Genomic DNA, 66,268 nt, shown 5'->3' with positions numbered 1-66,268 from the left:
TTCTGTCCTGGAGATGTCTTTCTGTGTGAAGTCTGCATGTTTCCCTCTTGTGGCTGCACTGGAGTCAGGTGAGCTTGTTGCAGGCACCCTGGCTGAGAGACACTGTGAGCAGGCACAGGACTTCGTTAAATTGGTGACCGGTCAGAGGCAGGACACAGGAGGACTGAGAGACCCAGACAGACAACATTGTCAAAGCACTGGACAGACACTGTCAGAGGTCAGGTCGGAGAACCTGGAAGAAGACCCACTACATTGATAGATGACCTCATCCCCTTACCCACCTTAGGTCATGCAACTTCGGGAGGATTGCTGGTAAACAAGAAATGTATATAAACTGCTGAAAACTTGCATGATGTATCTTTCCAGTCTGGAGGCAGTTTGCTGGATACGATCACTCCAAGTGAAGCCTGGGGTGGTTGTGGAAGAGAGTTAAAGTGCCTCTACAAGAGCTGCAGAGAATACAGATGATGACTGTCCATATTCCCATGTCCTGAGAGTCATCTTCCCCACTACATGCTGACTAGGCTGACTGACATTTATTAAATGTGCCCTGAGATGGACTGGTGTCCCATCCAGTGTGAATCCTGTCCTGGACCCGTTATCTGCTGGGATAGGCTCTGCTTGACTGTAACCCTGTATTGAGTGAAGCGGTTATTGAAAGTGCTTTGAACACGTGTCGCTTTTCATTAAGGTTTAGCGGTTCATTAAAGTCAGGCATGGCCAGTTGTGGTCCTTGAGAACTACAGGCCATTAGCTAATGGACGTCTTCAGATTAAACGTTGAAACGTGAACCAAGAAGACACATGAGGGAACTATGAATTGTCTTTATTCCTCAGAACACTTTGTTTAAAAAAATCCTGCTCACCGCCAAACTACTTGCCCCAGATCAACTGGTGAAAAAAAATAATTCTAGGTCTGTTATTAGCACAGGGCCCTCACTTCTCATTCTTCAAGTGAAGGTAATGACAATTACACAAGTGTATTGTTTTCCTCTTCAAAAGGTGTATGCATGAAGGCTGAAAACTGAAAGAGAAAAGAAACATCAGGCAGTGGAAGTGCTGGTAATTCGCTATAGTGCAAAAATGTGATTCTATGATTTTGAAAACCACTAGCAAATTAAGCTCTACAGATTGCATTATCCCTGCACCCAGTATATTTCCAGGACCTTAGTCACCACAGCCAAACGTTCAGGAGCGCTGAAATTGTTGGTGACAGAGGATGTACAGTAGGTCACCCCTAGCCTCCTAGCAAGCACTAAAGGAGGCCCCTAAATGGCAGATGGCAATACAGAGGGTAATAGAAGGTGATCCCCAAACCCAGAATGTCATATGAAGAATATTAATGTCCACTCCTGCCCCTGAGCGTTGGTGGGAAATGTTTTGGGTGTGTCCCAGGGATCCAGAACTATTAAAATCATTCCCAGAGCTTTTATCTCACTGAAAATAAATCCTTTACTTCTTGCAAACAGGAGGAAGAAATACTAATGAAGAAACCTGGTCTTTCTAACTCAATCAAATAACTGCTTGTGAATTTGCAGTGCACCGATGGCAGAAAACGCCCTTGTAAATTCACCTCTTCGGGAACCACACTTCCTACAGAGACAAGTAGGGCATATTGGTTCCTTTCAATGATTTTCATTCTCAGCTTTCACCAGGCTGACTTTTAACGGGTTAAATCAACTCACCACCAAGGCCCTCTCAACTATTTTACTAATGAGGAGTTTAGTTTTTAATTTAGAGTTAATTTACTGCTTATACAACACTCAAGTGTACCACATCCATCACATTCATGCGCTTAAATCACGTAATCAGTATCCAAAATCTGTATTTTATGTTTCTAAAAGTCATATAAACATGAATGGAGTGATACATTTCATTTGTTTTCCTTTTGTTGTTCAATACTGTATATACTTCTTCAGGCGCATTGTTTCGTGGACATACTGTATGTACACATGAATTCAGATATGAACATACATCACAGGTACGAGAGGCACTTGGGAGTCTTGGGCTGTCTGCTCATACTGTATATGGTGCCCACTATTACCAGTTAGTTTAGTATTTAGATGTGATTTCGTTTTCTACAGTTTGTGTTTTGTTCTGTTTGAAATGATTAAGTAGGATCTCACCTCAAAGCTACTAATCACATGGCAGCAAGGAGTTCTAACTCCTAAGTTCTGGAGTTAGATTTCAATTTTATGCATTTCTGGTTCTACCTCAGCTCTGTGGAAACCCCTGGCCAATAAAAGCTGCTTTGAGTCGATTCAGCATATGAACCCCTTGGTAATGGTATTTATGATCTCTTCAAGCACATGCACAAAATCAATGTTGGGGAAATCCTATCACTTTGAAAGTGCTAATAATTAATTCATGATAACAATACTGTAAGTGCTAATATTAATGTTGCTTTATTAGCCCTATACAATTCCTCACATTAGGAGTTCATCTTTTCACATACCCCAGCTTGCTCTCCATGAGACAGAGACCAGGAAAGAAGCTTGGGGTCAACCATTGTACAGCACCCCTGGAGCAGATGGGGTTAAGGGCCTTGCTCAGGGGCCCACCAGAGTAGGATTTCTCTGCCAGCTGCAGGATTTGAACCACCAACCTTCCACTCACAGGTATAGATCCTTAGCCATAGAGCCACAGCTCCAATAGGGCACTGATAGAACAACCATTACTTTATGGAAAAAAGATTCAAACTTTTTTTTTTGATGAACACACAAAAGTATATTATTTTCTTTATCCTTAATACTCTTAAGAGTGATGTGGATCATGCTGTAATCTGTCTTCTTTCAAGGAAATGCTTTAGCACCTGTAAATGTTTATGTGCACAGCTGCACCACCATTAACAGTCCAGAGGGAGGCATAGTTTAACCACTTTTAACAGTAAAGAAAGGCTTAAAACAGCAAATCACTTTACTTTCTGGTTTTAAACTTGTTGAAGCATTAAAGGAGAATCTTACTTTAATCTATACTACAGAGTTGAAATGGAAGAATGAAAGCTACTTTTTAATAAACTATAAACCCCTGAAGTACAAAATTTGACTACACTCCTTCTTCCTATCTTGTCCTTGCAGTCCAAATGAGACCATTCTATATCGTTGTATCGACTATTCCAAGGAGGATAGTGTAATTATGTATAAATAGCAAGAATCACATTTTTGTATCACGCTAAAATGATATAGAATATACTATTTGAGGTTTCTATGTTTCTGTGTGGAGGAAAATAATGCAGAAGAATTTTCATGCACCACTAGGTCTTTAGCTCAAGACAGAAATGTTTTATTTCAACGATTGTAAGTTCAAAACCAGAATACTAACATCTAAGAGCAATGTTTCCTTATTATTTTTGTTGAAAAAGAAGCTCAAAACTGTTCCTATGTGCTTTCCCTGCTCCTGTTGTAAACACTCAGTGAGAGGGCAAGAAGGATTCTAATATACAATTAAGATGAATGCTTAGCTTTTCAGTGTGGAAGGCAGCAGTAATAAAATACACAGCGACAGATGCAGCCTTCATACTGAGCAACAATTAAATAGCAGGGCCATTGTTGATTCCACTCCCAAGTGATAACTGTAATCGTTAGCCAACCCAGAAAAAGAGAGGGCACTGAATTCTGCAGACCATGGTCATGCACTGCAGTACTGCAGTAAATACACTCATAAGGTTATAAAGAGGAAACGATATCACATATTGCAAAGAGAGAGTTCTGTACAGAATCACCCTTCAAAACAAATCAATATCATTGCACATGTTCTGTGTTTCAGGGTTGTTAAATGAAGACAGATACCCAAGTTAAACAGCAATGCTGGAAGCAAATTAGGTATAGGGTATAGCTAACCTGAGTGACATTGGCTTTTTAGAGGACAAAAGAAAAGTATTAAAAGTGTGAAACTATTCCGTAATACTTGGATGTCTGTGTCTTTCTGGGAACAGAACCAAATTACTGTTTGCCCATTCCAGATGTTGGATATTCTTTACAATAGCTGTAATACTCATAATTGCCAGGCCAGAAAATTGCAATGAAGCTCTCTACTTAATTTGTAATGCAGAAGGCAGGTTTCAGGGCCATTTAAACTACATGTTGGAGGTGTAGGTCAATTTCGCTAGTGCACAGCAAATTTGAAGGTTTGACAAAAGAGGCTTCTAACTATTTTTTAACTCACTTTGACCTTTTGTGTAGTTTTTCCAATAAGAAGTGCAGCTAATCACTAAAATTGGTCTGCCCACTTTGCAAGACTGTCTTTAATTGTATAGCAATAGCACGTCAATGGTTCAGAAAGGGAAAAATTGAGCTTGTACTTTGTGATGGGAATAATGTAAAAAACAGTATCTGTCATTGTATTTAATCTAATTTTCTCTTAAGATAACACATCCTATTGCAGTTATATTCAAGAGACTTCAGTTTGACCTAACGTTGTGGCATCTGATTTAAAAGGAGATGTTAATCTATTCAGGGATGTCTTAATGACAAAAAGTGATGAATCCAAATGAGAAACCATTTTCTTCATAGCCTTTCTTTTTAATTGAATCTTGGTGCTGATTGGTGTTGGCTACGTTATTTGCATATGTGTTTAATGTCTTCCTTTCTGTACTTTATACAGTGCCCTGGTACTGCCCATGTCTTCTGTCTTGTGTGTATTGTCAGGAAGTCTGGATCTTGCATGGTTATAAGAAATGGGAGCTAAATTATCCCTGTATGACAAACACAATATGAGAACTGAAAAACAGAAATGAGGAGGTTGAATGGAACAATTTGAAAGACCTTTCCAGACTTGTTCTGATGTAGCTTTCCCATTTCTCTGAGCTGCTGAGTGAGAGGAGGGTCACTCAGCTAAACATTTGGGCCACTTCTGAGACTGTGTTGCCAAGGCCTAAAGAAGCGCTCCACCAGGTAGCTTTTGAACCTGAGCTGGAGGGAAGAGTTGAAAAGCCTAAAACAAAATTGTGTCGCAAAGTATTTTGAGAAAGGCAATTTCAGGCCATCAGAAATACCTAAAGCAAAAAACTCCTAAAAGCTATTCTTTTTCAGAAGCAAACCTACTGTATTCACACCAAATACAGTAATTCTAAGATGTAGCAGTCCTAAGAAATGTATTTGGATGTGGTAGTTTTGTGGTTTCCAGTTAGTCACTCAATACAAATATGCAAAAATAGAGCTTTATGAGGTAATGAAAGGATGGTGGAGAGAATTAGTTTACACGGTCTTGCTTTAAAGTGACGGAGAACTACTGTAATAAGGAAAAAAATGTGCTGCATAAAAATTCTTCCAGCCATCTACCAGAGGAAAAAGGGCCATTTTATTTGGTAATTGACTGATTCATCATATAAAGGTACATATTACTTCATAAGTGTACTATTCTGATAATTACAATTTAAGCTTGCTCTTATTATGACTTTTATGACTATGATTTCACTGCTATTTTAACTTTTACATACATCATCTTTATTGTTGCTAGCATTGATGTCTTCCATTTTCATTATATGTTAGGTGGAATTTGTGCTAACTTTGCTAACCTTGTACAGGTTATCACAGGTCCACAGTGCTTGCTGGCAGGGATGTGAGATTTTGACTAGAGTGATGAATATAAAATCAAGCCATCCATTCATTTTTCTAACCACTTCATCCAATTCAGGGTCACAGGGGAGCCAGAGCCTATCCTGGCAAGCAAAGGGCACAAGGCAGGTTACACCCTGGATGGGATGCCAGTCCAAGACAGGGCACACACACAAACACTCACAATGGGTCCATTGTTTCCAAAAACCGATTAACCTACCAGTATGCGTTATTGTGGGACTGTGGAAGGAGACTGGAGCACCCAGAGAAAACTCACATGAACTTGGGAAATACATTAAGACATCCCGATTAACTGCATTATGATTCCATACTGTGACACAATAAAATATGAAAACGTCAAAGAGGAAGTGAATACTTCTCATAGCCAATGGTATACTGTATTGGTATGGTATTGCTGGTAAAGGTGGTGGAGACCTGAAGCCTGCCATAAGCATGAGGCACAAGGCATGTCTCTCCCTCAAAGCACACCTGTGGACAACGTCGAGATACCAGTTACTCTAGACCAGGCAGGAGAAGCACTGAGTGAAAACCACACAAACTTGGGGAGAAGGGACAGGTTCTGCACAGAAGGCACCCCAGTCTGGAATTGGGACTGGACACCAGTCCATCACAGGGCCACACAGACATAAACACACACTCACACTCACACTAGGGCTGGTTTTACCAAAGGCCCATGAACCTACCAGAATGTGTTTTATTTTGGAGTGTAGAAGGAAACTGGAGCACCCAGAGGAAACCCACGTGAACTTGGGGAGAACAGCGCTCTTATGCTCCTGCACCCAGACGGTTTTCTGTTTTTTATTGCTCTGAGGGATCTTAAATACACAGTTGGAATCATTATCCTTTCAAGAGGAGGAATACAATCTATCTGCAGTTGGATGGATGTCATTGAGAAAGTGTGGACGGGACACTTTATTAAAATGTACAGGAAATGCATTTCTAGAACTATGCAAAATATGTTAAAATGAATATGTGGAGCTTGCTTTTGTGACCTTTATTACTTTATTTTGGAATCTTAAATTGAAAATTCCTGTGCAATATAATTAATTAAAGGTGTATTACTGCCAATCGGCACCCATGTAAGTTAGAAAGTAGGCTATATTCTCTATTTTACTGACGAAGTGGAAAAATTAGGATAGAGATCATTTCACTTTTCAACTTAAAGTAAAAAACTGCAATTAATGTGTGAGTAAATTTGAGTAAAAGTTTACTTTTTACTCAAAGGGAGAGTAGAATGATACTGCCTCACCTACTGTAGTTTACAGAAAATTAGCTTTAAGGAAAGTACTTTTCCAGCTGTTTTTGTGAGTCTGAAGAGTGTCTAGGGGTGATAAAACTCAACCAACAACACTATTGTTTCTAAGATGAAGGTAGTCTGAATTTTATAGAAAAAAATGGCAGTGCATTGCTATAAACTCTTAAGCTTTGCATAGGAGGATGCATTTTGCAAAGCTATTGAAAACCAGCCATGGGTATGAAAATGACTGGAACTACTTGTCAGAAGCAGTGTTTGTTGTTGATGTAACCTGCTTAGTTTTAATTTATGCAATGGTTCCACAGAGGCAGCTCTGAGTTGTGACATCATGGTGGTCATGCACTAATCATGAAATAAGCAGGAATGATAGGAGATCAAATGTTAATTGTAGGCACATTAAGGGATGTTCACTATGTTTAGAGCTACAGTATTTGCCTTGTTCCATTGGAGCAGGTACAGTTTACATTTCCCTTACTTGTGGCCATTTGGAAGCTTAAAGACATCTTATCAGAAAAATAGAGACTTAATGTAAAGAAAGAGGAACTTACTTTTTGAAGCCAGCTGACATAACAAATCACTGAGAAATGGTCTCAGGTTTTTGGGAAGAAAGTTCTTTTCCAGTCCAGGTAGCAGAGTCCTGTATGAATATGACATAAACCTTTATTAACCTTCTGACCACAAGTAACGTTTTCAAAAGAATGGAAATAAAGATTCAACATGATATAAAGATTTGGAGTTCAAGATGAGCTACTGTATCTGCAGAGCAGCTAAAGGAATATGGAAAAGGAACAGAAATCAAAGGGTTATTGTGTTAATACTTCCTGTTTTCATTCAGGTAAGGGTCAACAATATACACAATACTGCTGACAGAAGGAAAATTCCTATTCTTACCCAGTAGATGATTAAAAACAGCACCCATGTTCAATCCGATTTTTTACACAGAAGACTGACACAGCTTTACGTTGTGAATCTATTTTTCTCGTGCTTTTATTTCATGTGGCAATATGCACTGGGATAAGGGGATGCTGTTCGATAGCATTTAAACCACAGCACCCACAATGCTGCAAGTCAGCGTTTTACACACTAAGCAGGTCCTCTGACCTTTCCAAGCCTTGCATTGGGTTGTGAAACCTTTTTTAATTTTTTTAGGATTTTTTCAATATGTCACCATTAGACATGCAATACACTGGGATACTGGGGTCTTCTTCATGACTCAATAGATTTTTAAGAACGACACACACAGTGCTGCAACTAACTGTTTCACACACCAGACAGCCCCCTTCACCCAATACAACCTTGTTTGGGTTGTGAAACTTTTCTTTTCTTCTATATGATTTTTTGAAGATAACACTACAGATAATACACTGGAATACAGGGGGCCTTCTTAATTACTCAATAGGTTTTTAAGAATAACATTCACAATGCTGCAACCAAGTGTTTTACACACCAGACGGCCCCCCTCACCTTATACAACCTTGCTTTGGGTTGTGAAACTTTTCTTTATTTTATATGATTTTTTGAAGATAACACTACAGGTAATACACTGGAATAGGAGGGTCATCCTCATAACAAAATAGCTTTTTAAGCATAAAATTCGCAATGCTGCAACCAAGTGTTTTACACACCAGACAGCCCCTCTCACCTTATATAACCATGCTTTGAGTTGTGAAACTTTTCTTTATTTTTTAATGATTTTTTTTAAGATAACACCACAGGTAATACACTGGAATAGAAGGGGTCTTCTTAATGAAGCAATAGCTTTTTAAGCATAACATTCGCAATGCTGCAACCAAGTGTTTTACACACCAGACAGCCACCCTCACCTTATATAACCATGCTTTGACCTGTGAAACATTTCTTTTTTTTATATGATTTTATGAAGATAACACCACAGGTAATACACTGGAATAGAAGGGGTCTTACTTATGACTCAACAGCTTTTTAAGAATAACATTCACAATGCTGCAACCAAGTGTATTACACACCACACAGCCACCCTCACCTTATACAACCTTGCTTTGGGTTGTGAAACTTTTCTTTATTTTTTTATGCTTTTTTGAAAACACTACAGGTAATACACTGGAATAGGAGGGTCATCCTCATAACAAAATAGCTTTTTAAGCATAACATTCGCAATGCTGCAACCAAGTGTTTTACACACCAGACAGCCACCCTCACCTTATACAACCTTGCTTTCTGTGGTGAAACTTTTTTTTTTAATGATTTTTTGAAGGTAACACAAGAGGTAATACACTGGAACAGGGAAGTCTTCCTCTTGCCTAAATAGCTTTTTAACCATAACATTCACAATGCTGCAACCAAGTGTTTTACACACCAGACAGCCACCCTCACTTTATACAACCTTGCTTTGGGTTGTGAAACTTTTCTTTTATTTTATATGCTTTTTTGAAGATAACACTACAGGTAATACACTGGAATAGGAGGGTCATCCTCATAACAAAATAGCTTTTTAAGCATAACATTCGCAATGCTGCAACCAAGTGTTTTACACACCAGACAGCCACCCTCACCTTATACAACCTTGCTTTCGGTGGTGAAACTTTTTTTTTTAATGATTTTTTGAAGGTAACACAAGAGGTAATACACTGGAACAGGGAAGTCTTCCTCTTGCCTAAATAGCTTTTTAACCATAACATTCACAATGCTGCAACCAAGTGTTTTACACACCAGACAGCCACCCTCACTTTATACAACCTTGCTTTGGGTTGTGAAACTTTTCTTTTATTTTATATGCTTTTTTGAAGATAACACTACAGGTAATACACTGGAATAGGAGGGTCATCCTCATAACAAAATAGCTTTTTAAGCATAACATTCACAATGCTGCAACCAAGTGTTTTACACACCAGACAGCGCCCCTCACATTACAGAACTTTGCATTGAGTTGTGAAACTTTTCTTTATTTTTTAATGATTTTTTTAAAAATAACACCACAGGTAATACACTGGAATAGAAGGGGTCTTCTTAATGACTCAATAGCTTTTTAAGCATAATATTCCCAATGCTGCAACCAAGTGTTTTACACACCAGACAGCCCCTCTAACCTTATATAACCATGCTTTTAGTTGTGAAACTTTTCTTTTATTTTATATGATTTTTTGAAGATAACACTACAGGTAATACACTGGAATAGGAGGGTCATCCTCATAACAAAATAGCTTTTTAAGCATAAAATTCGCAATGCTGCAACCAAGTGTTTTACACACCAGACAGCCCCTCTCACCTTATATAACCATGCTTTGAGTTGTGAAACTTTTCTTTATTTTTTAATGATTTTTTTTAAGATAACACCACAGGTAATACACTGGAATAGAAGGGGTCTTCTTAATGACATAATAGCTTTTTAACCATAACATTCACAATGCTGCAACCAAGTGTTTTACACACCAGACAGCCCCCCTCACCTTATACAACCTTGCTTTGGGTTGTGAAACTTTTTTTTATATGATTTTTTGAAGATAACACCACAAGTAATACACTGGAATAGAAGGGGTCTTACTTATGACTCAACAGCTTTTTAAGAATAACATTCACAATGCTGCAACCAAGTGTATTACACACCACACAGCCACCCTCACCTTATACAACCTTGCTTTGGGTTGTGAAACTTTTCTTTATTTTTTAATGATTTTTTTTAAGATAACACCACAGGTAATACACTGGAATAGAAGGGGTCTTCATAATGACATAATAGCTTTTTAAGCATAACATTCCCAATGCTGCAACCAAGTGTTTTACACACCAGACAGCCCCCCTCACCTTATACAACCTTGCTTTGGGTTGTGAAACTTTTTTATATATGATTTTTTGAAGATAACACCACAAGTAATACACTGGAATCGAAGGGGTCTTCTTAATGACACAATAGCTTTTTAAGCATAACATTCACAATGCTGCAACCAAGTGTTTTACACACCAGACAGCGCCCCTCACATTACAGAACCTTGCTTTGAGTTGTGAAACTTTTCTTTATTTTTTAATGTTTTTTTTAAGATAACACCTCAGGTAATACACTGGAATACGGAGGTCTTCCTCTTGCCTAAAAACCTTTTTAACCATAACATTCACAATGCTGCAACCAAGTGTTTTACACACCAGACAGCCCCCCTCACCTTATACAACCTTTTGTCATTTTGATGGAGCTCAGAGGTTTCCTCCCATTTGCAACAAATATCGTTCATCTGCTCCTTGCGAGAGTCTGAAATCACACCTCACTGGGCATCTCGCAGTGCTGGAGCTCTTTCACTGTCACCTTCAGGGCAAGAACTGTGCAGTGCAGGGGTGCAAGTCCTGCCCAGGAGGAGTTGGAGAAGACCACGACAGGATGTTACCAATGACAGAAAGAGGCGAAAAGAAACACGTGTGCTTTTGGAAGAAAAAAAACAGCACAGCACAGCAACAGTGTTGCAATGGGGACCCTCAGCAGATGCTGAATGAATTAATTTCCAGAAATAACCCTTTGTTCTTTATAAGGAATGCAGAGAGCTTGAAATTAGGATTAAAAGTAGATGTGCCAATGTTGTCTGTAGCTTCAACTTCCACCTTCATTCCATCATTAATAAAAGAATAAGAGATTTGCACATGTTTCAGAAATAAATGTAATGTTAACATTTGTTTAAATTTAATTAAAAATATCCAAATACTTCATGGATTAAAAAAAAAGGCGTGTCATATGAAACTGGAGAACATACTGGCTGTATTTGTCACTGGCGACTCCTATAAGAAACAATGGTTCACTACTAGAACTTAACTGTAAGTGCAGGAGTTACCTGAAAGATGATTATGTTACTAGACATTTCTTTAAATAAAGAAAAGCCATCCTGGAGCCTCTAACTGAACTATTTTTCTGAGAGAGTGTCTCTCAGCTAACTCTCACTCTCTCTTGAGTTGCAAACACTTTCATTCTGTAAAGTGCTTTGAGAAGCCACCTGTAAAGGCACTATATAATATAAAGTTTATTATTATTATTTTTTAAAAAAGAAAGACCGTTTCTGTCCTGCTGCTGTTTGTAGGAGCACTTGGGGGTGAGGACGACGTCTGGTGGACTCTGAGCTGATCGGGGAGCAGGCCGCCGCCGGGTAAGAGCCGGACGACATGTCCTCTGGGCCTCCTGGATAGTCGGGGGGGAACAGGGTGGGCTCTGCTGGGGAGAAGGCAGCGCGCAGGTGGTAAGTGGGGACTGTTGGAGAGCTGTTTCCTGAGCTTGGCTCCATGACTGGGCTGTGTTGGGAAACTCCTGCACCCATGAGTAAAGTGTTTTTACATGATTAAACGTTGGGTAGCACTAGAGCACTGTGCAATTTAAACATACCGTAACACCTCTAGATTTGAATTCTTTCATTTACAAAGCCTAACAATGTTTGTCATTTTATTGTATTGCTGCACGGAAGATGTAAGTGATGTGTTACCAGAAATATAAAATCTTATTTGGAGAGACTTTTCAAGGCACGCAAAGAAGGCTCCACAGCCGAAATGTTGTGTTTCTCTTCTTCTCTTTTCAGCATGAAGTAAACCTGTACTTGTTCCTTTGCAGCCTACGCATGCTGATGCAACTCCCTACTTGAACTATGTCATCTGATATACATTTCCTGTTTACCAGCAATCCTCCCGAAGTTGCATGACCTAAGGTGGGTAAGGGGATGAGGTCATCTATCAATGTAGTGGGTCTTCTTCCAGGTTCTCCGACCTGACCTCTGACAGTGTCTGTCCAGTGCTTTGACAATGTTGTCTGTCTGGGTCTCTCAGTCCTCCTGTGTCCTGTCTCTGACCGGTCACCAATTTAACGAAGTCCTGTGCCTGCTCACAGTGTCTCTCAGCCAGGGTGCCTGCAACAAGCTCACCTGACTCCAGTGCAGCCACAAGAGGGAAACATGCAGACTTCACACAGAAAGACATCTCCAGGACAGAATTGAACCCCGCACCAGGGAGCAGCAAAGCAGCAGCGCTAACTGCCCCAAGAAAGGTGACACTCTTCCCAAAGTATAAACACGATTTTAAAGGCCTGCTGGATTATAGCTCTCCAGCTGAAAGGTCTGCCATCCGTTTTATATTGAAAAAAGGTACCAAGATTATGAAGCTGTGCATTGGCCCTCTAAAATCTAGGTTTTATAATTGTGTAAAACATTGTTTAATTGGAAGCAATCCAACTGGCATTATGAGTGGAAATATTTTGATAAATGACTAAGAATATAGCGTGCAACTTGATGAATGCAGCAGTTACCCCCGAATATGTCTGCATATAGCATCATGCTGAAAGAGTGCGATTTACTTTTTACTATACGAGAACATGATGAAACTTTTCCTCACAATTACAACATTTTTTCTTGCTCTGAGGTGTGCTTAAAGCCACCGAGTTTCATAAGGCATTAGATTAACAGTGATTCCAATGTTTCTAATGTTTTATTTAAGAAATGTCCGCGTGTAGTTCACATATGATAAAAATCAGGTCATGTGCACCGGCCAGGTGGCGTAGCGGGCAAAGTCAGTGTTGCAGCTACTGAGAACCAGGCTCTAAGCCCTGTGGCTTAGAGTAGCCTAGAGCCCCCCCGGTACGTCTTCGCTCCGAGCGGGTTCGAATCCAACCCGGGTACGGTCCGATCACGCTCCACCGGCGAAGTGCGTTTTCCAGCTGCCGGGTCTGCACCGGGCCGGTATTTTTAGGGGGGTGGCCATTCTAGGTCACACCCCTAAGAATGGGGAAAATTGCACGGGATTAAAGCACTAAAAGGGGTTTACAAACAATGGAAGATTTGACGTCATTGCAGAAATTGGCGGCGTTTTACGTCACTGCCACCTGACATAAATTCCCCACGAGTGCGGCTCTCTCCCCCCTCCACGCGTGGGTCTGAGTCAAGATGGCGGCGCCGGCAGTTTGCGAGGTAGTGTTTCTGTTTTTAAACACTTTAAAATATTATTTTTCTACCCCAAACGGGCTAGAATCCAGTGTTTTTGTTTTTGAGGTTTCATTCAGGTACGAGACTTTTCAGAAAGATGTCCTTTTATTGAATGAACAGTGCATTTCTGCGCTGTTTGAACGGGGGTGAAGTTTCCCTCGGCAAGGAGAGGAGTTGAAACCATTTTCTTAGCCGAACCTTGTTGACTACTAATGCATTTTTATTGGTGTTGTTTTGCAGAACTTCTGTCTCCCATCCAGTTGCTGCAACCGGGACCTAAAGGTGTTGGGACCAGTTAGTGATTATTTCTTTGGCGTTGTTGGACATTGTTCGGAATTGCCGGCGTGTGTTTGGTGATGGTGGGGTTTTAAGTAAAATGAAATAAAATGGTAAGAAAATATCCTTCTTGAACTCCATTAAATATACTTTACGTGGTTAACTAACGGTTGAGGAATAAAAGGGTGAAATTGTTGTAATGGTTTTTAGTTGGGAAGGAGTTGAAACCATGTTCTGGAGCTGAACTTTGTTGAATACATTAGTCTTTTTTTATTAGTGTTATTTTGCAGAACTTCTGTTTCCTATCCAGTGGCAGGAACCGAGACGTGAAGCTGTTGAAACCAGTCATTTTTAGAACTTTGAACTATTCTTCTTTTTTCTGTTCCGAATCCGGTATAGATAGAGGTGTGGTGTTTTCCATTGGATCTGTAGACGGGGTAAGTTTTGGCTTTCGATAAATCCCAAATTCTGTGCTAGAACTACATACAAGGACAAATCAGACTGTATTTACACATTGCACAAAAAATCTTTAGAATTGTAAATAGTACTGAGCATCAAAAGAAACACCGCATAACTGTCACTTTGCTGCAGGTAGTTATCGGGGAAATGGCAATCAGTGTAGCAGGTGTACTGGCATTTTAATGAGCAGACTAGACATAAGTCATTTCATTTTGCTGATTGTTTCTCATCAACAGGGGGTCTCCTTTGAAAGGCGCATGCTAGTGTCGTGTGTGGACACACATTCCAAGCTGCACATCTGCAGTGCCTGTCTTGCAGCGTGGTGTGGTCACTGTCTAGAGGGATTCGGTTCACTCTCCCAGATCCCGGACAAGCACGTGCCCGTTTGCTGGTCACTGAAATGTACGTGTTCAGCGGAGCTTTCGTCTGGTGAGTAGGGCCTTCGTGGCTTTGACTGTCTGGTTGTCATCCTGCACGTCAGCTGGGTTTACAAGAGCAGCAGGAGAACACGCACTGTCCTGCTGGCATGTTGTCACTTCGGGACGAGTCTGCATGAAGGCCAGGTAGCGAGGACCCAGGATATCCCTGGGATATCCAAACTCTTGGATATTTTTGTACCCTTTTCCATATCTATGCATTTTTAATCACTTTTATCTTAACCTTGCTCAGAATGCTTTTAAGTCTTAATTTGTGTACCTTTCTTCCAGGTTCACTGCCTGACTTTTGATCCCTAAACAGAGTAGGCTTTTTATCCCGTAAATGTGACAGAGTCACTTCAGTGGTGAGCAGGTATTGCTGACAAGTGCTTTATCATTTCTTAAAATGTTTGAGCATGTGATTTTGCAATAAAAATAGTGATGGAGGGAAAAAGATGTGTAAGTATTCGGGCAGTACAGGTTTTTTTTTTAACAGAAATTACTGAAGTCCACAAGTCAATAAAAGATAGTGTTATGACAATCAGACCTCCAACGTACTAATGACACAAAGGGATTGCCTTCATATCTAGGGCATTTGGGTTCACTTGTATTTTTCTTTCTTGATCTTCACCAGGCTTAATATGCCACACAACGGATCACCACCTCATGACCTGATCAGCACTTTTGATGAAGAGGTAAGTGAGGGCTTATGTAACAGTCATTCCCGACGTTAATGATCATGTTATTAGACCATTCGTGCAACATCCGAAGTTTGTGTACATTACGTAAAAACCTCCATGAATGGTGTTTATTTTGATGCTGGGTATAACAAACACTAATGTGAACATTTTGAACTTCATTCTTGAGTGAGCAGCACTGCAGGTGTAAAGGAACGTAAAGCCAAGTCATAGTAGTGGAAAGTGAGGTACAGATGTGTTGAGGCCCCATCCAATTTCTTACCCGTTCTTCCAATTCAGGATCGCAGGGGAGCCGGAGCCGGAGCCGGAGCCTGTATCGGCAAGAAATGGGCTCAAGGCAGGGTACACCCTGGACAGGACTCCAGTCCATCGCCGGGCACATTCACGCTCGCACCTTTGGCCAGTTTACTGGAAGCCAGTTAACCTACCAGTACGTCTTTGGACTGTGGGAGGAAACCAGAGCATCTGGAGGAAACCCACGAGAACACGGGGAGAAAACACAAGCTCCATGCAGGCAGCGCCTGAGATCTGGGACTGAATCCAGGGCCCCAAGTGAGGCAGTAGTGTTAATCACTGTGCCGCTGTGCAGGCCTGTGCTTAGGCAGATGTGATTAAATCCTGTATATTGCAGCACTTGATTGTAGCCAACTAAATTGATATGGAATCATCTTGCTGTGAATCAGTGACTTGCCCGTGCACCATTGTTTCTCTTCTCACCTGACAGATTCATCGCTTTGTGATACTGCTCCATACATGTGCATGTAAAGTCATGTTGTCACTTTTAGTAGTAGCTCTTTATTGAAGCATTCTTTAGGGAAAACTGAAGAAAAAGCTTTGTGTTCTTTGACTGTAATGCAGAGCAACAGTACATGTGAACTGGGGAAAACAGCTCTTGAAACGTTTTGTGTAAGACTTGCATTCTAAAGGGCATGTGTTGTCTTCTCCCTTAGACAAAGAGAGACGGTACTTGGTGGACACGGCTGCTGCAAGTCCAGTTTTGCCACTAACCTGCCTGTCGCTGAAGCCTCACTCCAGCGGGATTCACTCTGTTTCCACAGCCGGTAAGTGTTGTCATTGTGCTCTTGGTTTGATGTAAAATGTCTAGCTGATGGACCACAAAACAGAAATGCCGATGTTCTGTCACTTAAGATGGCATTTGAACAAACGGTGTGGTCTGCACGGCCTGTGTGCAACGTGGCACAGAGTCTACAGCAAACTATTGTGTGACCTGACCACACATGCTCTGGGTTCGCTTGTGAAACATCGGCAAGTTGAACCGCCTTAGTCATTGAAGCTCCTGCCCCGACAATCATCTCGCTTTCAAAGTCAGTACAGTCTCCGGAAGTCATTAGAATGTCTCCTTGCAGCCATGGTAGCCATAAATGTAGGCAACCAGGCCTTTCTGGTGTTTTTATGCATGATCTTGAGCATGCTTATTTGTTTAATGTGTGAACTATTTTTGAATGGAAGCCTTTGCTTACAATATTCTAGGTGTTCTTCATTTACCCAGGTGTTTCCATCGTTTTGTCCACTACCTGTAGATTAGCTTCTTAAAAAGGTAGCTGTTTCATTTTTAGCTTTCGATTTTATTGTGTGCATCACCAGTAGTATATGTAGCTGTGGCAGTAACCCCATTGCATCACACCTCCGGTGTGTTGAGTGGAGCTTTGCCATGTGGTCTGGATGGTTCAGATTCTAGATTTTGGTTGAGCAGGGCAAAGGTGCTCCACTAAAACTATTGATTTAACTTGCTTATGAAAAAAACCCTCCTGCCTGAGCGGAACAGCACCAAAACAAAATCTGTTTCACCTTTAATTTTAATTTGTGAGCATTTTTAATTTGGGGCCTTCAGACTGTTGGGGGAGCTGTGCCCCCCTTTTCTTGAAAACATTGTGCTTTATATTGTGCCAGTCAGGCCTCTCGCATCCTAATGACAGAAAGGGGTTCTCTTGATATGTAGGGCATGAGAGTTCATTTGTGGGGGTGTTTTAAATGTCACCCATTTTCTTACCACTTCTTCCAATTCAGGGTCGAGGTGGAGCTGGAGCACATATTGGCAAGTCAGGGTTTACCCTGAAACGGACTCCAGTACATCCCAGGGCACACACACGCATACATGCTCAACTCTTTGTCCAGGCAATCAACCAGTATGTTTTCAGACTGTGTGAGTAAATGGGAGCACCCATAGGAAACCCGTGTGAACCTGGAGAGAACGTACAAGCTCCATGCAGACAGCACCCCTGTTCCGGGACTGAATCCAAGTTCTGTGAAATCCTGTCTATGGATCCTGGCACTTGGTTGTAGCCAACTGAATTGGTATGGACTCATCTTGCTGTGAATCTGTTTCTCTTCTCCCCTGCTAAATGTGTTAAAAACGTTAATGAGACCGCTTCATGGTAGCGTGTAGGGAGAAGTGAAGAGAAAGCATTTTATCCATTGACTCCAATGGAGAGCAACAGTAAATCTCAGCTGTGCAATCTGAACTGTAAACATTGGGAACTTTTTGTCTAAGGAGTGTATTTTAAATGACATTTGTTTTCTTCTTCCTAGGATCCAGAGAGCCAGTACTTGGCCAGCATGACTGCTGCAAGTCCAGTTTTCCCAAGCCTGCCTCTCGGTTAAACCTCACTCCAGCGGGATTCACTCTGTTTCCACAGCCGGTAAGTGTTGTCTGTGTGCTCTTGATTTATTATAGAATGTATAGGTAGTGGACCAAAAATTGGAAACCCCAAGAGGGCATTTGTCCAAAATGTGCAGTTCATATGATCTGTACGCAATGTGGCAGAGAGTCCCCGAGCATGTGCGATTCTGCAGGAGGGGTGTGGCGCCATCTTTCCGTGAGAAAGTCAAATCAACTCGCACTGGATGTGGAAAACGTTGTCTTGGTTGTTGTTCCAGAATATCCCTTAATTTATCGATTGGCCCTAAATGCGGTGACCGAGAAGGTCATGACAGATGGATAACATCAGTGTGATGCTCATCAAACTACTGGGTGACCACACAATTGATGCATGGATACCATAGTCCTGGGAGTATGTGCTTCCATCCTTTGTTGATGAGGTCTTTCCCACGGAGTTCCATGCTTTAGGTACCATTGATTGTGAAACATGAGCAAGTTGAGCTGTCTTACTGCAGCTGCTGCAGAACATGCCCTAACCATCACCCCACTTTCAAATGCACTGCAGTTTCTTCTTGCTGCCTTGGTAGTTGTAAATATCTTTTTCTACAAGACCTCAAGCATGCCAATCTGCTTCATGCGTGAGCCCTTTTGCCCAGGTGTTTCCAGTTTTGTCCACTAACTGTAGATCAGCTTCGTGAAATGTAGCTGTTGCAGTTTTAGCTTCTGCTTTTATTCTGTGCATCACCAGTAGATTAACCAGCCACGACAGTAACCCCATTGCTTCTTGGGTGCATGCCTCAGGTTCTAGATTTTTATTTAACTTGCCAGTGAAAAAACCAGCCGCTGCCAGAGCAGAACGGCACCAAATCAAAATCTGCCCTCTCATTTCATTTTCATTTGTGAGCATTTTTAAGCTGGGGCCTTCAGACCAATTGTAGAGCTGTGCAGCCCTTCCTCTTGAAACCATTTGTTTTATGAGAGACTGTTTAACCGACTATACCTGTTGTCTGGTGCCACTCAACCCAGTTTCCATTTGCTGCTGTGGAGAAGCCATTCTGTGCTTTAAAATTCACCGGAGTCAGCTGATTTTCAGTAATATTTGCTCATTGTGAACTTTTTTTGTGCAATTGTTAACATGGTTATTCTTTCTCGTCTAGGACTGTTCCCCCATGGCTCCGCTGCCGAAACCTTAATCCACCCATGTCCCAGAGATGGTTCTGCTCCTGTTGCTGTCTGTGTTCCTTTTGCACTGTACTCAATAAACTATGGTATGCTCTATTTGTTGCCTCGTCATTGGTTGCAGGCTTTGCTGCTCTTTGTGCAGAGGAGGAACCAGGGCAGGAAAAGTCAGGTGGGTCTTTTTTGCATATGCAGCAGCAGGAGGTGGGGCTTAGGCACAGCTCCTCCCGACACGACCATAATTTTGGAGAAAAGCTCGAGATAGACAAATTTTGAGCTAGTTTTTGGGGGAAATGGGTGGGTTAGGTATGGCTCCTCCCCAAACAGGGAGATAGACAAAATTTGAGCAGGTTTCAGGGGGGACACAGGTGGGGTTATGGGAGGGAGGGGGGCTGGGGGAAGTCTGACTCCTCCCCAAACAGGGAGATAGACAAAATTTGAGCAGGTTTCAGGGGGGACACAGGTGGGGTTATGGGAGGGAGGGGGGCTGGGGGAAGTCTGACTCCTCCCCAAACAGGGAGATAGACAAAATTTGAGCTGGTTTCAGGGGGGACACAGGGAGGGGGGCGGGCCTAGCTGGGGCTTGTTTCCCCCTGAAACCAGCTCAAATTTTGTCTATCTCCCTGTTTGGGGAGGAGTCAGACTTCCCCCAGCCCCCCTCCCTCCCATAACCCCACCTGTGTCCCCCCTGAAACCTGCTCAAATTTTGTCTATCTCCCTGTTAGGGGAGGAGTCAGACTTCCCATAACCCCACCTGTGTCCCCCCTGAAACCTGCTCAAATTTTGTCTATCTCCCTGTTAGGGGAGGAGTCAGACTTCCCCCAGCCACCGCCCCCCTCCCATAACCCCACCTGTGTCCATCTCCCTGTTTGGGGAGGAGCTGTGCCTAAGCCCCACACCCCCCGAGGGCAGACCTGGAACACAAAGCAGAGAGGCGGCCACAGAAATAAGGCATCCATAACACCATAAGGAAATGAAGCACTTTTGTTTATTAAAACACCAAAGACAGACTCGGGCGTGTTCCCCTGGCAACAAGGCTCCTCGAGTCTTTGGCACCGTCTGAAATGAGACAGGAAAAAGACTAACATTAGTGACACCTCATAAAGACAAAGTGTGAGAAAATGACATTTTCCTGCTTTCGCACACAGCAATGAAGTGAAAAACATCTGTCGACAACACATTTGACAAAAGGGGAGAAGACTAATACAAATCTTAAACCGGCTAGGCAAATTATTTTGCTTACTTGTCAACAAATGGCTTTTTCGCCAGCAGACACGGCTACGCCCGGCAACTCAACACTTTTCAAAAAGCCCCATTCATTACTGGCACAATTAAAAACTTTAGCAAGCTAGAAGATCACTACGTGACACATATTGGATATGCATTTCCAACAAAATACATTTCGCATCACAGGTAAAACTCTGGGCAAGCACAAAGCTCTTTTCCTTAAACACTTAAAATGAGTCTGTAGTCCTCAACTGTTAACAAGCAGGCTGTTTGGAAACGCACATAAAAACTAGTGCCACCATAACCAAGAGCGCTTCGTCATGAAGTCAGGAAGGCTGGGAACCATCCTGTGTTAAAACAAGGTGGCAGCTCAAAGGCAGTTTTTGTTTTGTACGTTTTGGGTGGTCAAACACCGACCTCACCTAAATGTTCAGGTAACTCCCAGCCATCACGAGTCTAAACTGCACAATCAACACAATAATAACCTCAGTGCAAAAAACAATCAGCGCCACACTTCTATACAAAAACTCCCTATTTGCATACAACAGCAGTACTGGGGGACGGCCATGCAGATTCCGACAGCCAGAAGAAAAACCCCAGATGGGGGGTGAATACCTTTGATAGCCACTGTACGGCACTGTAAGGTGTGGAAAGATGTGAAAGAGCCCCGACGACGTAAAATGACAGGAGAGCCTGAATGTTCTGAAGTACGAGTTGAATAATGTACTGTAGGATTCACGCAGCAACCCTTTATCCACTACGAGAAAAATCAGTTTCACAAAGACTACGTGGGTTGCTGTTGGAGACACTGCATATGGATCAAGAAAGCATCTCTTAGATCTAGCTAATCTGACCAGGTTCAACACGGAAATCCCTCAGACACGTGTGAACGATACAGCGGGGTGACAGCTGTCACAGAGGCCTCTCTCTTTCGCCACACAAACTGAAGAATCAGTCTGGCAAGAGCTTTGTGATTCTACAGGAGCTACAGGTTTCTTTTTCGACAGAACCAAACCGAGAACTTCCAGCCCAGGAAGACTATACCGACATTATTCCACACACTTACAGCAAAAAACTAATGTCTTACCTGGCTTAAAAGGTCTTGGGAAACACTTTTGGCTTCTCTTCGTGGTGAATCGAGCTTCAGGGGCGGGCTGCTCAACACTTTCTGCACCTTGAGAGGCAAAAGTAAACAGCGTGAAATTAAGCCAATGACCTCCCAAGTCATACCTGCTTGTTCCCAAGCTGAAAGAGTCCTCATGCCCTCACCCAAGGAAACACTGTTTCCTCTCAAACAAGTGAAACTTCAAAACATTACACTAAAAGAAATAAACACGGGGCTACAAAACCACTTCAAGCGTCTGTTTCTCTTCAATTATTTCCCATAATTAATGCATATTGTTGTGGTCTGACTGGATGGCAGAACACATCCTCATCTCACTACAGATACACCACAAAATTCTATGTAGCAGTAATGTTAATTTCTTCACCTTCAATTATTTCTTAAGAGCACTATAACTTTTGGGGGTCCTGCTATTTCTACAACCAAAAACGCAAAACGTATGCCGGGTTTCAATAAAGAGCTGCTTCTAAGCAAACCAAGAGCACAGTGACAACACTTACCGGCTGTGGAAACAGAGCGAATCCCGCTGGAGCGAGGCTTCAGCAACAGGCAGGTCGTGGCAAAACCATAACTGGACTTGCAGCAGTCGTGTTCACCAAGTACCGGCTCTCTTTGTCTAAGGGAGAAGACAACACATGCCATTTAGAATGCAAGTCTTACACAAAACGTTTCAAGAGCCGTTTTCCCCAGTTCACATGGACTGTAATGCAGACTGTTGCTCTGCATTACAGCCAATAAATATGATGCTTTTCTTCAGAATGTGTCGATAAAGAACCGCTTCTGAAAATACCAACATGATTTCACATGGACATGAAGCAGTGTCACAAAGTGATACATTTGGCAGGTAAGAAGAGAAGCAGTGGTGCACAGGCAAGATGAGTCCAGACCAATTCAGGTGGCTACAGCCAAGTGCAACATTGAGCATTTTTAATCATCACTGCCTATGCGCACCCGGACCTGGGGTGCTATCGGCATGGAGTTTGTGACTTATCCCTGTGCTCACGCGGGTTCCCTCCGGGTCCCTCCCACAGTAAATATGCCCTACGTGTGGCTGTGAGTGCGAATGTGCCCTGCGACGGACTGGAGTCCTGTCCAGGGAGTACCCTGCCTTGAGCCCATTTCTTGCCGACCTCGACCCTGAATTGGATGAAGCGGTAATAACATGGATGGGGCCTAAACACATCTGTACTCCACTTTGCACTACTGTGGCTGGCCTGAAGTCCCTTTACACCTGGAGTGCCACTCATTCAAGAATGACGATCAAATTGTTAGTTCAGTGTTTATTATACTAAGCATCAAAAGAAACACTTTCACTAAATATGCATCAATATCATGAATAATGACTAATGACACAGAATAAATGATTTAATATAATGTGAGCCCTAACTCACCGGTTCATGGAGAGCGCTGGTCAGCTCACGACGTGGTGATCTGTCCTGTGGAATAACAAGCCTAGTGAAGATCAAGAAAGAAAGGCACAAATTAACCCATATGCCAAGACAATGCCTTTCTGTCTTCAACTGTTCAGTCATTTCTGTTCAAAATCATTTTCTAACCCACAAAGACATCGCAGCCAAACACCATGAGGTCCGAGTGTGACAGTCTAGCTGCTATCAAACTCCTCTTGTAGTGCTTGATGGCACCCTGGCTGCACGGTGCTACACTGCCCATGTCCTGGGTCCCCACTACCTGCCCTTTATGCAGACTCATCCCGAAGTGACAACAGGACAGTGCGTGTTCTCCTGCTGTTCTTGCAAACCCAGCTGACGTGCAGGATGACAACCAGACAGTCAAAGCCATGGAGGCCCTACTCACCAGACAAAAGCTCCGCTGAACACGTACATTTCAGTGAGCAGCAAACGGACACGTGCTTGTCCGGGATCTGGGAGAGAGAACCGAATCCCTCTAGACAGCGACCACAGCACGCTGCAAGACAGGCACTGCAGATGTGCAGCTTGGAATGTGTGTCCACACACGACACTAGCATGCGCCTTTCAAAGGAGACCCCCTGTTGATGAGAAACATTTATCAGTAAGCACTAATCAGAATTGACCTATAATTAAATAAATACCAGTGCACCAGCTACACAAAAACTACCTGCAGCAAAATGGCAGTTATGCACGGTTCATTTTCCGGCTCAGTACCATTTACAATTCTTAAGCTTTTTGGTGCAATGTGGTAAATATCATCCAGTGTTTCCTCATGTGTAGTGTAAACGCTTGCAATTCGGGGTTTATCAAAAACCATAACTCACCACGTCTACAGATCCAATGAAGACCACAACTTGATCACAACGAGAAACAATAAGAATAGTTAACAAGTGGGGCACAAGAAAAGAGCACAGAGTTGCAAAATCTCTAGGTAGGCAAGTCCCTACATAAAACATATTCACCCTTTTATTCCACAACGGTTAGCTAAAATAAAGCGTATTTAGCGGATTCTAAAACGGGGGATTTCTTACCATTTTATATTTGAAAATCGCACCACGCCGGCAATTCCGAACAATGTCCAACAACGCCAAAGAAATAATCATTAACTGGTCCCAACAGCTTCAGGTCTCGGTTCCTGCAACTGGATGGGAGACAGAAGTTCTGCAAAACAACAACAATAAAAATGCATTAGTAGTCAACAAGGTTCGGCTAAGAAAATGGTTTCAACTCCTCTCCTTGCCGAGGGAAACTTCACCCCCGTTCAAACAGCGCAGAAATGCACTGTTCATTCAATAAAAGGACATCTTTCTGAAAAGTCTCGTACCTGAATGAAACCTCAAAAACAAAAACACCGGATTGCAGCCCGTTCTGGGTAGAAAAATAACATTTTAAAGTGTTTACAAACAGAAACGCTACCTCGCAAACTGCCGGCGCCGCCATCTTGAATCAGACCCACGCGTGGAGGGGGGAAGAGAGCCGCACTCGTGGGGAATTTACGCGGTGGCAGTGACGTAAAACGCCGCCAATTTCTGCAATGACGTCATTCGTCCCGTTTTTGTAAACCCCTTTTAGTACTTTAATCCCGTGCAATTTTCCCCATTCTTAGGGGTGTGACCTAGAATGGCCACCCCCCTAAAAATACCGGCCCGGTGCAGACCCGGCAGCTGGAAAACGCACTTCGCCGGTGGAGCGTGATCGGACCGTACCCGGGTTGGATTCGAACCCGCTCGGAGCGAAGACGTACCGGGGGGGCTCTAGGCTACTCGAAGCCACAGGGCTTAGAGCCTGGTTCTCAATAGCTGTGACACTAACTTTGCCCGCTACGCCACCTGGCCGGTGCACACGACCTCATTTTTATCTTATTTGAACTACAGTCGGACATTTCTTTTTAAAAAAAAAAATAGAAACATGTTTCTAAAATGAAACATCTGAATCACTGTTAATCTAATGCCTTATGAAAGTGGATGGCTTTAAGCACACCCCAAAGCACGAAGAAATGTTGTAATTGTGAGGAAAAAATCAAAACGTTTAAAAATATTTGAAGTTTCATCATGTTCTCATATTGTAAAAAGTAAATCGCGCTCTTTCAGCAGAACGCTATATGCAGTCTTATTGGGGGGTAACTGCTGCATTCATCAAGTTCCACGCTATATTCTTAGTCATTTATCAAAATATTTCCACTCATAATGACAGTTGGATTGCTTCCAATTCAACAATTGTATTTTAATAAAAAACCTAGATTTGAAAGGGCCAATGCACAGCTTCATAATCTTGGTACCTTTTTTCAATATAAAACGGATGGCAGACCTTTCAGCTGGAGAGCTATAATCCAGCAGGCCTTTAAAATCGTGTTTATATTTTGTGAAGAGTGTCACCTTTCTTAGGGCAGTTAGCGCTGCTGCTTTGCTGCTCCCTGGTACAGGGTTCAATTCTGTCCTGGAGATGTCTTTCTGTGTGAAGTCTGCATGTTTCCCTCTTGTGGCTGCACTGGAGTCAGGTGAGTTTGTTGCAGGCACCCTGGCTGAGAGACACTGTGAGCAGGCACAGGACTTCGTTAAATTGGTGACCGGTCAGAGACAGGACACAGGAGGACTGAGAGACCCAGACAGACAACATTGTCAAAGCACTGGACAGACACTGTCAGAGGTCAGGTCGGAGAACCTGGAAGAAGACCCACTACATTGATAGATGACCTCATCCCCTTACCCACCTTAGGTCATGCAGCTTCGGGACGATTGCTGGTAAACAGGAAATGTATATAAACTGCTGAAAACTTGCATGATGTATCTTTCCAGTCTGGAGGCAGTTTGCTGTATACGATCACTCCAAGTGAAGCCTGGGGTGGTTGTGGAAGAGAGTTAAAGTGCTTCTACAAGAGCTGCAGAGAATACAGATGATGACTGTCCATATTCCCATGTCCTGAGAGTCATCTTCCCCACTACATGCTGACTAGGCTGACTGACATTTATTAAATGTGCCCTGAGATGGACTGGTGTCCCATCCAGTGTGAATCCTGTCCTGGACCCGTTATCTGCTGGGATAGGCTCTGCTTGACTGTAACCCTGTATTGAGTGAAGCGGTTATTGAAAGTGCTTTGAACACGTGTCGCTTTTCATTAAGGTTTAGCGGTTCATTAAAGTCAGGCATGGCCAGTTGTGGTCCTTGAGAACTACAGGCCATTAGCTAATGGACGTCTTCAGATTAAACGTTGAAACGTGAACCAAGAAGACACATGAGGGAACTATGAATTGTCTTTATTCCTCAGAACACTTTGTTTAAAAAAATCCTGCTCACCGCCAAACTACTTGCCCCAGATCAACTGGTGAAAAAAAATAATTCTAGGTCTGTTATTAGCACAGGGCCCTCACTTCTCATTCTTCAAGTGAAGGTAATGACAATTACACAAGTGTATTGTTTTCCTCTTCAAAAGGTGTATGCATGAAGGCTGAAAACTGAAAGAGAAAAGAAACATCAGGCAGTGGAAGTGCTGGTAATTCGCTATAGTGCAAAAACGTGATTCTATGATTTTGAAAACCACTAGCAAATTAAGCTCTACTGATTGCATTATCCCTGCACCCAGTATATTTCCAGGACCTTAGTCACCACCGCCAAACATTCAGGAGCGCTGAAATTGTTGGTGACAGAGGATGTACAGTAGCCGTATAACCCTATAATAAGGATTCGCTGTCTTTGTGATTAAAAGCGTTGTATAGAAATGCAAAGAAAAATGTCAATGTAGCCTACAAAATAACATCACGTTAGAAAAAAAAGAAAGGTAATGATTATACATATTAATGAATGGCAAGTGAGGTCACTTTGCTTAACCGGATGCTGAGAGAACATGCGACTCCAGGAAGAACTGCAATTCCCATAATGCAACGCAAACCCACGCCAACACGTCGAAAGGGAAGCTGTCATTTTTTAAGAGAATTTGAAAGCGGGCGAAAGGCGCAGGCTGGCAGGGTTGTTTTCGTCTGGGGGATCACTTATTCTGGTGTAAAGGATAATACAAATCCGCCTGTCCTATCTCTGTATCCTAAGATATATTTGTTAAACATGGCGTCCTTTGTGACAGAGGTGCTCGCCAGTTCGGGGAAGCTGGAAAAAGAAGATTTGTGCAGTAAAATCAGCAAACTATCCCAGAAAGTGGAGGAGATAAAGGTAATTAAGGCAAGAGAACAGTGCGCCGGGAAGATCGGTTTCATATCTGGTAGGTGGAGTAGACGGAGTGTCCAAAGAACACGTTAGGGGTAAGATCGGAACAGTCAGAGAATCGTAAAAGGTATTTGAAGGACTTGGGATGTTCCTCTGGTCTCCTCTGGAAATGACGTGTCATCTGGGAGTTCTGCAGCTATTATTCCCCCCCATCCACTAACATTGTGTGTTGTCACTTGTTTAAATTTTGGGTTAGCATGCACTGCTCCGCAAGATGAAGATCTCGCGTTGTCCTATTCGGAGTACAGTATTGTTGAACTCGTTGTTGGTGTTGTTGTGTTATTAACATATTGCTTTAGTAGTAACTGTAGATTAACATGCAGTTCTTAAGACTTTTTGTCTGTAAAACTTACTCATGGGCACTCTTCATGTGTAAGGTAGTTGTATTATGGATGCTATTCGATTATAATCAGGTCTTGCATGTACAATGTAGACATAATACCACTGTGGGTACTGTGAGAGAGAAGCTGCAAAGACCTTTTTCTCTGCCCAGTTTCGTTTGGATTTGTAAAGAATATCTTGAATCCCAGTATAAACTGGTATACGTCTCACATAGCCATAAAGGTAATTTACCTACAGTAAGTTTTCAGATGTGTTAAGTAATTACCTGCATAGCAAATGCAACACACTGGCTCTGTAGCACCTTACTGTAGTTTTCATGTCTGGGTCTTACTAAGTTCCTTTGTGTGTCACATAAACCCTTGCCTAGGAAATATGAAACGTTTGCTCTGCAACGCCTTAGTTTTTTCCTATCTCAGTTTTGCATAGTTCCTCCGTCACTACCAAAACACGCCAGGGCCTGAGCTGAAAACCAGGCGAGGATGAGTGTGCTTGTGCCCTTGTAAGAACTTGCACAAGCTGGTTCGTTGGGTGTTTGTTTCGCTCAGCCCAGGATGTTTATCTTTTTTCTTCCCCCCCCCCCCCCCCCCCCTTTTTGTCCCAAGAGCGAAGTGTGCGACATGATCAGTAAGAAGTACGACGAGTTCCTGCCCAGCATGCAGAGTGCGGAAGATCTCATGAGGCAGGTGGATGCTGTCTCCAGGGACATGGACAACCTGAAGTCTTGCATCGAAAATGAGGTGCTTGTATAAGACGTATTTCAGTCAGAATCTGGACGTCAGGCTGGGGGTGCTCTGAGGAAGCGGATTCCAAATGGTTTTAACGTATTCTGAAAAGGGAAAAGTGGGAGAGCTCTTTTTTCCCTCTGGGGAGGTTTCGAGAACGTTCATGTAGGACACGCTTCACAGCCTCGTCTCTCTCTCCTTCCCTCATTTCGGCTCCCTCCTTGTTTTCCCAGACCCAGAAGAGTCTCAAAGACGCCATCGACGATTTCACGGATCAGAAGCTGCGGATGGAGAAGAACGCAGCGGGCATCCGCGTTCTCAGGCAGCTGCAGCAGGTAGAGAGATCTGCCATCGCTTAACGGTTCTAAAACAGTGGTTGCAAGGTGTGAAAATGTACCAGCTCTAGGAATTAGAATGGAAGATTATGAAGAGAGGTTATAGGGCTGCAGAGGCACTGTGGGATGCAGGGCAACGGTATAACCTGCTATCTGCAGTGTTAAGTGAACTGAGAGCATAAGACTTCTCTTTAGTGGGATCGTGTGCCATTGCAGGCTAACGCCCAAGCTGGGCTGACTGCAGTAATTAGGGGAAAGATCATTGTCTGCACCTGTGGTCTGAAGCATTTAAACACATTGCCCGGCTGCACAGTGACACAATCCCTTAAATTGTTTTTTTTTTCTGCTTTTTGCATATGTAAACAGCATAAAATAGACAGCTCTAAATAATATCTCAAAGGTGTTGAAATAATATTTAAACTGTTGAGCAAGCCAGCTATTCTTAACGCCAATCTGGAGCACATCCCAGAACCACGGGGCTCAAGGCTGGGCTAGTTATCCCAGTTATCCTAGACAGCATGGGAGGAAACTAGAGTTCCTGGAGAATCCCAGACTAAGACAGGGTGAGCATGTAGACCGTGTTGATTGTTCTCAGATATTACAGGTTTTCCCCTCAATTTTGTAGAAACAAACAAAAATTAGTACTTTTAATATGCCTCCCAGATCATTGCCAGTAGAAATGCTCAATTTTCTGTCTGATGTATTTTTGTTCAGTTTGATACTGCAATAGAGGATTATCACCGAGCACTGCTGGAGAAGAAGTACACTGAAGCAGCCAAGCAGCTTGAAAAGGTAGAAATCCAAACACTGGAAAAGAAAGTAACCATTAAAAATATGGGACATTGAAAAATAACCCATATCAGCCCCGTGTTGTTCTGAATTTGATATAGCTGTCAAAGAAATCCCACTAAGCCATTAGCCAAATATTTTTTTAACAAACTTGTTCTAATGAAAATGAATAGTTAATAATCAGTTACTTTTATTTCTACAGCAGCTCCTTGTAACAAATAAAACACTTACAGCAAAGAAATGGATCCAAACTGGAGTGTGAACTTGAATGCTACTCCAACAGTAGTACAGGTTTTGGGGGAAATCTTAATTTGACTGAAATAAGACTGTGCCGCTCTCTGATGCTGCTGTACTTACCCCACTGTGTTCAGGCGCAGAGCAATGTGCAGGTTTTGAAAGCAAAGAAGGGCTGTGAGCTGCAGATCCTGAAGGCCTTGAGCACTGAGCTCACCATCCAGAAGCAGAACCTCATCTACCTCCTTGGACAGGAGTGGCAGAAACTTGCAGTGTGGAAATTGCCTTCTGCCAAAGGTGACATTGAAGATATACTGGTGGGACATATGCTTGTGCACAACTTGGCTTTTCCTTTTCCTTTGTGGATGAACATACAGGGCTATTTTCTCCAGTTACACCACTTCCCATTCAGTTTTGTGCCACAGTAGTGTAGTAACTGTAATATACAGGTTTGTCTTAATCCACTGTTTGTTTATCCTATTTGTAAAGCGGGGGTCTATATTTAATGTTAAGGCTGAAGTTTTATTCTTGCCAAACTGGGGGAAAAAAAGGTAATGTAATATTGGTAATCTAAACCTGCATTCTTGAGTGTGTTTTTGGAATATCAGTGCTGAAACTTCTCACTGTCAAGGATGAAAAGCTCTTTAAAAAAGAAAGCCAAGTTTTGATGTACCTTTATGAATGTGTGAAAATGATGAATACATTGGATCTGTACAGCAAGAAGTAGCACGCATGTTATATATTACTAATTAAAATGATCACCTTTGTTTTGTCAGAACTAACCAGTGTGGAGGCCTTCATGGAGACAGAGCTGCGCTTGTGCTGTTCTGGACTGAAGGAAGACTGCAGCACAGAGTCCCAGCTGGCCAATGTGCTGCAGGCTCTTGCCATACTGGGGGAGCTAAACAACAAAGTCAAATTCTTCAGTAAGGCAGACGACAATTATTGTCCTGTGCATTCTTTTCCCTATAGAAACCAGGCATGCCTGATTACAGCTCCAATTAAGTGTGAAGGTTTTTTGCTCCACTCTTAAGGTGACCACGCTTTCTATTATTGTCTCTTTAATTTTAAATGTTTTTTTTTTTCCTTTTCTCTCTCATGGCTCACCCAGAAATAAAAAAAACAAAACAACAACAGAATGCCGTGCCGTCGGTTTTTAAAATGAAAGACGCTCTTACACATTTTCTCCACAGCGTCTAAATTATTCCTTCTGTCTCCCACTAGTTCTCTGTCTTGTTTTCCCAGGCCAGGTGCTCCTGAAGTACGTGCTGAAGCCCCTCATCACGTATCCCGCTCTGAATGTTGTGATGACGGGGCAGCCCGGGCAGGGCACTGACCTGACCTTTCACTGCGCGGAGACCACAGCGGAGCACCTGTCCCCCTCGGAGGCGTACATCAAAGTGCAGGCGGTCCTGAAGGAGCTGTACACGCACCTGCTCAGTAGGTCCTCGCACGCTGGATGGTCTCAGTTCCTCGTTCCTCCCCCCCCCTCCTCCGCCACGTCTCGGCCTGTCTCCACCGCTGTCGTTTCTCTTTTCCTCTCCGGTCGGCCCCTTCTCTTTAAATTGAATCCCTGAGTAATAGCGTTCGAATAGGAGGACAAAAAGGAGAACACAATCTGGGAGACGCGGATATAGAACATAACAGGAATTCTAAAGCCACAACTTTTACTGCTTCCTATGTTGTGAAACACTTTCCTTAAAATAATTTAAGGCCTTCCCTTTGCCACCCTGAATTTCCCCCTTTGTTCAAACTTGTTTCTACTAACAATTTGTAAGGTCTTTCTAACGTGTTTTACAGATGTCACTGTCGGCGATAAGAAGCTTTCTGTTATGCTTGGCGACCTAATTTGGGAAGAGATGTCTGACTGCATTATTCGAGAATGTTTATTATACTCCATACCAGCAAACAGCAGCCAGCTAGAACAGTATGAAGAGGTATGGAGCTGCTGCTTGGTGTTAAATACTTAACATGTGAATTTGAATTTATATATATATAGACACAGGTGAATCCATTCAGAATGCGCCTCAAAACTCTTGTCCATCGTCCTGCGGTATGATTCGGCTTGACAAATGCAGCATTCCACTTGCCAAAGGCGATCAATTGGTAGCAATTGAAACGATTCATTTAATAATCATGGTTTTATGATAAATCAAATATGCGTTTTATTTGTTCGTGGCATAATTTGTCTTGCATATTTTGATTTAATTTTATAGACAGACAAACCAAACTCTACGCGTCATTGCTCCTTTTATTGATAATATTAATACTATATTTAACAGTGATTTAAAAATAGTCAATATAGTGTACAAATTATTTATTGTATTTTATTATTAGTTTATGATAATTATATGATTATAATTGTATTATTATTAATTAATACAATGATTCTTACAATAATTATTGTATTAATTATTAACCCCAGGGGGGCGGTTTGTTAAAAGTGTAACTGGATAGCAGAGGAAGAGAAACCAAATAGACTGAAGTCTTTTTCTATTTCAAAGTGCATTGAAATGAAGAGATGAATAAAAAAAACGCTGAACAAAAACATGCACAAAATTAATGAGAAACAAGCAAAAATACAGCATATTGTAAATCGGAAACATTTTGATTTATTGTTGTGGCATTGTTGTGGCAAAAGTGTGGTTTCCTTGATATAATACTTTTGAATACAATGTTTTTAAAGCCACTATGTACAATACATTTTTAACAATCAAAATATAAAATAAAAGTAATTCTGTTAGTGTTATGCTGTATTGTGACACAGTGTATTTTTGAGCTGTGGGTAATCAAATGAAATTGTCGCTAGTACAGTGTGCATACTGTATGGTATGATTAGTGCAGGAAAGCAGTAATGGTGCTATATTATTAAAATAAGATTTGACTGACATACAGCAGCTGTGGTACTTTAAGGATTCACTGTGCAGTTGTATAGAAAAGTCCTGCATCTGTACCGCCTATCGACATTTTTATTAATCTGTCATGCTGTGGCATTTGTTGAGGTATGCCACTTGAAAATTTTAAATGGCTGTGTCTGTAGACATTTTCTGTCAAAATAAGGTTGATTTCCATCCATCAGTAGAGGAAAACTGATTAAAAAAACATTAACTTTCTCTCACAGGAGTCATTCCTTTAGAGTCTGAAAGCTCATTTTTATGGAGTCTTTTGTTTGTAGGTCATCAAACAGACCGAAGAGTTCGAAGAGGCACTGAAGGAGATGCATTTTCTCAAGGGTGATTCCACAGACCTGTTAAAGTATGCTAGGAATGTCAATGTCCACTTTGCCAGCAAAAAATGCCAAGATGTGATCGTCACAGCCAGAAACCTGATGACATCAGAGATACACAACACCGTAAAGGTTAGCTTGTTCTTGGAGGGAAAGCAGGGGTATTTATTTGTAAAATGCTCTGACGTTTGTAATGGCCAGCATAATTCTGAGAAATATACTGGACTATGGAGCCTAAATGATGTGTGCTTGTCTTGTTCTTTTTCACTTCAGTGTGGGTTGAACCTCTCCTTGTTCCTTTGCAGTTCACACACTGATGCAGCTCACCCGATCTAACCCTTTTTCCCCAACTCACGTTCTATCCTCTGCTGTTTTCTGAGGCAGATCTTCCCAGAAATCAAAGTTTCCATCCCCAAGCTGCCCAACCTCGGCTCAGGGGACAAGACGGGACAGGACAAGGCGGTGAAGACGCTTCACAATGAGACCGTCAACCTGGAGAACGAGAATCGGTTGAGCCACCGCACCCTGTCTCTGCCGGTGTGCCGCATCAGCGAGTCGGTGCAGAAGCTGATAGAACTGGCTTATCACACCCTCTCCGAAGCCGCCAGCAGCACCAAACAGTGGTGAGGCCTCAACAGAAATACATGCACTGGTTTCTGCATGTGCTATGAAGCAGTGCTCTGTTATGCATGCTGTAATTCCCTCCTATTTTACCATTCAGATTTGAACTTTGTCCAGTACTATTGAAATGGGATGATGTTATTTTGATGTGTATAGTTTCCTTGTGCTCAAATTCCTTTCTAATTCTGGGTTTCTAAGAAATTAAAACGCCAGATCATGCAAGATCTTTACATTTAAATGGTACATTTTAAATGAAACAAAGTAGGACAGCCTTAAACCATTATGATGCCTTTAAGGAAAACAGTTTGTGCACTTTTTTTCTTTTACAGCGCAATCCAGCTTTTCTACACAGTCAGAAATATTTTCCAGTTGTTTTATGATGTCGTGCCAACCTACCACAAGTAAGTTTTTAAATGCCACATAGAATGCATGTCAGATATTGTCACAACATGAAATGTAGTATGGACATTGCAGTATGAAGGCACACAGGAAAATGTGTTTTCCTCAAGTGAAGTAAACTTTTACATTAAAATCGGTTCTAAACTAACGAAAAAAAACTGTGCATGTCATTCAAGAGTTGACAGTACTGTGTTCCAAATCCTTCCATTTCCTTCCAGATTTTATTGGAAATAAATTTTGATGTCGCTAGGTGTGATCTAGTCGTCCTTCGGCGAAAGTGGTTGTGTACTCCTAAAATGACATTTGGATGTTTTTTTATTCTTTAGAGAAAATCTTCAAAAACTCCCTCAGCTGGCTGCCATTCACCACAATAACTGCATGTTCATCGCTCACCATCTCCTGACGCTGGGACACCAGTTCAGATACCACCTACCTCAGCCTCTTTGCGATGGGGCTGCCACCTTCATCGACCTGGTGCCAGGCTTCAGGAGACTGGGTATTCGAAACATGGGCAAAGATGAAGGGTCAACCTTCAGGGGAAAACATTTGCACACAAATACAATCACTTGAGGCGAAACAGCTTATGGTGGAATGACAGAATTACACCACAATCACAGTAACAAATCCTTTGTTTCTTTTGCACGCATCTACATTTGGAAAATATATGTGACTTAACACAAATTCTCGATATTTAATTGATATTTTTTACTGGTTAATTTCTTAAACGCATGATTTCTTAGCACTGCATTTAAGGTTAGTATACAGGTCAGACATCCAGTATCTTTAAATATCATGAGACGATACCTAGCGAGCAGCATAATACCACCTTGTGAATTCAAAGATTTTCGTGCGGAGAATAATATATATCCAAACGCTTAATATTCTGTTGGTGGCAAAAGCCTCCGTCCTACCACTTAATCGCGTTTCATTTATCTTTCCCAGGCACAGAGTGTTTCCTGGCTCAGATGCGCGCTCAGAAAGTGGAGATGTTAGAGAGGTTGTCCACTGCGAGGAATTTCTCCAACCTGGATGATGAGGAGAATTACTCGTCTGCCAGCAAAGCTGTTAGACAGGTGAGAGACAAAGGGGAAAACACTAAAGAGCCCGAAAAGCTTTATGGTGGAACCAAAAAACTGCAGAAGCTGCAAACAGGATTGATACATTGACTCAATAGAACAATGAGCTTTGAACAACTGTTACACCTTCAAACATTGTTAGTTTTGTTACAGTGGTCTGTTATAAAATTCATTTCAGTTTAGAAGAAGAAGTTCATTTCTTCTTTACTGTAACTAACTTCCCAGTGTTAGTTAGTGAAGTGTTAGTTATTAGGACTGTGTTGTTTGAATATTTCCATATTAGTATTTATATAGTTAGTTTTTGTTATGTTGTTTGTAATATCTTGAAGAAGGCTTTGTAGCAATAGCCAGATAGCAATGTTGAATGTTGATGTGGATTTTCTGTGCAACTCCCTGGTTAAATAAATGCCTTTTTTTACTGAAATGCTCAATAACAGTTGTAAATATTCTTTACTGGGCCAGAAATGAGTCAAAAATGGGGAAATATTTTTTTCTACCATGGAGCCGGACATGATGGACAAGATGGATTAATCACTCAGCTGGAGACAAAAGCAGCTGTAATTTTCCCAATGGCAATTTGTCACCTTATTTAAAACTACCAGCCAAAAGGTCTTTTTTGCACTAAGATGCAGATGCATAAACGTGATTCGTCCAACACTGAAAGTGTGCAATGTCATCCCCTTCCATTAAAATGCATATCACTTCATTTTAAAACATGCCTCTGTCTTCCGTCTATTCATCTTCCAGATCATAGATAAAAGTTTATTAAATAAATTTATATAAAAAGGTTTTTCTGCCTAGTATCTCAGGTTTTATATTATCACCATCTATAGAGCTTAAACATAAATTACAAGGTCTTGTAAATTAAAATGGACTGGAAGTCTGTCTTTAAACAATGGAGGAAGTTACTGAAGACATTTGTGTGGAGCATCAAGTAAATACAACTTGCAGCTCTTCCACTAGACCATTAAACTTATAGCCTTTGTTTACGGCTGCTGTCAAATGGAATAGAACCAGTGTTCCATTTCAATTTAGTTCCAAAATGATCTCCTCCTTTTTAATTTGTCATTGACACTCTTTTAGTGCAAAGTGTTTATATCCAAGTACTGCAAAACTAAGTCAATAAAGTTAACCGTCCCTCAATCTGCACTCTTGCTTATTATTTTAAGCCTAATTTTATTTTTTGTTTTAACTGCAGGTTATCCATCAGCTGAAGAGACTGGGTAAAGTCTGGCAAGATGTCCTTCCTCTTAATATATACTGCAAAGCTATGGGAACATTGCTAAACACTGCCATCTCGGAAATCATCACAAAAATCACCATGCTGGAGGTATTGACAGTTTTACATGGATTTACATATTGATGCTGTATTTCTCTTTAACTGCGATTACAGTTACTGTTCCCATTTATAGACAGGTTTCGGTTATATTCAGAAAAGGTCTGAAACCCTACATTGCTTTGCTTTCATGAGGTACCTTATGTTCCACTTATCAGAATAATGGACTGGAGGAGAAATGCTCTTTCCTTCTTCCCTTTTCCCAGGACATCTCGACGGAAGACGGTGACCATTTGTACACACTCTGCAGGACGGTCATTGAAGAAGGACCCCTGGTGTTCACTCCACTGCCTGAAGAGAACAAGAACAAGAAATACCAGGAGGAGGTGCCGGTTTATGTTCACAAATGGATGACTTTCAAGGAGCTCATGATAGTCTTGCAGGCTAATCTGCAAGAGATTGTGGACAGGTACACCAAAAAGAACATTCGTTTTTGTTTTTTAATACTGTGTTTTAATATATTTTTAACACGAATCCAGACTCCTCAAAGGTGGCACAGGGGCAAGGCAGTTAGCTTTTGTGTACGGAGTGTGATTCCTTACGGTGTGAGTCTGTGTTGGTTTTCTTTGTGTGTTTCGGTTTGGCTTGGTTCATTAGTGTGCTGTCTGTGCACCCTGCAGTGGAGCAGTGTTTCAGCCAGGATACAACATCTTGAGAACACATCGTCTGGAAATACATTACAAAAAAATACAACATTAATCACTCTTTGTCACACACAAGCAAACCCTGAAGCAACCCCAGGTTTTGTTTGTGCAGTTAATTTGATGGACGGGAGTACAATGAAGTAAAACTCACCTTCAGCAAAACGTGTTTTTTATGGATTACAGCCTTGCTCCTGTGCCACTAGTATTTTTTCTCAGGGGTCTCTTTGAATAGAAGGAATTATGGAACACTGTGGCAATACCAAAGGGAAGAGGTGAAAGGAAGAATTCTTAGCTGTACTAATGGCTCTGTCCTCACCTGCACCTTAGAAATCTGGACCTTTTCCAAGCACAGTCCTAATACAGTGCCGTTGACTTGCTATTATAAAATACTATCTGCCAAGTAGTGCCTGTGCATCTTCAGTTCCAGGGACAAATTAAACCCTGACCTTTTGTAGGCTTACTTGCAGAGGATTCATGTGTAAAGCTCTTTTGGATGTAAGTTAATTTACCAAGTCAGTGAGCTGTTGATACAAGACCTTGAAAATATTTCCAAAATCCTTCTTTAAATGTGCTATGTGGTCTTGGAATATTCTGAAATATTCAGAAGCACCCCAGACACTTTATTCCAGCTGGGGAAAGGACTCCATGTACCTCAAAGCCTAAATCGTCATTTAAGAAGGACTCCATACATTGAGAATTGGGCCGCAGAAGCACAGCCGATGGTGACTGCAGATGTGACCCTGAAGGCTGATTGTGCTGTGTGTCTTCTCTCCAGGTGGGCTGATGGGAAGGGGCCATTGGCCACGGAATTCTCCCCCAACGAGGTGAAGAGCCTGATCCGAGCACTTTTCCAGAACACGGACAGGCGAGCAGCAGCTCTTGCCAGGATCAAGTAGACAGCCGACTGTCCGCAACACTGTGATGAATGTAAATAGTTCTTGCCTCAAAAGAAAGGAAAACATCCTCCATTATATACTTTTGTTCTAGTGATGGGCTTATTTTTCTTATGCAATTGTACCAAACTCAATAAAGGCTTTGGATTTAGTCTTCTAAAAGTTATACTGTTTCTGACTCCGATCATAGTCTAGTATCGGATCTTACGCATTTTGTTCATCCATCTGTCTTCTACCTATCTTTCATCTGTTTTCTAACCGCTTCCAATTCCATATCGCAGGGGAGCTGGAGCCTATTCCAGCAAGCAGTGGGTGTAAGGCAGGGTACACCCTGGATGGGACACCAGTTCATCGCAGGGCAGAAACACAGCTAAGCACTCAGGGCCTATTTTCACAGCAGCCAATCAACCTACAGTACCAGTTTTTGTACTGTGGGAGGAAACGCACAAGAACACAGGGAGAACCGCATTGTTTTCCATCTTATATTTAACCCCAAAGATTTTTGATTCTTGTAATTTTGATCCCCCAGATTATCCATGTTCTTGATGAGAAACGATTCTAGACATTGTGTATTGTTCAAAATTTCATTTTGTCATATGTTGCATGCAGAGAATGTGTGTTTTATTAACATAAAGCTTCTGTGATGTTCGCTATGTTGATGTCAGAATGGTTTAATGCAATACAAGAAGAAGTGCATTTTGAATTTCTTGACCTGAAAGAGAAGAAAGTAAGATAAAGTAAGGCACTGACAGTATTTGACTGCAATATTATACATCAAAAACCTCATGCTGAAGCAAAGCTAGCTTTAAGCAATATCAATTTTTAAGTCAAGCAAAATTTTTGAATGTTTTACTAGCTTATAGAAAAGGTACTTTAGTGAATGAAAAATAGAAGCAGATAAATAGTTTCAGCAGTTTTTATTAAGTTTTAGTAGAGCAGTATATTTTCCCCTCAAGTTTAAAACTTTTGATCCTTTTGACAAAATATCTAAAAAAGGTAATGAGCTCAACTTGTTCTCAGCTGAATGCCTTTGGTTGTGTCGTGATATGATAGTGTAGTTTTTTGTTAACCTTTGTTCCTAGCAGAAATACAGTGTTCAGGTACAATAGCTGAATTCCAGACCTTCAGTTGGAGCTCTGTCACTGCTGTAAGGCACTAACAATCTAAAGGGTTTATGTCTTGGTGAAGGTTTTGTTTAAGCATGTGTTCTCAGAGAAGTGCTTTTTTCTGTGACTCATGTTGTACAAAAATCGTCAGCATTACTGCCTTAACTTTGAACCTTGTCTTTTATTAAAGTCAAAGAGATTTAAATCCTGTGATAGAATGTTCTAGACATAGTCAAAGGAAACCACTGAAGGCTTTCAATAACCTTTGTATGCCAACAATACTCATTTGTAACAGCATTCGATGTTCTTCCAAGTCTACCTTAATTTTAAAATGACTTGATCTGCCATCTTGTGTCCCAGAATCTTTACACTTGCTTGTCTCAGTTTATTTTCCTTGCTCTACACTGTGCACAAACAATTAGAATAGGGTCAATCAAATCAGAAAAATAAAGCAAATATTCACAGTAACATATCTCAAAACACTAATTAAAGAGGAACCCCTTGGGTCATTTCAGACTAAATGAGAAATATACTCTTTTCATATAAAAAAGGCCAGATTCTGATATTATTTTACTTTTTTTTTTGCTTTTTGCTCTGAAAGGCACTTAGTGCCTACATAAGGCAATAAAGAGAGCTGTGTTATATTTACTAGCTGTGTGAATGCTGTGAAGATGTTTAGCACTATTGTAATCTACAGCAGCATTTCAAACGTGAATTATATGGCTGCTGATAGAAGGTAGGCAACACAATTTAAGAGATTTAAATGTCAAACAAGATTACTGGTGTTCAGCCCAAAATATCAAGTGTCCCACCTGGAAGCTGAGGTCAGTGTTTGGAATAATGAGATAAGAGACTACATGCCCTATAGTATTAAATAACAAAGTGGGGTTTGAAGCTGGGAAATGACTAAAATGTCAAGATCGGATTGTATATACTATCAGAGAGAGCTGAGTAACTATCCTGTCTTCTGGACTTCAGCCTCACATACTTTAAAGTCTCCCACTACACTTGTTTCAGGCCAATAACTTTGTTAATTAAAAGCCCCAAAAATCCATTAATTATCGAATAAGGCAAGTTGTTTTTAAGTCTACATCTTGATTCGGGCATGATTGAATGCTGTTTCTCTTAATCAGAAAACCATCAATCAATTTAAAAAAAGTAGTTTTTATTGTTTAAGGGGAAGTATGCAACTGTAAACTAGTAAAAATCAAAAGCCTAATGTATAATACAGGTCTGCCCCCTGTACTATAGCCTATATTGCTGGATTGTGTGCAATGCAATTGTGATTTGACAGCTAGATGGCAGAATCCTGGATTACCCTGTCAGTGGGTGCCTTTCAGCATTCAAGTTTTCAGGCAATAGCCCTTCTACACCGGCATTCCTTACAAAAACAGAATACCCAGCTGTGCAAGTGCTGTGTCTCTAATGAACCTTGATAGAAAAGAGGCAGTAGCAGGGCACCTTCCAGGTATCAAGGTTCCAGTTCTCAGAATTTAGTTACTTCTTGGTTCTGACACAAGGTTAGCCTTGTTCCAATTGTGCTGAATTGATTTTTAGATAAAGCAAATTCACTTCAGTTTTGTTCTGAAAGGTGCAGCATGGCATGACCGCTTTTAATTTTTTACACTTTTTGTTTCTGAGGGAACTTTTTTTTCTTAATTGGCAAATTTGAAAATACACTTTTTTGTCGCTGTACAATTAACGACTGACTCTCTAGTACTGATTAATGTGATAGAAAGAAAACCACTAGTGCATATAGCAGTAGTTTAGTGATACCAATTAGCACTGGTCTTGACCTAAATTGTTAATTTAGCAGTAGGTAAGGTCAAGCCTGATGTAACTGAAGTCTGTAATACCACCTAGATCGCTGTATTGTTACCAGCCTTTAGAAAACATTCCTTTATTGATTTTCCTTAAATACTTTAGGAACAGAAACGCAATATTAATTCTTCATCTTTGAAAAAGCTTCCCAATATTCACTTCAGTAAACCTGAGCTTGGCTCCCTGATTATCCTCCAGCTTTAACCAACATTAAAAACTCCCCAAAACACTTTGTCAGCTGTCAAAACAAAAAGAAATTACAAGAAAGCCTAAAAAGAAAGACGTAAAAATAACTTAATTGCCATTTATTTTCTTGAAGAATATTCTTTTTTCTTTGTGTCTGTCTTTCACCACAAGACCTAAAATGCTTGTTTTTTCCATTTAATTCACTGATAAGCAAGATCATACAGTACCTTTTCTATTGAAATTACCCTGACAGGATATGAAAGAAGCTTTTCAACAATTTGTAATTATGATCTTTGCTTAAAAAATCCACCAATTGTCAGCACAAAGCACAAATTGCTCTTTTTTCAGGTTTTCAAACAAAGTGGGCCATTTATTGGCAGAGGTAGAGTTGTTACTAGGCAACCCATGTCCTATCAGTTGCAAGAGGGGTATCTTTGGAGATGTGTGCCCCACAAAGAACTGGTTCAGCTCGCCTCGCTAGGCCCCTCTACCTCCCTGCCAGAACAACGGGCTCATTCTGCTGAGACCACTGCTGACCTCATTGTCTTTTTGTGAAATGAAAATCCAGAGTTGCATTCTGCTAAATGAAAAACTGTCCTGCTGCTGTGAATACCCCTAGCGTCTTTTGCCCTCATGGAGCTCTGTGAATGACCACTGATGAGGTAGCGGAGGTACTGCCCACCTGTGTAGACCGAGAGAGGAAAATATGGTAAGACAACAGGGGAAATTGCTCTAATATTGATTATTCTGGGGTTATTCTATTCTACATAACAAAAATACAAAGATGACTGTTCCAAAACTAGTGTAAAACCTGATTTTGTGTTTTCAGAATTTAAAATGTGTTTGTCTTTCTGTCTTAAAACAATTGTTCTTTTTTTTAACATGCACACTCGCAGCACTGTTCTGGAACAGCAGCTGCCATATTGCATAATAATTTCTTGCATTTACATAATGCTGTCCATCCCAAGGGATTCCAAATTGTCTTACAGTAGCACCCACTGTGGGTGGTGAGGGGATCCATTTCATTCACCAGTGATGTGTATCACTCTCCTGCGTAAGAAATAGCATTCTTTGTGTCACACTACACATTTAAATACATCAAACTGTGCAACGAATCAAAATGAATATAGATTTATTTTCTTTATTTCTTAAATAAAATACCAGTCCTCCTATGGGAACTGCCTGCCTAATACGACTAATTGCTGAATATTTTATATTTACCAGTACTATTATGCCTTTTTTAAACGTCTGATCTGTAAAGACATCTACTTAATGGTTTAGCCAACTTCTAAAATAAACCCTTTTGACAGCACAGATTATAGAATCCATGAATTTACATTTACTTTTGTCTAATTGTTAAATTCATTTGTATTATGTGTAGTATGAATAAGTTAATGCTTGCAAAAGGTCAAAAAAGAAATGAAAGCAAATCGTCCCCAGAATGCAATGCATTCGATTACAGAATTCCAGGGAGTAAGGAATTACTGTATAACTTTTTGTTCTATATTTCATCTCCAGTGCAAAAGCAGTATACTCTTTCAGTGAAAGATATCTATAAAAAATGTACGTTGCACTGTTTCTGGTACTTGTACACCTGAAAACCAGCAATACACTGTTGCTTGTTTTGACAATAATTCATATTATTATACATTTATTTCCTTCAACACAGCTGTCACTGGAGTGCTTCATTACTATTTTTAGTGGCACTGTTTCAAGCATTCCAATTATTTTCCTGCAGACTGTACTACTAACAGGACTGTAAATGTTTTCAGAGGTGTTTGAAGCTATGCTGCCTTTTAGGTGAAAGAATAAAGAGTGAAAGACAACAATTATATTTGAAAAATTGCATTAATCCTTCTTACCTTGAAGAACCATGAACCTTAAATTTACTAAACCCAATAAATGTCAAGGACGCATCAGGTAATATTGCTACTTATCGTAATTAGAAACAAAATTGCCGCAACCAATGCGATTTTGTAAAATTTCAAGTCAAAGTATGATCCCTAAAACCAGTTTTTACCAGACAATAACACAGACAGGGTGTTGAGTAGAAACATAAAGTAAAATAAGCATCTTTTTAAGTATTATTTTTCTGAATTCTGAATCTGAAGGAAAGAAGGAATCTGACAGTGTTAAATCTTGTGGGCAGTAAACTGGATGATCAAGGTATTTCACCTCTGGGACATTTACACTAGGGTATTATGGGTCATGGTTATCAGAGAAACAATTTAATTTGAAAAATTCATTGTTTGATAGGTAAAAACAACTATTTGTTGCTCAGAAACTATGGCTTCTTGGAATGACAAAATAATATATTTTTTTTTTTAGCCAAAAGCATGAACCATTAAAGTTTAATGATACAATGTTGACTTACTGTGATATTAACAAAATTCACAAAGGAACGGAGGCCGTGAGTAAAAGGAAAAAAGACGGCTAAGGTAACATCTGTCACACCATCTTTTTTCCGTCGCATCAATTCTTTCAGAATCTTGGAGCGGGTGTGGCGCCTGAAAATTATAGTCCATCAGCTGATCACGAGACTCCCCTGCCACAGGCACACACTGGAGAACCCAGAGATGCTGAGGGAACTCCAGCATGGCTGAGAGAAATTCAGCCCGCAGACCAAGGCAAGCCCCATACTTCTATTTTACTCAGCCATACAACATCTAGACTAAAACTGTATTATGTTTTTCCAAAAGCAGTCTGTTGCCTACTGTCTACGACCGCATTCATGAAGCCTAAATAATTTAAAATACCTTAATCTTAAGGGAATTCTGGCTGTGGATTAATAGATAGTTTGAATAGAATATGTTCTCTGCATCTGCTTATACAATGCTGATATATCTGCTCTTTACAGGGACAGGCAGGACATTAGTATAAATTACTAACACTATACCACTGCATTGTTAGTTTGTTGTCTTTTTAATGTAATTTAATGCACAGAAAATCTGGCTAATCATCAAGCACAAAAATCAGAAGGAGTATTTGTCTCATCACTTGATTGTAAATCTTTTAGGTTCAGTCATCTTTGTGCTTAAAACAGCAGGGGTCACTATAGACCATCAGAATCAACTTTTTTTCTGACCATCCCATACAGTACTGTACTATATCTAAACTAATGAATCTGTTCAAGTTTCTTCCAAGGTAACGACGCACAGACTGGTGAAGATACTGGCAGTTGTGTGTACAGTTGGACTGCTAGGCTGTTTAGCTGTAGGAGTGTGTTTTTTAGGTGAGAAATAGAATTTGATTCCTAACCTGATTTAATTTGTCTCCTCCCTTGTTCCTTGTTGACAGAATAATTTTACCACGTGGCTACTTTCAGAATAGATCTTTTTTTTCAAGCGCATACATTTAACTTTTTTCTGTTTGAACATTTTACATAACCTCAGGGAAAAACTAGATGAAAAACAACAAATGCATGCACATTATGCAAAAAGTGTCAAAAATGACAATAAATGAAATGTTAGTGGGAAGCTTTAAAATACAATGGTGGCACAAACCATAATAAAACAACTTTTCCTGTTATGAATTTTCATAGACTCTCAGTTAGTGGCATTTTTTATTTTCTGTATCTATGGGGAACTTTAAGGTTATTCTCATCTTGAATTTTTTCTCAAGGTAACTTCATAATGAACTGCTTGAAACCGACAGAGATAAACAAGGCTCATGGCATATCAGTCAAGATCTGATCAAATCTTTCTGTTTATACAATTAAAAATATTTCATATCCTTATGGATACTATTTAAAACAATCAAACATATATACAGTACTAAACAGATAATTGTATAGCTATTATTTAATACAAACTAGACTAATTTATACTTTTAAGTAGTCTCAGACATAAGGAAAATTATAGCTGTGAGATTTTGAAGAAGGCTGAGAAATATATTTCTCCATTCAGCTGTACCTTACACACTCCAGAAAAGTGAAGAATGCACATTTAAACACATAGCTATATTAAAATTAGCTCAATCCCTATGAAATTTATTTTTTAAAATATTTAATTTGCACTGATACTGTACCACCTCCAGTTGCTAATTTCTAATGGTATCAAAGATAGCACACAGAGTACAGACTTAAGGAAGAGCACAAAACACCTTCATCTCTGCTGTGTACACCTTGTCTGGCAGTCCACTGAGTGAACATTTGGAGGGGGTACCACAGCAGGTGGCTGGAAGTTACTGTGCAGTAGTGTTTTGTGTTTATTTAATTGTGCTTTAAAAATCTTGATACATCTTAAATACTGATTCACAAAAAAAGCAATCTGCTATTTCTGGCCTTTTCAGAGCAGAAACGGTTTGTTTTGAAACAAATGTGAAAAGTATTTTCACAATAAAAAAACAAACAACATTTCACTCGTGAAAACCAGGATGGATTCATTTAGCTTTCTATTCACAAAAAAAGCAGTCTTACTGTATATTTCTGGCCTTTTCAGAACATAAACAGTTTGTTTTAAAACAAAGGTGGAAAATATTTTTACAATAAAGACAAAACAAAAATTCACCCATGAAAACCAGGATGGATTCATTTAGCGTTCTGTAGAATTTATGCTATCATTTATTTTTAGGAAAGTGTTCATGCTAACACAGACATTTGGGTGTTGTGTTAGTAATGTATAATATAATATACTGTCTTTCATCCAGTGAAGCTGCTCTTAAGGCCTGCTACAAATCACAGCTCAGCGGGTCTAGGAGATGCAAAAGAGACTCCCTTCTGTAATGTGACCGAAGACAGTACCATCGCCGACCCCAGAAAAGGTCAGTGATCCGGCAGATGGATTCTGGGAGGGTTTGTGCTGGACGTGGTCTTTAATCATTTGTGTGTTGATCTTCCAACAAGTCACATGCAAAAGTGAACAGCAAGGGCTTAGCAAGTGAAAAGCAAATGACTGAGAACAAGCCAAGATGGGAAAGAGCAGAACATCCAGAAGCTATCTACCGCACAGTACAGTGCATATTTCGCAAACTGAACACACAAGGTTAAATACAGACGGTTTTGAATAAATTCGATTCAGTTTTTTACAGAATAAGTCCTGAGAACTCTCTGCTAGAGGTCCAGTTGGAGAAACTGCAGACTTGGCTTCCTGTGTGCTATGAAAGATGGAACTCATCTCTGGGAAACCTGGTTTGTAGGCAGCTAGGCTTCCTAAGGTAAGCCTTTTAAACTGCTATTCAAGGCTTGACACTTCAAAAAAAGTCTGATAAATGCTGCAGAAATAGAAGGAAAAGAGTGCCCTGTTGTAATATTTGGATTTGTTGGACATTTCCTAATACACTATAATGCATCTGTTCACTTAGATAATTAAAGCTGCTGTATTTCACCACAGCACGTCATTTGTCATTATATTCACTTTTAAACTGATGGAAAATATTCTCATTACTTTCTCATGCACCTAAACCCTAAATATACAATGAAAGAGTTTCCCCTATGTCTGTCTACACTCTGCCATCACTAGTAGTGTACCTCTTAGTCCCATACAAATTAAGATAATTTTTTGCTACATACATTAGGATAATCATTACACTTATTTACCAATACAGACATATGAAAATCATGTCTATGTGTATTTCACTCCCTGTGGAGTCTTGCCTTCATATTAAAACATATTTATAATTCAACCTTCATCAAAAAAACAAGTAGAACATATTCTTTAATGACATTGTGTAACTCCTAACATTTTCCATAAATCCTATGTTATAATGAGGCTTGCCCATTCAAACAAGTTTATTCATTACCACCTCACCTGTTGATAATGGGTTTATAATTAAAAAGGGGAGTTCAATTGAGTAAATGAACTAAAAAGAAAGCAAACTTTTCAAAGTAAAAGTATTTACTCAAATTATATGGCGTGTAGACTGATAGCTTACCTGTAATTTTACAAAGACTGTTAATTAAACAGTATTATCAGCGCGACAAAATGCCGTTAAATTCGCTTTTTAAACTGTGAAGAGCAGCCTCGCTCGAGCTACCTGCTGGCTGTTCAGTAAAACTCCAGGAGTATTTGTGTGCGAATCGACCGCAAACTAAACACAAAACTTAAATTAAAAAAAGGACTTTAGCAGTGTGCACGACACTATCACATTTATACTGTATATGTGTTTGCTCGCTTAGCGTACGCCCTTATCTAGGGAGACTTACAATGCGGTAGATTCGTGTTCTACAATTTAATTTTATTATTTAATTTTCTAGTGGAATCAACGTCAGCTAGTCTTGTGTCCCCCAACCGCGCCACTCTTCCTGTTATTACCTATAAATGCAACCAGTTCACAATCGTATGGGGGAAAAAAAGACAATCTGCAGTATTCTGTAACAAATGCAGTGACACATTATTAAACAGACACGACATACTGTAGGTAAATTCATTAGGCTGATTAAAGTTTTTAATTAACGGAGGGGATCGACGGGGAATCTTTTGTACACAACAATTAGTGTATTGTTCTGCATGCCTGCGCCACACTTTGCTGACATTTATCAGGATGTTTTACACAAAACCTTTATTCAGTGGTTCAGCCGAGGAGATCTGAAAATTAGAAAGTATGTGTCAAGCATCAAAGCAGTGCAGATCTTTTTCTGGATTTCGTCTCTTTGCACACAAGCAGCGTTGCCATTAACTTCCAGTCCTGACGTACGGTGTGATTTATCACAGGATTCAAAGCAGGATGATACTTCTGCTCTGTCTTTCAGGTTAACAAAGCACAAAGGAGTAAACCTGACAGACATAGGCCCCAATTACTCGGATGGGTTTGTTCAAATTACCTCTGAACACAAAACCAATCTGGAAAGCTTGTGGCAGTTCAGGTAATTAATTTTAGCACTCATCTCCATTGACCTTTTATGATACATAATGGTTAGATCTGAATAAATCCGGTGAACAGCAGTAATGGGGACAAACAAATACTTCCTTATGTAAATGTTTATAGGGCTTTTTTATAAAAGAAGTTTGAAATTCATTTATTAGAACTCTGCTACAATACCAATGCAGGACAGTTTTTAAACAGAAAAAACATAATAGTGCCTTGCTTTTACAATTAAGCATTAAAATTGTATAAGATGGTTTATACTATGTTTCAATCAGCTTTTTCAGTACACATTAGTCACCTTGCTTTTTAATTCACCGGCTCAATCATTGCCTGATTTAACAATAAATTCTGTACACAATTCTGTACACAACACAGTTAAAATTCATGAAGCGTATGTTTTCAAACATTGTATGAATGTTTGATGTGGTATGTTTCGTAAAATTGTAGAACATCAGACAAGTGATTATTCTACTCAATTCTACTCAAAAACATCCAATATAAACTCAACAGTAAAGTGCTTCTAATGTTCAAGTTCCAGTACTACTATCAGAAACACTGGTTGTCAAAGAGAATCAGTAGGGAGAATTTTTAAAAACAAAGTTGAAAACATCTCAGAATGAACAAAACTGAGTTAATAAGTCATATTGAAGCAAACTTATTTTGTTAGGAGACTGATGGTCATCCATTAACAAGCTGTCATGAGGGTCCAAGAGTCACTGGAATTAAATTGCTTTTTTAACTAGGATGTTGGACTTCTTTCAGCAAGCAAATCTCATGTTTGCATTTTCCCAGATTTAATAAAAGGTCAGGAAGAGAGCTCTAACGCTCTGTGCTCTCTCGAGGCAAGATCCATAGCTCGCTGAACAAGATCAATAAGGTTTAAAGACCCAGCTTCAGGCTGTGTGTGTCTGATGATGAGGCAGCCAACAAACAGCTCTTCACCCGTTATTTTATGGACAGCTTCTCTTATAATCTAGGGGAGAGAGCCATGTGCTCTCTTGTCCCCTTAACACCATGGAAACCAACATAAGGCCTGACCCAGTGAGCCACTGGGCTTGGGTATGTACTTTACTTCTCTGTCCTTTCGAGTAGTGAGGCTGAGCTCTCCGCAATGCAGTGCTGTCTTTCTCTCCCGGACCGAAAACGTTGGATTCAGTTTCATAAGACACTGTATTCTTTCTGCTGTCAATTCCTAAGGCAAGGTGAAAATCTTTCTTCTGCTATATTCTCTTCCCAAGGTATAGATCCCTTATTGGCATCTTATATCATCATCATAACAATTCCTTGCATTTAGATACTGCCCTTTATACTAAGTACAGCTAGGAAACCATGCTGTGCCATTTGGTAGAAATGTGTGGACCACGGCCGCCTTATTTCCCTCTTCAGGTGAAATAAGCAGTTTGCTCGGCACTAAGGTCCACTAAATGAATTAAAAATAGGAAGGGACCCACTTTATTCATCACTAAACTATAGCACAGACCAGGATGATGTATGGCAGACATTATCCACAAACAGAACCACTGCACAGCAAATCAGGTGGAAAAGAGAGAAATTACTTCACAATCCATTTTAACAGGGACCTTTAGTCAAGCCAGACTTGGAATTATGGGTTAGGAAGTAACGTGGAGGCGATAATGATGTAAATAGCATTCCATTCAGATGCAACTCTGTCAACATCCAAGATGGATAGTTTTTACAGTTTCTCTCAAATTTAAACATGGCAAAGGCAAGTCAGACTGATGTCTATAATGAATGCGCTTTCAGTTAGTCTTTCATTCAAGCGCGTTCTTTCAAATTTGCAGCCACAGCCTGATTTTTTTTACTGTTTGACGCAAATGAAAATGATTTCAAACATTTCAAAACTGCTCCTACAAACCCACGGGTACATTGCAAAGACGGTGGAACGCGGTACTGGCCTCTAACCAGACCTTAATCAATCATTTCTCAAAGCTGTGCGTAGCAGAAGAAGCAAGCTAGAACTTAGATATTTCAACGACGAGACACTTATACAGTATATACTGTATAAAGAAGTATAAGGAAACCACATTTACTGATATGCTCTGTACTATTATTTAATTATTACCTACTTGAATTATGAAAGATTTGCACTGCACTGTTCTGTCTCTTTATTTGCTTTCAGAGAGAGCTGTATCACAGGAAAGGTGATAGCACTGAAGTGTTTCGGTGAGTTTTATTTAATTTTTGAAGCACGGCACTGAAAACAGTGTTTATCTTCCAATTCGGGAATGACTGTTTTACTCTTCATCTTTGCTTCTGATGAACATACAGAATGGCTTCACTGCCATTCCTTGAGGTTCAAGCTGTACAAACAACACCACATTCAATTAAAAACTGAGAAACAGACTATAAAAGAAACTAATAGGAATGACTGATGAATTATTAAGAGGAAATATGTTTAATTCATTTGCCCTTAACAAGTTATTTGCATTTTTGAAAAAAAAGTCCATTTTTTGGCACTTGTATTTCTACACTTTGTAACTTTGTCACATTGTTATTTGACATTTTTTCCCAACACATAAAGAAGATACCAATGTAGCCCATTCATGAAGTAAACAAATCTCGAGCCTCTACAGTATTCACGACTTTTTGTAGCAAAGGATTTTTTAAATAACATTTAAAGCAATTAAACCTGAGAGCATGACTCAGGTTTTGGCCTTGGAGATGTACTGTATATAATTAGCAATGGCTCTGAAAGGAAATATATCTGCCTAAATACACGTCTAAATGTCTGTCTGGTGTGTGCTCCCTGTTTCCAATGAAGGGAGCACTGGTGAATGAGTGCTAACAATATTACCAGGGGAAGCTCAGCTTGCTCTGAGCAGAGTCATAAGACACAGTCACTGATGGAACAATGATGTGTTTCTTTTAATAACATTTCATTACCTTGCTGTCTACTACAAGGACATGTTTTAACTTCATTAGGAACCATATTTACATAGCTACAGTATACATAGAGTAAAATGGACTTTTATTTTCTTGTGAAACTGCCAGAGGAAATTAATATGCATATGCCCATAATTCACTGTGACATGTTTGTTTACCAACATGAACCATATACTGTATAAGCCCCGTTTGACTGGTGAAAGTATAGCTATGACATGCTGATGGGCCCTGTCACCTGTCTGTGGCTGCTTTGAATTTATAAATGTGAAGCAATGATCCGCGCTGAAATTCAAAAACACTTAAACTCAAAATGAAGGCAGGACAATCCAGTGAAAATCTATAAGGCAGACATGCAAGGAATGTTGTCAAAAGACAACCCCAGGGAAAAGCAAAACATCAAAGCACCGGATAATTAAATACTTATGCCTAAATGATTAGAAACAAAATGCATGACAAAAACCTACTCAATTATTATGCAATTATGATGTAAATGAAGAACATAATTAAAGGAGAGTGACGGTGAAGAATACAACATTAGTACATACAGTACACAGTATTCCAAAGAAACAGGAAAGATGGAAGAAGGGCACTTGTAGCATTACATTAAAATGAGCATTTAGGAGCAGACAGTTAACCTAGGTGAATTAAGGGTCTCAGAATATGGATTTAATTTATAGAAAAAAAAAACATTAAAAGGAACAATGTTAGTAGTATGCTACAGACCACCAAATTCAATTACTGTACTCAGGGAATTTCTTTACTGATCTCAGATTTTCAGATAATCTACTGTAGATGTGATAAGGGAAAAGGAGGGGGAAAAACTACAGTATGCAAGAACTGGGATCATAAAATAGCATGTTTCATAACATGTTTTGAAACTGTACAGATAAAGTGCAAAATAATGGTATGCAATTTCAGGAAACCAGACTATAAAGACAGGGGATAGGCTACACAGGTTTAAAAACTAAATCTATTTAGTCCTGAGCAGAGGTGACTAGAGGGGAACAGATGCATAATCCCCAGAGGCATTGATGCTGTGTAGCCAGTGCGCTGGAGTTGACACCTTGGCCTGTTTCAAGAAACAGCTATATTAGTAACCAAGTGAGCCGGACTGGAGCAAGGCAACACAGGCTCTTCCCTTTGGTAACCTTTCTTATGACCTAATGACCTAATGTTCTAGAAGCCTTTTTAGACTGTTCTATTACTGTGACACAGCCAGGAGTTATTAATATTCACAGTCTCCTAATTCATAGTGTGGCAGTGGTTAGCGTTGCTGCCTCACAGCGCTGGGGCCCAGGCTTCAGTTCCTGTGGAGTTTGTATGCCCGTATTTGTGTGGGTTTCCTCCAACAGTCCTAAGACATACTGGTAGGTTAATTAGCTTCTGGGATAACTGGCCCCGGTGTGTGCTTGTACATGTCTGTGTGTGCCCTGCGATGGACTGGCATCCTGTCCAGGGTGTATCCTGCCTTGTGCCCGTTGCTTGCCGGGTGTAGCAGAGTGGACCAGTTGGGACTGTGGAAACGGAGTGGAACTGCCACACACCATTGCAATTGTCCCAGGGACACATTCCCAGCATTCGCACGAGGACATTGGGAAACTGGCTACACCTGGGGACGTCAGGTCCCTGTAAAAGGACGTAGCGAAGAGTTGTCTCTCAAGACCCCTACTGTCACTCTCAGGGGGGAGATCCTAGGGCAGCACCTATTTTAAAAAGGTTATACAGTATTTGGTTGGCGATACAATATTCGAGTGGTTTGAAGTCTGGGAAAGAGACTCTACCTGTCAGGCAGCAGCCTCTGTCGTTCCCAAGTCGGCACGCCGGTAAGAAAGAAGACAGGCAAAGAGCAAAGCCAGCGAAATAGAGTCAACCGGGTGAGGAGCTTCCACTGATAGTGGGCTGGAATGGAGAGTTAAACGGGCAGGAGGAGAAAGACCACAGGGGAGGATAGGGAGTATAGCATCAGGGTGGTTCGCTGGGCTGCTTAAGATGCCATCTTACCAGCGGGTAGGGTTTCTGCGCAGATCCCTTTGCTGCACTTCCTTCAAGAGGAAGGCGGGATTCATCGGCTGCGGCTGGCTTGCAGCCCCTGAACTCGACGAGGCAGTTAGGAAAATGGACAGCTGGAGACTTCCTAGCAAGGTGCTCTGCCCTTAAAAAAAAATTCCCTGACGGCAAGCCTGAAAAGGGGCTCCCTTTGAAGATGTCTATCATCTTGTACTCGAGATGGACCTCCCCCTCAAAGCAGGTAAAAGGGTGGCCGGCCACTCTTCCAAATGTGTTGTCTGAGCCTCAGATGCTCAGTCACTTTACAAAAACACACACGCACACTCCCCTCCCCCCGGCCCTGACGTTTGGTTTTGTCTGGTGGTGTTTTTTCCCCGAGAGTGTGGGACTCGAGCAAAGCTGCCCCGAATAATTGGAGGAACGGAAGCCACTCTGGGGAGGTGGCCCTGGCAAGTGAGTCTCCACTACAGCTCCAGACATACCTGCGGAGGCTCAATTATAACGCGCCGCTGGATAGCCACCGCTGCACACTGCGTACACAAGTAAGACAAGACTGCCACTCCGGAAGGGCTGTCTGGGTTGGTTTGGGGATTTCTTGTTTCTTAATGGTTTATTAACTTGAAGTACAGATAAAAATAAATTCATCTCCGAAGTGTTAAATAACCACGTACTGTATATTGCATGAGGAGAGAGTGGTGAGCTGTGTCGACGTGCGTTGACTGCAGAGGAATAAGGTGGCGTTAGTTCCACCCTTAAATGTAGAAGGAAGCAGAAAAAAAACTGAAAGGATGAACAGTTTTCTTCACACCTGAAAGGCCGAAACACTGTGTTTCTTCTGTCTGCTTTTCAGCATGGAATTAACCTCTACTTGTCCCTTTACGTACATTTCAGGGATAAGACCTGTCTAGCGTTTTATCCACTTCAGTGAGTATTAGCTGTTGTCGCTAGGTATAGGTATACTGTATTTCTTCAAAAAAATCTTCTCTGTTCACGTGAACTGTAAAGAAAGTAAAATGCTGACAATATCAAGTTGCTGAAAAGTTTCAGCTGTCTTGCAATGTCTTATTGCCCTATTTATCTGTGTTGCCTTCCCTGCATTTTATCTACAGCTTTGCTTTTGCACTCATGAAATGAAAGCTTAAAGTTTTCAGGACACTGCACTTGTGCACATACTGTAAAATGTGTACATTAAAGGTATCTGGATATCAGACTTACAGTATGCTAAAGAAAGAATCATTCTTTACAAGTTTTAATGTTTATTATACTTTAATTTATTTTAAAAAGGGATACTGTTTTATATTTTCAAGTGTTACATGTTTTTTTGTTCCTTAAAAGGAAATTCCACAAATAATTTGTGGACAGCTGTATACTTTATGTGATTACATTAGGCATTTCTCCTTTTCATAAAAAAAGGAAGAAAATATTTGAGGAAAGAAGAGGAGATAATGTTTCTACTTGTCATGAGTAAATGGACAGAAAGGAAATAAAGCACCCTGCTACTCTTAAGTTATAGGCTACCTCAGGTGTCCAGCTGGGTGGTTCTTGCTGGTGTTGTCACTCGAAGCTCCACTAAACTGGCCCAACATACAGGATATGCTGTGGAGAAGATACTTTACCATAAAAACTATAACCACAGAAGTCACGACAATGACATAGCCTTGATAAAGCTGAAGACACCATTAAACTTCACAGGTGAGCGTGGGTAAGAGCACCTTTTTCTTCATAAAAAGTCTCATAAGATTAATTGTCCTCTGAGCTGGAGATTTTTCTCATCATAATGCTGTTCTGCAAAACTTAGCTTAACATGAAAGAAGTATTTGAACTCACACAGCAGAAATTCCCAAGGTTTCAGTGGAGAGATTATAAAGAGAATTTCCAAGTTACATTTAACCCCCCGTAGTACAGTCCTTGCTGGGTACAAATCAGAGATCATGACTTTTTAAAAGACTTTCCAAGCAAGTGAGAATGATGGAATTAACATGCTGTGGAATCTGGGGATCATGTAGCTTTATCACCGAGGCCTTACTGTGATACAAGAAGCAGAGTCAAGAATTCAGTTAAAAGAATCATCTACAGACTAAAATAAGCTTTACCATAGTTTTACTGTATATGCTTAGATGGTTTTGAAATTTGTTTCTCAGAAATGTGTGGCTGTATATGAATGGCCACTCCTGGGACAAACAAATTGCAACTAGTTTGAGCTTCAGCTCAACCAATAAACCATTTCAGAATTGGGAAAAAAAGAATACAAAAAGAAAAAGAAAAACTTTCTTAATTTAGATGAAACTCTTTCAGTTACTGTTAAACTAGTTGTTTGCTTTATGGAAATCACAGCTGAAAATATCTTTTCAGGGGCTTGTCTTAAACTGCTTTTGACTCATTGAGGAATGGTAGTGCTTTAAGGAGAGCACTGCATGTCTTAAACTTAAAAACGTCTTTTACTTCTAGTATTTTTTTTTGCGGAGTTTTGACCTTTATTCATGATTGACAGAAAATAAAATCAATTCATGAAGATACCTGTTGCGCCACTCCTCTCTTATGAAGACACAACCCTTTTTTCATATGTACTTTACATTACACAGCTTAAAGTGATATTTTATGAGAATAAAAGAAGTGTCTGCGATTTTTATTTCTTGTAATGTACTTCTGAGTTATCTAAGTTAACAACATAGAGGATGAATCTCTTTTTGGCATATGTAATGGTCTAGATACATTTACCAGCGATGCCAATTTAGTGTTCTCTCATTGATTATTTCACTACTGAATGTTGCTCTCCTCATTATGACTTATTAATCATTTTTGGTCCAGTGGCTCCATAGTACCTGATAACTGCTAAGGAATAAACAGGAATACTCAAGGTTAAAAATATCAGTTTCTAGACAATCAGTTGTGTTTCTAAGAAAGCCAGTGTTATATATCTTCCTCTCTGTTTCCTCAAATGGATCTGAAAAATAGAGACTGCTTTGCAAACATATTACATCTATTTATAATTCATGAACAAGAGGACAAGATATACAGTATACTTTGTTGTGAGAAACTAATATGTTATCTCAACTTCTGAACTATTTCCCTGCAGGGTCATACTTGTGTGTTTTAAAGTAATGTGTATGCACTTAAAAAATGACATTTTTATAGTTAATAATGCGCATAATATATATTCTCTGTTACAGATGCAGATCTCAGTTGCAACAATACTGCTAGTATTGAAGTAATATTTAAGAATAAAAGAACATTACTTCTCATAACTCTTCATATTAATTTTTAACAGATACCATTAGGCCAGTTTGTCTCCCACAGTATGATCATGATTTCCCTGGTGGGACACGGTGCTGGATTTCTGGCTGGGGCTACACAAGACCTGATGAAGGTATTGATGAAGAGTGTGTATCTCTGCAGCACTGAAAGACTGAGCCTGCTATGAGTGTGACCATTATACCTCTAGGCAACAACATGGGACAAAAACCTTTATGTTATATGCTATATTTAAATGAGTATAGTATGTATTTTAATGAAATCCGGAGAATCATTCTGGCTCACTTAATGTTTATACTGAAACAAATAAATACACACCCTGCATACATTTAGACCCTATTTAATGACAGTGGTAAACCTTTTAATACTCTGTCATTTACTAAGATTCAAATAAAGCACTTTGCATATCACAGTAGTTCACATTGGCACCAATTAATTCAGTCTTTAGGACATATTATAATACAAGAAATACAGTAAGATTAATATTTGTTAAGAAACTTCATTGGTTGAGATAGAATAGTTCAGAAAAGAGAACGTGTTTAAATGGCAGTGAATTAAATTAAGTACCATGTCCATAGCTCAAAATATCAGACAATTTCTTTACATATTCCAGTACTTTCACTCACCTCAGCATTTGTCAATTGTAACACCTCACTACAAGCTTATATGGCATGACCACATATTGATACAGGGTTACATTCAGTAAAGAGATAAGCAGAGGTTTAATATAATCCACTTAGAGGATTACAGCTGGAGAATTAGGGTAATATTGATGTGTGTTCTTGTTAAACCATCCAACTGGCAAATGAAGTTGTTGTTAATGTTTGCATATTGAGTTTTTTTTGCCTTTGGCTTCTTGGCAGTTCACATTCCTGAAACTTTAAAAGAGGCGTCAGTTCCCTTAATCAGCACTAAGAAATGCAACAGTTCCTGTATGTATGATGGGGAAATCACATCAAGGATGCTCTGTGCTGGATACACAGAGGGGCAAGTAGATGCATGTCAGGTCAGTGTGTTCAGATATTAAACTTCATTTATTCTTCCAGATGTTCTCTGCATTTTTCCTTTTCTGTGGATGACATTTTATTGCCATTTATTAACATTTTATTGCTCATGATGGAAAGCTGGCTTCATTTTTTTTCTATGGTGTTATTTTAATGAAAAGGTTACAACTAAAGGGATGCCATTTGGCTCGTCCATGTTATTTGCTGGGTAGTCAACTGATCTAAGAATCTCATCCAGCCATTCATTTCCCAATTTGTCCTCCACTTTGAACACAGAAAGCAAGCAGAAATCCCTGACAAAGCTGGTGGTTTACTTTTCAGTACAACATGTTGATGAAGACTTGGTTTCACCTCGAGTATCTACGTTTCTACTATATCTTTTGATGGAAAATGACGTTGGGCCCCTTTAAGACCCCCAAAAAACTCTTTCAATGCTATACTTTAAAAGTTAATAACAAGCTCACCTTAAAATAAGTAATATATAACCGTACCACAAAATTTAGTAAGACAGATTTGAAGATTGATATTCTACTGTGCTTTAATACGGATTCACAGCCACCCGTTAAACTTCTGGAGCCCTCTTTCCTTAACAGGTAGGATCAACAACAAATATGTGAGTTATGAAAGCACATAAACCATTAGATATGAGCTCATCACAGGGGAATCCTTGTTTGTTTTAGTGAAGTGACACTCCAGGTCTCCAGAGAGACTCAGCACTGCGGGGTTACTATGGAACCCAACATCATGGATTTCTAAAGGTTAGAAAGCCATGACAGTTTGGACCAAAGAAATCAATAGCTGCTTTGGTTAAGCCATTAAGAGCTCAGGTGGAATAAAACCCAGAGGTGACTGTCACTCCTCAAGATCAGGAGTGAGCATCAATATTTCAGTGTACAGAAAAGCCACAAAAAACCGTCGGCCTTGGGCATTTTCTCAGCGGGCATTCTGGGCGTTTTGACAGGGTGATAGTGGAGGCCCGCTGGTGTGTCAGGATGATGGCGTTTGGCGACTGGTAGGAGTGGTCAGCTGGGGCACAGGATGTGCAGAGCCCAACCACCCTGGAGTTTACACCAAGGTGGCAGAGTTTCTGGGCTGGATTTACGACACAATTGAGGTAAAAAAACACGTCAGCCCCCGTGCTGGGTGAATGACGGGATGGAACGCCAAATGAAATAATCAGCATCAGATCGTTTTCAAAAATCAAGATTCTCATTGCATTTTGTTTTCTTTTTTTGACAAAAGTGAATTTTAATAAGTGGGATGTCACTACCTCTTGACTACAGTCTGTTGATTGAATATTGCCTTGATTGTAAATTGTAACACCTCACTACAAGCTTATATGGCATGACCCCACATTGATACAGGGACAATACATGCAGAAAAGAGATAAGTAGAGGTTAATTTTTTTAACAAAACATTTAAAAATCAGTTCTACCTTCCATTGCTGTATATATATTAAAAGTATGCTAAATTACAATTCCTAAGTTAACTGAAGTAAAAGAACAAAATACACAAAATGCTGTTATAACATGTGCATCTATTTCATCTTTCCTGTTGGAAAATGCATGGATTTTCTGTTGTTCACTGACATTATCTATGTCAATATTTTGGACTGACACTTTCTTTCAGAACTACTGAATGTGAAAGTAGAAGAAAGGAGTTCAGAAGAAGGAAAGGATGCTCGTCCTGAAGATGTTTACTGCGAAATTCTATTAAATTTATAAAAAACAGCTGTTAGCAGCTCCACTGTTTTCAAAGTGAGGATGCTCCCTCTGAATTTAACCAAAACAACAACAACAACAACAGAGTACATTATGGATAGTGAGGAGACTATATAATCTGCATTTCTTCCCCAATAAACATGGCAGTTAGTTCCTTATCATACCGCTCAGTTTGGAATCAAGAATGTTAATCAACTGGATTGAGTGCCAAGGACCAGGTGGAAGCAGAGGCGGGACTTCCTCCAAACCCTGCGCTGTCATGGCAACAGCCATTTCCTCCCCCTGGTGGCCAGTGAGACTGCACTGACTGGGGGATTGGAGTGGCGGTCACCGGCAGCACTGCAAGCACAAAGACAGCTGGCAGGGCCACAGCCTTCGTTAAGCAGCAAGTTGAGGACACCGTCTGTGACTTGACCTCTCTTAACCCTGGCAACACCTGGCTAGCTGTTTGCTGCCACATGAGGAATCCTACTCCAATTTTATTCAGTGGCTTTTGGACTCTAGGGGCTTTTTTTTAGTCAGAATGAGCACCTTTAATGCTCCAGCCACTTGGGAGCACTAAATTTCTTTTTAATGTATCAAAGCCATTAAATGTGATTTGGAAGGCGCTGTTGGTTTTGCTGTTCATGTTGTCATGTGCAATGCTGCCTCTCTGCTACAGAGACCCTGAGCTCTAGATAACCTTCTCAAAGTGAAGCACATGGTGAGAGTGGAGAGCCGAGAGGGTCCTGTATGTTATTCAGGTCAAAGAACATGAAGCTTCTCCAGTGGAGTAAACAGCAGATGACAAAGATTATTTTACAACGTAATTCTAAAACCCTACCTTTTGCAATTCTAAACTAGATTCTTGACATCAAGTATTTTTCCAGATTACTGTAGTGCGGGAAATTGTGACTAAACGGACATGAAAGGCAGAAATATTGCCGTACTAATTCAGATATTTATCGACACAGCTTGTATAAATTTGCCATAAATGTTTTCAGTTGTCTATGTTGATCATGCCTGTATCTTTGTTATACATTATGACATAATACTACATGTGTAAAGGAACCTAAAAAAGAAAATTATTTGTCCTACATATTTCAAATAGATATTAATATATTTTCTAAAATGTTGGCTTTATTTAAGACCAAAATGCTGACAGTTTGCAGCTGTAAGATTGTAAGAATATATGCACAAATATACTTTATATGTATACTCAAAATAATATAATTGATAACATGTATTTGTGCAACATATGCAGATATCATTATTATTGTTTTTACTGTAGATACTATTTGGGCAATATTAATAAAATATTATTAATAATATTTTCTCCCATCTGGAATAAAAACAATTGTATAAATATAGAACCTTGTTTATCGTTTTCCTTCAACATCACTATAATAATTACAGCCCGGAATTATTTAAAATTAATTAAAGTACGAATAAATACTTTAATATATACTTTAACTTTTTTTCACATTTTTCTATCGGCACTTAGTTTGGAAATGATAAGATCCCATGCATGCCACTGGAGTAGAAGATGGAAAATGCATGGACCGCATAATTATCTTTCTTAAAAGCGGTTATTATGCACTCTCCACAACTTGTTATCCTAAGATAAGTAGAGCAACATGGCTTCAAAAGCCTGTTGGGGAAGTTTGAGGTAGATTTCTGAGTTGTAGTTGCTCTTAGAAGAAATGATCAGTTCGTGCTCATATGGATTGGGGGAAAATTCCTTCTCCAGCTCAGCAGCAGGGGTCTTTCTTTAAACACAGCAGGGAAAAAGTATAAAGGACGTTAACTCACGTCTGAGGATCAAAAACCACTTTTCACAGCCTGATAATTACTCGACTTTGGTTTTGGGGGTATCCTTTATTCATGCTTCACTGCCAAGTACGACGAGCCTGCGAAGATTCAATCAGTATATACAAAGATGGAAAGTTTTTCAAGCATGTCAGACTTTCGATGTTGAGTCCTTTAGAAGTCAGTTGGTAAATCTTCCACAGAGAAAAAAAAAAGTGTGCCTTTAAAGGTGAAATAGTAAAGAAGATCTTCAGAACTTTTTCACAGTTCCCTGCCGGCTTTATTAACCAGGGCAGCCTGCTGTGCTGTAAAATAATCTCATGGAATGATCAGTGGCGACTTGTCCCATCAGGGTACAGGCTGATCAGACACCAGTTAAGATCTGGTAAACATGACATGCTGCTACAGTTTAAAGGAAGACTGTTTTAAGTTTCAGCCTTATACAAGGAGTGAAGCCGGGGTTAATAATGAAGTTGTTACCACACAGACCAGCCCATAGTTTGCAGCCCGTAGCTGCCGTCCAGTGGCTCAAGGACATGATCGGCATACTATTCGTCCTTTTGTCTCCACCAGTCAGGCACCCAATAATTCAAAATGATTAAACTCATCTCCTAATTATTCCGGGTGTGTCACTGAAGGTGCGCTCTGTCATTGAGCTCTCACCAGCAGTACTGCTCTGACCACACTCCTCCCTGGATGTGCTAAGCCAGCCCGGTCAATAGTTTAGGATTGAACAAGAGGTTGAGTGGCACCTCCGCAAAATGAACAAGGCTTTTGATATATTTCTGTTTCTATTTTCCCTGCACTATATAAAAATAAAATCACTGTTTTGTCCCTTATCGACACCTCCGTGTGTCTGTTTCCTTAGACAAACCTAAAAATGATTCTACCCGAAGCTACTTTGTTTGTAATGAAATTGAAAATATTCTAAATCTGTTTCTAGTTTTCAAAAGCCACAAGTCCAATTTTGAAAGTCTGAAGAATCAGCAAATTTTATTTAATTTCTCTTTATGAACTCTAAAAAGCCAAATAGAAAAGGAGCAGATGGTCCATATATTACTTAGCAAACATAACTGTTCATTATGTTTGCTAAGTGAACTCATTTGCTATGTGTTGCAAATAGATTAATCATTGATAAGTGATCTCAGAAGAGTTACAATTCACACGTACACAGAAGGAATCTCTTAACTTCAAAGGCATGTATGTAATACAATCAATACTATTCACAATACATTAATACCATTCGCAGATCTATTTCCCTTACCAGAATGGTACTGTAAGTGCTGCTTGAACAGCACAGTGCAATTTAGGAAACTGGGCATGAACTAAATTAAGTAAGTAAAAGGAAATTAAAAGGTGAAAAAAATACCTGAAATTAATAGGATCACACTTCAAGACCTTGATACCACAATGAACGTGGAGCATGATAAAGGATAAATCACATCCATTTACAATCAAAACGGTACAGTGATGTCATTTCTCAACATTAGTAGCTCTGTCACTCCCAAGGGGCCTTATGCTAGGAGAAGAACTAGTTATTGAATTTTTTTGCTCACAAGTACGAGTCCACACAGGAAAAGGAGTGCAGTTGATTTTTTTTCAAGACTTGAGTCGATAAATGCTTTTATTAGCTTTTCCAAACTACATTGGAATCACACAGCAGGCTGAAGATAAAGTTTAAATCATGTCCAAGAAGAGCTTTTTGGCATTTAACAAGCTCCCTAGGCATGTCTGATTGATGATAATAGACAGCAATACAAATTTTAATCTCCCAAAGAAACACAGTGACTTTTTTACTTTATAACAATATCTTATACAGGTCCCCAGGTACGCTATGGGGTTGGAAAATGTGTCATATACCAACTGTGATTTTCTTATTAACAGTAGAAACTGAGAAAGGGCAATAAGATTTGTTTTTGCATTTTTACAACAACACATTTAGAAGGAAGGTGCCTTCTCAACTCTATATATAAATGTATAAATATAAGATTATCACTTGGCACTACCTATTCCTTTGTGTCTGAAAAGATCAATTATATTTATTATTTTTATACTACTGATCTTGAAACTAATACACACCTTTGGCAGATTTACTCTTACACTTTAGTGGTAGATCATTGCTGGCACTCTGCAGGAGAAAAGTGTCTATCCATCTTTTACTCTGAATGAATGTCACAGAGTCACGATTGTGAGCCAAGTGAAGAGGTATCAAGTGCACACAGGAAAATGTATTATGCGTCTTACATAAATGGGCTCACATTATATCAAGGTGTTGAAACGGTACACTTAATAAAATAATCAATCATTTAATCAGTCATGCTTGGTACTTATCTAGAATTACTGTAGATGGGGAATGTTATATAAGAATGGCCAATCTGTTTGTGATCTACATCAACAGAAGAAAAATAACGTTCCACAAAAATAGATGAAGTACAGTAGGTGGGTCCTGGGAAATACGAACATTATAGTTCATATGACTGCAGCCACACATGCCTGTGCCTGTAATTTTTAACATGTTTTACACTTAAACATTCTAGGTCCACAAAATCCCACTCTGATAGCTCTGGGATTATCTATTCCACGCTTCTTTAACAAAGATCTTCAAATATTTCTCTTTCTGTAAACTGGAGCTGTTTCTTTATTAGGGATTTGGTAGCTGCATGCTGTATTAAAAAAATGAACTAGAATGCCTTACAGTCGCCAAATGGCTACAAGATTGCACTGTCCCCCAAGACTTCAACTATATGTGATGTACCCTTGGGCATAGCACTATAACGAGATCCTTAAATGGCAGTGTCTCCGGAAAACCAGAGACATAAATACAGTCATAAGGTACAAACCCGTGCTCCCTTAATTTACAGTGCAGGGAACTAATCCAAAATAAAACACAAAATAAAACCTAAGATCCTTTTTGAGCTCCTAACTCCCTTTTTCATGTTCCCTTTCAATGACAGCCAGACAGCTAAGCTGCTTACCAGCTCTAAAACAATTTCTTTCAAAACTCTTCTCAAAAATGTTTTCTTACAAATGTCAGTCTCTCTGTTACCCTTTTTTTTTGTGTGGAAAAAGCACACATTTCGAGTCTTTCCCTTCTGCTCCCTTCTCTTCCTGGAGAGCAGGAAAAATCACTGCCAGTGTGGAATGCTCAGTATTCTAGTTTTAAATGTAACTAAACCAATTGCCTTCTACCAAGTCAGAGGACAGCTGGTAATTTTCCTTTCAGTGTCTGTGGTCTGTGGAAATGTGGTCTGGACAAAAGCCCGATCTTGTCTTTACCTTGTCGTCCACTTATAACACATGCAATACTAATAACTTTCTGTGCCTGATTTGAAAAATACACTTAATTGTACATAAGGAAGCTTTAACTCACAGCGAAAAAGATCTCATTAATTTACTGTACATACTGCAGAAACAATTGGTGAATCTTTGAAATTCAAAAAGGAGACTAGTCACTAATTGTAAAATGTGCTCCAGTCCTTCGCGGGCATACTCTGCCCTTACAGCCACAAAGTAGTTCTCATTGATTATAATTTGACGAACAAACTAAATTTATTGTTCTCACTTGCACTCTCAAATTAGAATGCAGCAACAGGAACATGCAAAAATAACATGTCAATACGTCTCTGAAACTACTTTCGTATATTCACACCATAAGGCTCCCTGTGTGAATAAGAATGAAAAATGGCTCACAAACATGCATTCGCACAAGCTAGACTCTTTAATGTCTTCTCCGAATATGGTCACTGGATTATTTATATTCCTCACTTTGACAACTTTACTGTTACAAAGTCCCTTTCGACGCTAAACAGTATTTCATGATAAGAGGGTCAGTCTTCCAATAACTCATCCTGCTTCTGTAGATTGAGCTTACTCTCATTAACACACCCTTCTGCCACAGCCCTGCCCTTCACCCAAAAACCCATCTGTACTCAACCTGCTCACATTGAATGAACAAATCAGGTCACATGTATCAGGTCATAATCGCTAAAATTGCTACTGGTTATTATTACTTCCTTCTTTCATGTACTGTCCAGGTTTGACAAAACAGTCTGGGTGTTTGGAACAAAAAGCAATAAATATTTTTGTCCTCTATCTCCCAGCTCCTCCTGTTGTCACTAAAGGTTCTTCACAGCAGGTTACCACTTATTGAGCAGGATTTGCACCTGGTCTACGAAAAGTGCTATTCTTGTTGTTGTTGTAAAAAAGGATGCTTAAAGAGTTAGATCTGTTTCCATGGCATGAAATCACAAACAATAAGGCATTTCAAACGTGTTTCCGTTTCTTCAGATATTGTTTCAAGGACATTTCCTGTGTTTCATACTTTTTTTTTAAATTTGACATTGACACAACAAACAATATGCCATTTACTCTATATAAAGCTAATAGAGCACTTTACATACTATTACAGAGAAACACATGTATTTAAGTAAAGAGGTCAGCAGAGAAAGATCACCAGAGAAAGAGAAAACAATAAAATACAATGTAATACAGCGGTGTAGCAGAAAAAGGTCCCATTTTCATTCAAGTTAAGTATAGCTACTGTAGAAGATGTCAATCATCAAGAAAAATGAACTACTACTAATGTACTAATGTAGTACTTTGTGTGTATATTTTATATTGACATAGTCTATTATTCTGACTTCATTTTCTTTAAACAAATAAAGAATGTGTAAATCTGGAGAGAACCATTGAAATAAGAAAGGTCCACTGTACACAGAGTTACAGTAATCTACTGATCATTCCTTTTCTGCCTCATAAATGTCTTCCTGTCCTCAAGAGAGCTATCTGGAGAGGGAAGAGGGTAATTGAAGCTCCCTACCTATCAATCAGCCTCTTGTCTTGATTACAGTCTTAGAGCTTAGAAATGGTGTCAAGTAAGGCACTGATTTTGAGATGTAGTGTGCAGTGAGCTTGGCACTGGATGTCTTGATCCTATTTAATTCTGCTGCAGGCCTCTAGACACTGTTGACCAGATAAAGAATCAACAGTACTGTTCTACTTCTTTATAATTATGAGAAGTGTCCTATAATTATTCATAGTATCAAGCAAAAGTAAGGGTTATGCACAGCAAAGTAAGCGTGTCTATCATACTGATAATGGCCAGGTTGAGCCGAATACATTTTTGCTGGGCAAATGACTCCTCGGGACTCATGGCTTATGCAATATAGTGCAACAGCTCCAGTAATTTGTCTTGATGAATTCACACTGAAGTGAAAGAGCAGTGGACAACACTGAAACAATATCTTTACAGTTTTAACATACTGCATATACTGTAGATTAAATATTGTCCATGAATGCACAAGGTCAATTCATCTCATATTTAATTCATTTCATATTTAAATTTATACTTTCAAAGTGTAAATAACACTGCCTTTAAGAAGTCAACCATACAGTAGCTCCTTCAGGGTCAGGGTGAGAAATATCCCAGTATTGCAATTGTCACTGGGCTATGACATTTCCGTCTCAATACTGCTTAAAGTTAAGATTGACCAAAGTACAAGGAGATTCTCTTGGATACCTGGCTAATAAGGAATTCAGATTATGTACAAGGACAACAGGTCCTCCACAACCTTCTCTCGTTTGGCTTTTTAATCCACATACGAGTACTGCTTCAGCTCAATCTCTCAGCTGGCATCACGTAATTAGTGCATGAATGCTATAGCATAATTCT

The 66,268-nt window shown here is 40.1% G+C and overlaps 2 protein-coding genes and 3 long non-coding RNA genes across 8 annotated transcripts; 4 read left to right on the top strand and 1 right to left on the bottom strand.

Moving 5' to 3' along the window:
* Positions 1-13,992: 13,992 nt before the first annotated feature.
* LOC148816825 (uncharacterized) lies at positions 13,993-15,555 on the top strand. The gene is made up of 4 exons (XR_016094648.1): positions 13,993-14,133; positions 14,420-14,457; positions 14,716-14,908; positions 15,530-15,555. It is a non-coding gene; the product is annotated as an uncharacterized LOC148816825 (long non-coding RNA).
* Positions 15,556-16,576: 1,021 nt separating this feature from the next.
* LOC148816824 (uncharacterized) lies at positions 16,577-19,413 on the top strand. Its single transcript, XR_016094664.1, has 3 exons — positions 16,577-16,654; positions 18,144-18,253; positions 19,371-19,413. It is a non-coding gene; the product is annotated as an uncharacterized LOC148816824 (long non-coding RNA).
* Positions 19,414-20,362: 949 nt separating this feature from the next.
* Positions 20,363-24,630, bottom strand: LOC148816823 (uncharacterized). Of its 4 annotated transcripts, none has more exons than XR_016094716.1 (7): positions 24,589-24,630; positions 24,204-24,333; positions 23,558-23,750; positions 23,134-23,194; positions 22,243-22,358; positions 21,707-21,793; positions 20,363-20,451 (listed from the first exon to the last, which is right to left on the bottom strand). It is a non-coding gene; the product is annotated as an uncharacterized LOC148816823 (long non-coding RNA). The 4 variants fall into 4 exon arrangements; XR_016094719.1 differs by having other exon boundaries at positions 23,585-23,750; XR_016094717.1 differs by having other exon boundaries at positions 23,558-24,333.
* A 2,490-nt stretch (positions 24,631-27,120) lies between these two features.
* Positions 27,121-38,166, top strand: zw10 (zw10 kinetochore protein). Its single transcript, XM_088939652.1, has 16 exons — positions 27,121-27,333; positions 28,332-28,466; positions 28,685-28,786; positions 29,501-29,578; positions 29,947-30,106; positions 30,586-30,735; positions 31,055-31,249; positions 31,610-31,746; positions 32,985-33,167; positions 33,420-33,658; positions 33,986-34,057; positions 34,382-34,551; positions 34,998-35,128; positions 36,330-36,461; positions 36,674-36,876; positions 37,887-38,166. The coding sequence occupies exons 1-16, from the start codon at positions 27,229-27,231 to the stop codon at positions 38,005-38,007; spliced, it is 2,313 nt and encodes a 770-aa protein (XP_088795778.1). The 5' UTR covers positions 27,121-27,228; the 3' UTR covers positions 38,008-38,166.
* A 3,483-nt stretch (positions 38,167-41,649) lies between these two features.
* tmprss5 (transmembrane serine protease 5) lies at positions 41,650-58,771 on the top strand. Its single transcript, XM_088939464.1, has 14 exons — positions 41,650-41,722; positions 43,267-43,283; positions 43,603-43,744; positions 44,251-44,349; positions 45,765-45,878; positions 46,136-46,271; positions 47,806-47,919; positions 50,062-50,105; positions 53,212-53,374; positions 54,340-54,524; positions 56,101-56,199; positions 56,948-57,090; positions 58,050-58,202; positions 58,718-58,771. The coding sequence occupies exons 1-14, from the start codon at positions 41,674-41,676 to the stop codon at positions 58,724-58,726; spliced, it is 1,467 nt and encodes a 488-aa protein (XP_088795590.1). The 5' UTR covers positions 41,650-41,673; the 3' UTR covers positions 58,727-58,771.
* The last annotated feature ends 7,497 nt before the right edge of the window (positions 58,772-66,268 follow it).

This window comes from Atractosteus spatula, chromosome 22 (genome assembly GCF_055471065.1).
Source record: "Atractosteus spatula isolate fAtrSpa1 chromosome 22, fAtrSpa1.hap1, whole genome shotgun sequence".
Taxonomy (NCBI): Eukaryota; Metazoa; Chordata; class Actinopteri; order Semionotiformes; family Lepisosteidae; genus Atractosteus; species Atractosteus spatula.
The sequence above is the reverse complement of the archived record's forward strand: the minus strand, read 5'-3'. Positions and strand labels throughout refer to the sequence as shown.

What these genes read in the sequence shown, in the direction of transcription:
- tmprss5 (XM_088939464.1), top strand. Translation starts at nt 41,674, where the DNA reads ATGAAAATCCAGAGTTGCATTCTGCTAAATGAAAAACTGTCCTGCTGC. An exon ending in TGTAGGAGTGTGTTTTTTAG is followed by an intron (nt 44,350 to 45,764) that starts GTGAGAAATAGA and finishes TCTTTCATCCAG; the next exon opens with TGAAGCTGCTCTTAAGGCCT. An exon ending in CATCGCCGACCCCAGAAAAG is followed by an intron (nt 45,879 to 46,135) that starts GTCAGTGATCCG and finishes AATTCGATTCAG; the next exon opens with TTTTTTACAGAATAAGTCCT.
- zw10 (XM_088939652.1), top strand. Translation starts at nt 27,229, where the DNA reads ATGGCGTCCTTTGTGACAGAGGTGCTCGCCAGTTCGGGGAAGCTGGAA. An exon ending in AGAAAGTGGAGGAGATAAAG is followed by an intron (nt 27,334 to 28,331) that starts GTAATTAAGGCA and finishes TTTTGTCCCAAG; the next exon opens with AGCGAAGTGTGCGACATGAT. An exon ending in CAGCCAAGCAGCTTGAAAAG is followed by an intron (nt 29,579 to 29,946) that starts GTAGAAATCCAA and finishes CACTGTGTTCAG; the next exon opens with GCGCAGAGCAATGTGCAGGT.